This window comes from Haliotis rufescens, unplaced genomic scaffold (genome assembly GCF_023055435.1).
Source record: "Haliotis rufescens isolate VD_foot unplaced genomic scaffold, xgHalRufe1.0.p SCAF_5, whole genome shotgun sequence".
In the NCBI taxonomy this organism is placed as follows: Eukaryota; Metazoa; Mollusca; class Gastropoda; order Lepetellida; family Haliotidae; genus Haliotis; species Haliotis rufescens.
In genome coordinates this window covers 52,571,324-52,643,412 of record NW_025964223.1, presented here as the reverse complement: position 1 = coordinate 52,643,412, position 72,089 = coordinate 52,571,324, and the positions used below count along the sequence as shown (strand labels likewise).

General features: G+C 41.7%; 1 protein-coding gene and 1 long non-coding RNA gene across 2 annotated transcripts; one reads left to right on the top strand and one right to left on the bottom strand.

The window, feature by feature from the left end:
* Window positions 1–28,863: 28,863 nt before the first annotated feature.
* On the bottom strand, window positions 28,864–58,845 carry LOC124127656 (taurocyamine kinase-like). The gene is made up of 12 exons (XM_048384330.1): window positions 58,632–58,845; window positions 55,674–55,933; window positions 55,105–55,253; window positions 54,393–54,558; window positions 53,804–53,987; window positions 52,908–53,062; window positions 36,478–36,766; window positions 34,199–34,458; window positions 31,654–31,802; window positions 31,025–31,190; window positions 30,685–30,868; window positions 28,864–29,541 (listed from the first exon to the last, which is right to left on the bottom strand). Exons 1-12 carry the CDS (start codon window positions 58,780–58,782, stop codon window positions 29,381–29,383), a joined length of 2,274 nt encoding a protein of 757 aa, XP_048240287.1. The 5' UTR covers window positions 58,783–58,845; the 3' UTR covers window positions 28,864–29,380.
* Window positions 40,506–42,447, top strand: LOC124126427. Its single transcript, XR_006859783.2, has 3 exons — window positions 40,506–40,963; window positions 41,321–41,471; window positions 41,977–42,447. It is a non-coding gene; the product is annotated as an uncharacterized LOC124126427 (long non-coding RNA).
* Window positions 58,846–72,089: the final 13,244 nt, after the last annotated feature.

Here is a 72,089-nt window from a genome sequence, read left to right as displayed (position 1 = left end):
GACTGCAGCAGACTAAGTCAGCTTAGAAGAGAAATGGGTGACTCTTGGTCTATGAATTTTTTAGAATCTGTGAAGGAAATGTCATTGGTGTATTCAATTTTTAGAAGTTTTGGTTGTCTCACAAAACAAGGGCATGATTTAAACGAGGATTTGATCAATGCCTCAGTTTGCACATTTGATGGTATCTGTGCAGTCTGTGCTATCATGTGTCTTACTGCTGCGGGAGCAAACAGGCGAGTTATGACAATAGTTCGCACCATGTGCAAACATGTGTATACATCCACTTCGATGTTGAAACACCATTCTTTGATAGATGATGGGATCGATCTTTGTGAGAGCAGACGAGAAAAGGTTGGTGTTAGTTTTTATGAAGCTGTCACCATCTTTTCCATATATATATATATGACTGAAATGTTCAGGGTATTGTATTGGCATTGCTCTACGTATCATCATCTCCTAAGCCTACTGGCTGAGTGTGTTCATGTCAACGAGTTAGTTACAAATCTGTAACACAAGACATTAAGTAAACTAGACTTCTTCCTCTCGTATTCTAGCCATATGGGGAATCGTTTGTCGAGTGTACAGTTACCAAGAAACTAATTTAACTCTTTGGAGACGAATAAGCTGTGTTCTCAGAGATATATCTCCTCGATTTGACCTCTCATGTAGTCGAATTGGTGCTTGAAATATATGCGATCATACCGTATTATCAAAAGCGGTAAAGTGAATATCGTGATACTACTCTATTGAGGTAAATATCGTTATTGTACCTTACAGTTGAACATATCACATGATAGTGAATATCGTGGTTGTACATCATTAAGGTATATATCGCGGTTATATCGTACTATAGGAAAAATCGTTTATAGTGAATATCGTGATTATATCGCACAACAGTAACTATCGTGATAATATTGAATAAGACATGGTGAGGGTTCGTCATAAAGGTATATATCGTGATTGTATCGTACAATAGTATATATCGTGATTATATCGTACAATAATATATATCGTGATTATATGACATAATAAATATCGCGAGTGTAGCCCATTAAGGTGACTATGACAAAAATCATGATCATATCATTAATAGTGATTTTAATGATTACACCATTCTAAAGTGAATATTTTGAGGTGAGTTGAGGTCTAACGTCACATTCAAGATTATTGCAATTCAATAACGTGCTTCGCGCGCGTGTACTAGTCCGGACTTATGCCGACTTTATGGCCGACCAGTCCCTGTTTTAGCCCCGAAATGCAAAGCACCAGGCAGGGAACAACAAGTACCATCTTTTGACGTCTTTTAGTATGACGCGGACAGGGGATCGAATCCCCTGATCTTCCTCTCTTCGGGCCGGTCGGGTAGCCAAGTGGTTAAAGCGTTCTCTCGTCACACCGAGGACCCGGGTTCGATTCCCGACATGGGTACAAATGGTTGAAGCCCATTTCTGATGTCCTCCGCCGTGATATTGCTGGAATGTTGCTTAAAGCGACGTAAAACCATACTCACTCACTTGTTCGACAAAGCTGATTCTGATAAACTATGTCCATTACGAAATCACTCCTCTCTTCGGACAGACGCCCTACGACTAGACCACGGAGGCGATCAGTGAATATGGTGAATGCATCTTACTAAAGTAAATATCGTCAATATATATCTTACAACAGTAAATATCTTGAGCATATCGTAAAACAGTAAATAGCGTGATTTTATCGTTCGAAATTAAATGTCCTATAGTGCTACCATGCCTTAGCACAAATACTATGTTTCTTTACCGCAGGAGACATCGTGACTATCCTGTCAGGATAACTGTGCATGGATGGAGACACCTTAACAATATCGTAATAAAAGTATATGTCATGACATTGTATATCTGAGATGACATTGTGAGCGTGAGTGAGTTGGGTTTTACGCTGCTTTTAACATTATTCCAGTTATATCAGGGCGTGTCAGCTTAATGTGGGAGGAAAGCCCAAAGTGATGCAAGTGAAACCCACGAGCACGGGTATGGTGCTGTAACCTAGTAACATAATCGGGGCGAACCGGGATTCGAACCCACAATCATAGGTTTTTGGCGTGCCCAAGGGGCGCAACTCTTCACAGCGAATCGCGGCGCCTTAGACGACTGGGCCACCCGTGCCCCACGAGGACATTGGGAAGATACCCTATCAGAAGATATTGTGAGCTGATACGAACCTGGATGCATACTGAACAAAGTGAAAACTGATCACACAATTTCATAAAGAAATATACCCAAAAGTATTCATGGTCCCAAAATTGTTTAAGTAGTATGTACACAAATACATGTATATGTTAATTCTTAGAAAAAATACCAGTTTATTTACACGTGTTCATTCCCACCAGTAATGGTGCATCTAACACCACCTCCGAAAAGTGATTTCGAGTTAATACAGGTCAATGCCATAACCCTCTGGTTTTTCGGCAGTTTTTTGACTTACAAGTCCACGTATCGCTTCCACGTAAGAAGTTGATATTCAGTATATGGCGCAGCTCCTTTTTAAATGGAGCTAAATGTCTTAACGTATCTTTAAAAAGTCCAGGGCTTCCTTAACACAAAGGTTACGGTAGCATTACTAAAACCCATACGCCATTTGTGCATTAGTGTATAGAATACACGCCGTTATTGCTATCTCGGATATACACTATGAGCCCTCTGTTCAACTGTCGGCATAGGGGTAGGCCTACTCCTTTCCTCCACAACAGTGAGTGAGTGAGTGGTTTTACGCCGCTTTTAGCAATATTCCAGCAATATCACGGCGGGGGACACCAGAAATGGGCTTCACACATTGTACCCATGTCGGGAATCGAACCCGGGTCTTCGGCGTGACGAGCGAACGCTTTAACCATTAGGCTACCCGACAGCCCCTCTTTCCACAACAAACATATTTACCACCACAATATGCTAACTACCGTCAGAGAGGACGACATATTAAACTGATAAATAGCTCGACGTGAGCTCGACGTGTGCAAATCAACTTTCAGATGCGTGACAGTGAGTCACGGTGGCATCTTATGCAGAATGTGTTAAGGCGAAAGGCGTTTGTTTGAGGCTCGTGAGAAACACTGACAAACAAGCATGAAAGGAGTCGATTTGGTTACAGAAAAATCGTATGAAAATTCGAATGAAGAATTGTTTAACGCCGCACCCAGCAATATTTCAGCTATACAGACCGCCGTCATATAGCTGGAATACTGCTGAGTGCGGCGTAAAAAACAAACCACCACGGTTTTTCTGTAACCGAAATCGACTCCTGTCCTGAAGGGGCAAGAGACAAATACACTCTTAATATTTTGGGTACATTGTAAACATCGTTTGGCATGAAACATCATGAAAGTTATGTATCACGCTGTCGTCCGCTACATGCAACAGTTGTCGTCTGCGTTCAAACTCACCCGGTCGTATGCAGTCAGCAAGGGTTCCTCCAAGACTGGTTTGCTTTTCCTTAATTTTAACATACACCTCTTTCGTCAGGTGTTTCTTAAGAAGAGAGTTACAACTGCGGCAGGCACTAAACCGACTTTAGATTTAACAAATTCCGCGGCTATCCTTGGAGCGAATGTATCCCGTTAATTATAAGTTACAGCCACTGTAACAGCGATGTGTTTCAGCCGAGGCAGGCAGACGTACTGCCGAATCGATCCGTGCGGGGTTTTAAGAGAGAGAGAGCTTAACTCCAGCTCTTCGAGTTGAAACATGCTTCCGTATCTGTTTTCTATAACCCGTTTAGTTATGTGATGTTCATTAATAGAATTAGACATTAATAGTTCTCGTTTATGACCAATCGACCATCTATGTCGTCGGTATTGTTCGTCGCCATTGGTGCCCCTTTCGGGTCTCATAGATGCCAGCCTCTCGAATCGAGCAACCATCACTGGATTGTCTGGTCCAAATTCGAATATTTACTACAAACCGCCGTCGTATAGGTGCAATGTTGCCGTGTGCGGCGTTAAACAACAAAAAGACAAATCATACAAGATTGCTTAAAACAGTATAAGCGCCCCAAATGGTTTATTCTCGCTGCAGTGTTATATTGTATGATTATTATGTTTTATTATAACTACCACTCGTTCTATATTTCCTAATTATAATAATATCTAGCATGATGCATTTTGTGGCTATGGTAGCATGATTGTTAATTTTCTCGCCGTAGATACTGGAATATGATCCTATAACAGATGCATATCAATATGATTAGGTACAAGCACCCACTTTTTATGAGCGAATCGTAAACTTCAGCCTATTAAATGTCTGAGCCACGGTATTTGGGGGTTTGTTTTGTTGTTTAACGCCGCACTTTAGTCGCCCCTTACGACAAGCACAGTCGCCTTTTACGGCAAGCATGGGTTGCTGAAGACCTATTCTACCCCGGATCTTCTGGGGTCCAGTGCCACAGTAACGAATAGGAATATTCATGTACATACTCCCTGTATAAGTGCATTAGACGGCGCACAGCTGCGCCCACACACGGAAGCTCCTCACATCGATAGCCCGTTAGCGGAGCTCCCCACTGTGTTTAGTGGCTACAACCATGCTTGGAGTTCAACACGCAACCGACTGATCGTGATGTGCACAAACAGGTGATAACTGCCGTTACGCCGAATAGTCTTATACTCCATCTTAATTATTTTCTTTGTTTGTCAATTTGAATTTTTAATTCATGTAATTGGTATAGTTAAGGGGGAAGTCGGGTCATTCTGCCCCAGGGAGAGAACCCACAGAACCCACCCAAGAATACCTTGGAAGTCCACAATTCTTGAGTGTGCGAAAGTAGCAGGATGGCCAGAAATACTACCAAAATTCGCAAATTATTGATTGGTTGGTTTGTTGTTTTACGCCGCACTCAGCAACATTCCAGCTATATGACGGCGGTCTGTAAATAATGGAGTCTGGACCAGACAATCCAGTGATTGATAGCATGATCATCGATCCATGCAATTGGGATCGATGACCTGCATCAACCAAGTCAGCGAGCCTGACCATCCGATCCCGTTAGTCGCCTTTTACGACAAGCATAGTCGCCTTTACGGCAAGCATGGGTTGCTGAAGACCTAGTCTACCCCGGATCTTCACGGGAGCAAATTATTGAAGCAGCATTGGGAAAAAGCCATGCGAATGTGTGCATACCCCACAGAGCGAATGAAGTTGTATATGCGCTGTGAACTTGGTGAGCTAACTACTATCACTCCTCAGGCACCTCTGCATGAACCCTCAGTTCCATCAGTAGCAGACCCCAAATTAAATGAACGTTCTCATTATTCTTCCAAAATTATTTGCATTTGTCACTGATGACCCTCACCTGGGCTCACAAAATGATATCCCTGATGATGGCCGTGAAGATTTTGAGTTTTCTTTCAAATCCGACCCCAATTCTGTCAATGATCATTCTGATTATCCCTTGTAGATTTTTGTTTATGTCATTATATAATCAAACCTGTTATTTACCGATTGAGAAACGGGGCCAATAAAAAAACTTAACCAATTATTTGCACAGAATCAGCATCATGACATTAATTATAACTGCTGCAGGTATGCTGCTCGAACACTGGAGGAACTCCATACAGTTTCCAAAGACAATCAACCACAAAAGAGTATTAAACAAAATCATCAAAAGAAAAACCGGTTCCAAATAGAAGTAAATACAACAAGGAAAGATATATCCTGGATAGAACTGTGCTTTAAATTTCGTTCTTCAGGGCAATCAATGTTAAAACGCCAATTATCAATTTGGAAAAAGGAAAAACAAATATATGGCAACAAAAGAGAACATTCTGAATCAAACTCTTGATTCTCTGAAGGCAAGGTTAAAGGTTTTGACAGAAAGAAACAGAAAGTGGGACAGCAAAAAAATATCATGAAAACAAAATAAACTGTTCAAAACTAATGAAAAGTGTCACAGGCAATTAAATGCACATAACAATGGCAGTGATGAGAAAAGACCCACCACGGATTCCCTACGGAAGCCTTTTAGGGCCATGTCAAAAAAATATTCAATCCCTATTAACTGGAAATTTCCATTTAGTATCTGGAAATTTCCACTTAGTATCTGGAAATTTCAGCTTAGTTTCTGGAAAAGTCCACTTAGTATCTGGAAATTTCCACTTAGTATCTGGAAAAGTCCACTTAGTATCTGGAAAATTCCACTTAGTTTCTGGAAAAGTCCACTTAGTATCTGGAAATTTCCACTTAGTATCTGGAAAAGTCCACTTAGTATCTGGAAATTTCCACTTAGTTTCTGGAAAAGTCCACTTAGTATCTGGAAATTTCCACTTAGTATCTGGAAAAGTCCACTTAGTATCTGGAAAATTCCACTTAGTATCTGGAAAATTCCACTTAGTATCTGGAAATTTCCATTTACTAACTTGAAATTTCCACTTAGTATCTGGAAATTTCCACTTAAATGCTTTAAATAGAGTCAACAGCTATATTGGAATACCTATTAACCTCAAACTATGGAGAGGTGTGTTAACATCATTCAAACATACGCATGCTTAGGTTTGAGCAATAAAGACATTCTATATTTTCTGGCTCATGATCACAAGATTTTGATAAGTGAACGCACACTAAAAAGAAAACTTGCAAAAATGAAGCTCTATCAGAGAAAAGGAAAATCAAGGCTGGTTGATGTCGCTCTCTTCATCTTGTCTGAATGTGAAACCTCTGGTATGCTACATGGCTATCGATGGATGCATGAAAGGTGTAGGGAAAATGGTTTGACTGTTGACAAAGAAACTGTAAGAATATTGCTTGGTATCGTTGATCCTTGGGGTGTGAAACGTCGTAGTAAAAGAAGATTGGAGCGCCGAAAGTACCTTTCATCAGGACCTAACTTGCAAAAATGAAGCTCTATCGGAGAAAAGGAAAATCAAAGCTGGTTGATGTCGCTCTCTTCATCTTGTGTGATCAAGTCTCTGATTTTTTTCACTTTTATCAACTCGTGTTGATATATTTGATATCAAAAGACACTTGAGTGAGATTTTATTTATCACCCAATATCATTCTACACGAGGAAACATCCAGAAAACACTGCCTGGCTAAGCAGCTCTACTTCCATCAGCCATTGTTATAATGACGCCAGAAAATATAGAATGTCTTTATTTCTCAAACCTAAGCATATGTATGTTTGAATGATGTTAACATACCTCTCCATAGTTTGAGGTTAATAGGTATTCCAATATAGCTGTTGACTCTATTTAAAGCATTTAAGTGGAAATGTCCAGATACTAAGTGGAATTTTCCAGATACTAAGTGGAAATTTCCAGATACTAAGTGGAAATTTCCAGATACTAAGTGGAATTTTCCAGATACTAAGTGGAAATTTCAAGTTAATAGGGATATGAATTTTATTTGGACATGGCCCTAAAAGGCTTCCGTAGATTCCAGTGAAACGTTTTGGAAACATTTGTGGTCTATACCCTGCAACTGTAACCTCGAGGAACCATGGGTAGAGGATTACAATGATATAAGGTCACCATTCTTGTGTTTCATTACATGTAATTGCCTGAAAAATGTAATTAAGAAGTCCAAATCTGATACGGCGCCAGGGCCTGATTGTATTTGAAACTGTTCCCACGTGTCCAAACACCATAACTTCACTGTTTCGATTCAAATCTGATTCGACGCCAGGGCCTAGCCGTATTCGAAACTGTTCCCATGTGTCCAAACACCATTACCTCACTGTATCAATTCTTTGGTGGATACATAACAGGGGATGTTCCTCTTTGGTTGTGCAAAGGTTGAACAATACTTCTTACAAAGAAAGGTGATTTGACTGATCCCCCAAACGTCCGCCCTATTACTTGTCTGAATACACAGTACAAAACATTTACAGGGCGTCTTACAGATCTTTTGTCATGATACTACGCTTCCAAAGACATTATTTACATGGAGCCAGACAGTGATGCTGGGGTTGTAAGGATCAATTGCTAGTTCAGAAAATGGTCCTTGTATAGGCTAAAACTTACCACCGTAACACCTCAATGTGTGGGGATAGACTACAGAAAAGCTTATGATTCTGTACCTCACGAATGAATTTTGAAGTCACAGGAATGAATTGACCTCCCCGAACGACTACTTGTTTTACTCAAGTCTTTAATGAATTGCTGGTCAGCTCAACTTGAGATGTATTTGCAGGGGCAGGTGGTGACTTCGGAACCCATTTCTACTGAAAGAGGAATATTTCAGGGCGATTCTTTTCGTCCGTTGCTTTTCTGTTTCTCACTAAATCCTTTAAGCTTTTTGCTTAGTAAAGAGGAAGGTTAACATCCAGGACCTCCTTACGCACCACCTTTACATGAATGACTTTGAACTATTTGCCAATGGAGGATCCACACTAAAAAGCAGATTCTCCTTGTCGAGTCCTTTTCTTATGACATCTGCATGTCATTTGGACTCGACAAATGCAACATTCTTCATCTGAAACGTGACAAGGTAGCAGAGGGAGGATCAGATGGTTTACTTGGGGAAGGGGTTATTGAACATCTTGTGGAAGGTCAGGCCTATACTTACTTAAGGATGCAGGTAAAGGACAAACTCCAGGATGCCCATGTCAAGGAAAAACTTTGGGCACAGTATGTAGACTTAAGAAAATCTGGAGTTCCGAGCTGAACGCTCGCCATAAGGTTATAGCTACAAATATTTATGTTGTACCCGCCCTTTCATATTCTGTTGGTGTTGTTGATTGGACGAAATTTTCCGGAAAGCAAACTGAATGTTTGTAATTAGATCATTGTTTTCCAGATACCAAGCTAATAAATTGTTAACTATTCGTTCCATGGCTTTGCAAACGCAACTGGTTAAAGATATAGGGCGGTAATATGAGGGATCTGTATGATCCCGGCCAGGTTTCGTATGGGGACTACGATGAAATTATGCCACAAAGGAGGCAAATTCCCTAACGTCTATATTTGGTGAAATATATCTAAAAGTGCTTCAGCAACTGATAGTGGATATTATCATCCCCTGCTCAAGAGCAGTATGTAACACATGTAATGAAAATACCTCATAGTAATCTTCACCGCTATTAGAATTATTTTTTTCTTCTCCTGTTGTTTCTGATTGGCGCTTATTCTCCGCGTCGTGCCTTGGCACTAGTAATTCTAACATTATTCAACTTACATACTGTAGGGTGTTTGCGGAAATATTTTTCACCTTTATTCCTTCACTTTCTTGCTTGTTTGCATTCATTATTAAACCATGGTTTACGAATATTAAGATTTGCACATGACATAGGAATTGTATATTCAGCATTAGTTGACTCGAAAACAACTGGATGGGATCTGGTACATTTCTGAAAGTATCAGGTTTCACCTCATAATATTTAATACAGAGACCAATTGGCTTTAATAAAATAACACCGAGCTGAGGGTGGGTCACCATCTCATTTAAAGCTTTTAGGACAGTAGGGAAGTGATCACTTCCACAAAGGTAACCATGAACAGACCATTCAAATTCATTGTAAACATCTGAATCTGTGATGGACAGATCAAGGGCAGAATACGTTCCAGTTGCAGGATGTAAATAGGTGTTTGAATCATCATTAAATATGCGTAAATTATTATAAGAAAAATAAAATCTTCAATGGCTTTCCCCTTATTGTTTGTACTTGTACTTCCCAATAGAGGGTGATGCCTATTTAAATCGCCCATGATGGGAGCTGATCATATAGATTCTGAAGATCACACTGTCGCAGATGAAGGTGGTAGATATAAAGAGCACAAAGTAAATGCAATGTGCAAGGCAAGGCGGATAGCAACGGTTTGAAGGTTTAGTATTCAGATGAACAGCACTACGAATGACTTCCTTCCTGGCTAAAAGAAAAGAGCCTTCACTCACTTTGTCACATGGAGGAGAAAATGAATGAATTTTACCGCCCTAGGTCAAATATATCTTTAAGATATGTCTCTTAGAGATATAATGCTGACAGTTTAAAATCTTGAACTAATAAGTGTATCTCATTAAACTTCTTACTAAAGCCTCTGCAATTCCATTTGATCAAATTCATCGATTGGAGACCTACCGTGTGAACGTAAGGAAGAGATATATTCCCTGTCCTGTGATGATGGAGTAACCTCCATGTTCAAAGGACCAAACGAGTTATGTACAGAGTTTCTGAAGGATAGTGTGTCCTAGTTTGTATTTGTCTTTGTAGTTTTTTCGTTTCTTTCTAAGACAAGTGAACAACAGCTGGTGTGACAGTAACTGGGTCATTCTCGTTCACAGTCTGATTACTGTTTGGATTTCAAATATGCTGATGTGTATGGGCGGCCATTCAGTCAAAAAATACAAAGTTGAAAAAAAGGACAAAAGTACGCAATTAAGGTCAAATATTACGAATAAAGAACTAAATGTTACTACTAAAGGTCAAAATACAATATTAATAGTCACATGTGACGAAAAGACGTCATAAGAAACAAAAGGACAATCTGTACGAAAGAACGTTTTCAATAAAAAACGTCAGTGAGCACGAAAGGACGTTTTCAATAAAGAACATCAGTGAGCACGAAAGGACGTTAACAATAAAGAACGCCAGATTGCGCTACAATTTGTAAAACTTTCCGAGTTTAATCGGCTTGTTTCGCCGTGTATATGATAACTGCATGCCGAGGTGCACAATGTATTACGTAATTCCTCGTGCACTCACCGTCTGACGTCACACATATATATACATGTATGTATAATGTATAATGTACACATTGTGTATAAACATGTTGCGTTAAGCTTTGTCACTGCTTAAGGGCCTTTTCATAAATACAGTATACTGTGTAATCCAACATCTGGCTAACATTAGTACATGTATTTTGTATACAATCTTCAAAAAACACTCACTTAACGCTTAACTAAGATTCATCTACAGTGATCCAATATCTGTTCATGCTTGGTGCAACACCAGGTTGCTATGATGAGTTTTGTTTCAGACGCACATTTTCATCTCAAAAGTGAACATTGTGCGAGAGTTTGTTTTATTTAACAGCTTTTCGGAAACTGTGTGCGAACAAAATGCTGCCTAATATCTGAACAACAAATATATATACCAAATAGATTTGTATGCAGAGTTTCATCTATGACGCCAGCGTTCGTTTTCAAACCATATTTATTTCGCTTTTTTACATCCACATTTATATTTGTGACAAAGACAACTTGTAAGTTGATGCCGAAAGGTATGCGTAAGTCAGGGATGTATGTATCGCAGCTGTGTGTGAAATATATGTGATGTTACAGGCGTCTCATAACCGGCCTACGTGAAACGTGATTTTGTAAACGCTATCCAATATGGCGGAAAGTTCGCTTCGGCGTTCGTGTTTTCTAAAACATTTTAAACGATTCTAGGGTTATCGGCATCGATTCAGAATTAGCATTGATGATTTCATAAACCATTAGTATACATCATCACTAATGAGCTGTTTTTGTTATTGAATTTTCCGATTATATATCCTACGTTTAGACTTAAAAACGTACTCGAAATAACGCCGTGAATCGTGATTTAGTAACATATCATAAGTAGCATAATTTTCATTATATAGTTTTCAGTAATTTGATTTTGCCCAAAGCGGCTGCATGTGATATCAGAAAATTAGAATTTCAAACAGAAGTCAAATCTATAAAGTGTATGTGTGTGTGCGTTATGTACTTTGAGTTTTATTCAACTTCAAAGTGAGCGTTGAAGAATGACATATTATGCTCCTGTGCCATCACGGGGGGTTAACTTAACCAAAACATATGTAGATCTATATCCCAATGAGGTGAGTGAGAGCATCAGATGTCGTTACGTTTAGAACAACGCTCCGACATAATCGGATTATTCCGTGATATCAGTCATTCCGAGGTTCACAATGCATCCACGCAGCACGTCACTCCTCGTGCACCCGCGCACAACATGACGTCATATACTAGTATATCTATATAGTATCATGTCAGGCCGTAGATCTACAGTCCTCTCATTTCACGTCATGACTGACATCCGACGGGTCGTTTTGCTATTGCAGCAGTCCCATAGAACTAGTTCCACCGCCACAACAGTCATCTCAGTCATCCCTACAAGCAACGGCTTCTTTAACATCATCGACTTCATCCCAGGTACTCCAGGAACACCGTAATTTGTTTGCACGGAGCAGGGCAAACACCAGAGTAAGTGTTAATAAGTTTTAATTATACTTATTGCTCATTATACTTATTGCTCATTATACTTAATTTTACTTCTAGGCCTGCTGATTCACACGAGTATCTTCAGGGGTATTTTCTGTGCAGCATTTGTATTTCAGGGATGTATGCATCGTCTATGACTGTTTTACTAGATTAAAAGCAGGGATAATTCTAGGATGGGGCCTTATGCTTTTAGCCCATAAATTTTTTTTTTTTTAAAAAAGGCCCACATTTTCAAATACAATGGGGCATCTTATCATTGTGCTGTATGGGCAAGTGTGGTTGTCTCTCTGGAATATTTGAAATTTTCACATAAAGGGCCCTTGTCAGAAAATTCCTAGAGTGAACCCTGTCTAAAGGCACAAGGCACAATGTATACTAGGCACAACATCTGGCATGTTTAGGGGTAGATCTATGTATATTCTATATTTCTGACAATTTCTTTTATATTTAATGCTCCACGGGCAGAAAATAATACTTATAATTGATACAGATTAGGCCAGTGCGACACTGAATCAAGAAAATACAATAATCGAAGACTCCACGTGTAAATATATACTGAAACGCATCACCAGTACAAGGCGAGTTACATAAATTACTTAAACGTACGTGGAGTATTACTCCAGCAACCAAATTGAATTTTTTTTTTTAAAAAGGTAGTTAATAGATTTAGACATACAAAGATATTTTTCAAAACCTTTTCTGTCATGTTTGTAATAGGCCTAGACTATTATTAATAATAACCTTTAGGGCTTTTCGTGATAGAACTAGATCTAGGCCTACTGCAGTATGCCAATTTGGCAAATTTTGATTTCTTTTAAGTATAATTTCTAACTTTGAAGCCATTCGTGGTCTTCGGCGATAACTGCATGGTCGCTTGCCAGTATGGGCCTATTATTACCAGGGTTAGAATTTAACTCAAATGCTTTACTTGCCCGGATATCCACGGTGATCGACGAGTGAATGAGACCGTTTATCACTTGACTATCACTGTTAGAATATTTGGCCCAGTTTTCTAATTTGGGTAGATTCTGTGTTGCTATTATATGTGCTTTTCACATCCGTTTGAAGGCTTGATATTCCAAGAAAATGATGTGCACATAGTTGAGAAAAAAATGGAATGTTTTACAGTGAGAAAGCTGTCATAAATGATCCAATATTAAACAATCTTTTTTCATATTTTAGCCTCATATATAAGAATTTATAGGGATTTTTGTACAGCCTAGTATACATTAGTCATATTATGATATGATAGCAAGGTTTTTACGGCAGCTTATTTATAGAAATGATCTTTGACATTTAAGGGTGTCTAAAAATAGTAACACATATTTAACACTGGAAATGAAAGATTTTCTGTCCCTTTTACCCATTTAAAGCATAAATATGTATGTCTAATTGATACTTTAATATCATTTAGCCATATGCATGCTCATCTGGGTTTGTTAAATGATAATATGTAATTATTTTAGACCTTTTTCGTAAGTTGGACATGATTTTGTCCACCACAAGGTATCCAAATCCCAATAATAGAAAATAGAATCTGTTAGCAATTAATCTTGATTGTCATTAAGGTTTTGTCTACTGGTTCTCCATCCACAATTTCATTGAAACACAACTAAGTTACACTTGAATTCATGGAACCTACATGCACCAGTGTCCAAGGTCAAGGTCAACATGAGAGAACATGTCTAAATAGTCAGAGATAACATGCAATCCCTCTTTATGCTGAGTTGTTGAGATTTGTGAAGACTCTAAGTCCATCTTGTTAAAGAGTGAAGTGCTGTCCGAAGAACTGTCTTCCAAGGTAAACCGTTCTTCAACAAATACAGGCTGGATCTCATATAGAAGAGCATGAGGTGAGTGACTACTGTCCTTGTAGTAATGTTGAAAATATTGACATCCACAAATCCTTTCTCTCTGTCAGTAATCAAATTTGGTGAGATGTCAAGGTCATCGGTAATAGCTGAATGGCTAGTTCTTTGCAATATAGCACATATATTCTGTTCGGGAAGCGCCTTGTCAGTGATAGTGACGTCTGAGTTGGGTGGAATGACAAGCTTCCCAACTCCTGTGCACTTGACTAATCCAAGCGGAAATTGTCTTCTCTCAAGCTCCCATTCCTGTAGCACGATGCCTGTGCTTGAGGGTTGTTTAACCAGCATTGTAGGCGTCTAAGACCTGCCTTACTTCAGGCTTTTCTCCCAAATAAGAGCTGACATTAAAATACACTTGATGATATCTACATAATTACAAACATTATCAGTTCAAGTCAATCTTCTTCGTCTCCACAACTGTCGCCTGACTCGCTCTCCTCACCAAAGTTGGTGCATGTTTGGAGTTTGCACATGCTAGTACAGGTCAGTCCATTTAAGATGCATGTGCAGCTGGGAAGTTTGCATGACTTGGGACACTTGCAGGCTAACAGCTGCAACACAGCTTCAGGCGCTGGAAGACCACTTATCCAGTCAACTGCCAGGTCGTATCCATCAGCTGTCTGTTCCATGGTCCATCCAAAGCCATCAGGTGATGGGATGTTGGGCCTGTTGTCGAGAGCTTTCTTCCATATTGCTGTTTGATAGTTGGCTCTCTGTGAATGTTTCATCAAACAATCTCTGCATGGTGGAAGTTGGTGGGATTCCATTTCACCTATTTTTGAAAGGAAAAGGTTGTGCCGCAATATATTCACATGCTTGAGAGAGGAACCATACAAACAGCAAGTAAACTCCTCAAGTATGGAAAACACTTCTTCTGGCAACTTATGATGGAGTCCCAGTTCTTTGAAGCAGGCTTGGTACTTCTTGTTACCTTTATGTAATCTCAAGGCAGACAGTTTACCTTTCCCAGCAAAGGAGCTGATGGTGTCACATCCTGTGAAGGCATGGCATCCAAGAATGGCTTCAGATACGTTTGTCCCAGTGCCTTCCTAACATTGGATATACTGATGAATCTTGTTCTGTTTCTTGTTCCAAGCTTCATATAGACATCCGACTGCAGGTGGGAAAGCAAAGACAGGCATAGGAGAAATACATCGGTATCCTCAGAACATACAATAATGGTTTTGTAACCTTGAGTTGTTTCATCTTTGGCAATCCTTGTCTGTTGCAAATCTGGGTGACTGAATGACGATCTATTCAACTTCGTCATATTACAGATCTGTCCAAGGAAGATGCTGCAGTATTCTGCCATCAGATAGTATTTTGTAACAACTCCTGCCTTAAGACTGAAACCTTTGGTTCCTCCTGCCGTTTGTGTGTCTTTGTTTGTGGTTTCCTCCAGAGTCTGGTCAACTGGAATTCTTCCAAAAGGATTGTCAGGCCCAATCTAAACAGAAAACCCACCGTTCTCCATGTATCCATGAATGTCTCTGTGAGTAGAGGACAAATGTGACATTTGACCAAGATATGCTGATAGGTATCGGGCATAGTTTTGCTTGTCATATGAAAAGCACCAAGGTGTAATGGATCTGATGCAGGATAAATGCAGCAGACAGTTGCCTTCCCTTGAAGCACGGATTAGACACAAAACAATCTCAACCATGTCTGTATAGGATGTCCAGAATGCAGACATATCTCCATTTCCCTTCCTCAGAAAGTCTTGGTACTGCTGAAAGGCTGATATTGTATTTGTGTATGATGCATCTTCATGGGGAGCTTCAAATGCTTCTTTGTCAACTTGCAACTTTGTCAACTTGTCTTTGCAAATACGCAACTTTCTCAAGTGCCGACTGAACAGTTGTTACCAAACCCCCAGTTATTTTCTGCAACCCATTGTTGAAAACCTTTCCACTGAAGTCTCATCAGTACTTCACAACGACTTTATGGACCCGCACTGCACGATTGTAGTGTCGCCCTTCAAAGACACCTGAGAGTGAACCCTCAGCAAGGATCCCAGCTTCAACACAAAGGTCCTTCAAACCAGCATCTTGGAAGCGTTTACCTATGACACCTAGGAATGTACATGCTGTGTGAAAAGAACCAAGTCTCAAGATGATATTGCCATCTTCTTGGTGTTTCCAAACAATCTCAGCTGCTTTGGCATAAAGGGCTTGATCCAAAGTGACTACAATGTTTTCAAGTTGAAGAACATTCATTATGGTCAAAGACTACTGCAAGATTTCATGAACTGTGGACATGTTAGTGGCAGGTGCATTGATGGTTGGAAGGTATCCAATTGTGTCCTGTTTTATGTCATCCTCATCACAAACCAATATATTGAAGCCAGTCCATGAACTGATCTTCTGTTGTTGGATGTTATGAAGTCTTACAAGAATCCATGTTAGGTTTTTCTTCATTGATTCACCCATAGCTGATTCCGAGGGAGAGCATGGCGCTGGTATTGCTGGTGGTCCAACTCTTTCCCCTGCATTGTACAGCTGTAACAATGGAACAACTGAGTCAATGGTGCGTCTTCTTGTCTTTTCTACTGATGGAGCTGGATGTTTATCAAGATGTGGGCCATGGATGGTAGGCTGGATTGCTATACCATTCACTCTGTGTGAAGTGCCTCCTCCTGTCAGAGTTTCCTTAAGGCGGTCAATGTTATCCCATGTAAGTGTAGTAACAACATGAGGGTGAATGTTTTATGGTAGTGGTACAGCATCTTCTTCAGCCCATGCTAGCTTTTGGAGGCATATTGCAGTCTCAATTTCTTCAAATTTTGGGCTTGAAACAGCATGACCAAAACGGTTCAAACTTTGAATAATTTCAACATTGCCAGTGAGAGTCTTGACAGCAAACGGAAGCAAAATTTGCTTGGGTGTAATTGTTTTACCACCAGTCACTGCATAAACAAGGTCTTGACCAAAGGAGTCTGAAAGAATTTTTGTTTTCTCCGACAGGAATTCTGGTTTCACATCTCCAGTGAGAAGAATTTCCAAAAACTCTTTGACAGGAAGAGGAACAAACTTAGATGGATTTTTCAAATCTGATGGTTGTGGTGGCCATGGCAATTCGTCTTTCATATTCTTTATACACTTGCGCAGTAGAATTGCAGCTTCCTGTACAACTTTCTCTGTGTCACTCTTTGTCCTCCAAACTTTCAACGCTTCTTGCATCTTTTGATTTTCTCTGGCAATGGTTTCAATAGAAAGGGTGTTTGGTAAAAGATGAAGCTTGCCATTGTTGTCAGTAAATATGTGAAGGCTGTCACCAAATTCAGAACTAAGTTTACGATGCAGGTGCTTCATTGTTGATGCCTTGATTTCCTTGCATCCAGCATTTTCAAGCAGACTTCTCAACTTACTGGCAAGGTCTGTCATCTTGAGCACAGATGGGTTTGAAAATACTGTGGTTCTAATGTACTCACAAACTTCTTCAAAGGCCATTGATACAGCATGTTCATAAATTTGATCTTCGGTTTGCTCTACAGGAGTTGAATGGTGATACCTCTCTTCATCCCTTGTGTAATCTCTATAGCAACTTCTGTGGTAGTGTACTTCAGCTGCAACACCATCTCTGCTAGTAACTGCAAGGATTTTAGAATCTAACTTCAGTGTTGCTATTCTCCTGAGAGTTTCATCAGTTCTCAGTTGTTACGATATTACTAACTGCTCCCTAGAGTTGGTACCTTTTTTATACTTGGTCTTGCTGCAAAATACACATTTTGCCTCATACACAGTTGGTGAAGAATGGCCTAACCTGTTCAGTTTCTCTCTCACGAGAATAGACTCTGTTGTTGCTTCAGGTGACAGGAACTGTTTCAGATCTCTTTCATTTGTAAATCTGCTCCGACAATATCGGTGGTACAGCAGTGATGGAAATTTATCTTCTTCTGTTGTTTCCGCTATTCTTAAAATATTAACATTTTCTCGAAGTTTTGCTGCTCTGAATAGTGTTTTCCATGAAGAAACAGAAGACAGTGTGGTTAAATTTGAAGAAGACTCTTCACAAATGATTCAGGATTCATTGTAGGTCTTCTGTTTGGACAAGATGGAAACATCTTCATGAGATTTCTCTGCCATGGTCCACTGCCTTCACAGATATGTGCTGCAACCAAAAGATATTCATAAGTCCAGTGCAAACCTGTTAACATAAAAGTAGACTTATTTTTAAAGATACAACTTTAGACTTACCCAGCAAAACATATATCGTAATAAATAATCATCCATTGCATATTATATTATCTGACCAGCAAATCTCTGTGAGGACTACACTCACATTTTCCCTACAAAGATTTCTTAGAGATGTTTTACACAATAAACCTATCAGTCATAAAGAAAATTAAAAAAATTGGCATAGCTTCCACGTGCAGGGCTACCTGCCGGGTCGAGGGAGCATAACCGCTCAATTTCTTCAACCCCCCAACCCATGAGTCACAAGGGCAACTGTCACATGTATGCAATGACTCCCCTATTCCCCAAACAATATGATCACAAATATCAACTTACTTGCAACAAATGTTTCTCTAATTGGTCTTAATAGAACAGCACATATTATTACATTATAGACATACATTCTTTTTTTAAAACAGTAACATTCATCAGAGTACTCATGCCATAATAATATAGTCTTAAGAAAATACTATCTTCTGTTGTTTGTTTACAGAGTCACAACAGATCTAATTACCAAATCTTTGCATAGATACATTAAAACAACAAGGAGCATTGCACATTGGATAACTAGAAAATGTTTTTTAACTGCTATCTCCCAACTTTGAGGATCATTTGTATGTTAGATTTCATTTTTGAGCAGATTACAAGAAAAGTTCATTGGACTATATTTTGACATGACCAATTTCTAAACAAAACTTTAACTTCTCTTACAGTGTAACAATATTCAAAAAAAATTAACGAATGATAATTGGACAGCAACAGTAACTTACCTGGTATAGACCTTGGTTCATTGATGAAATTTCATATGTAGCTGTGCATGACAAGAAATAGTAGACCTCTGTCAACCAGTGCTGAGACCTGTCCCATGCTGCTGCCACCTGGACTGTGCTAAAAATAGCATCTGGCTACCACTAGCCTGCAACTGGTTCCACAATATGTAATTAGCTGGTAGCAGCAGGGCACTAACTAAAAGTGGCTATAAATGTTAAAAGCTGTGAAATTAACATTGCTATCACATAAAACCATGTTAAACACATTAATGTATAATGTTTGGTATATGTGACACCAAAAACATATTGGGACCAAGGACTAAAACTGTTGGAAAGGCAGTCAACCCGAGTTGCATGTTACACAATTTGGTTACATTGTGTGAATATATACGAACGTTGTAACACTTTTGATACAGTGTATACGTTTTTGAAACCGCAACGGTGCCGCATTGTGATATGACGTCACAGTCGTAGATAGAAAAGCGTCTATTTCCAAGCCCTCTGTTGTACCAAAAACATAAAATACATTCTTTGTAGATTTCTATCGTGTTTTCTTCACGAATTGTATTGCCACACATCCTTCGAATATTGTAGTAACCGCAACTTTTCATTTTATAACCTGTAATTGTAGATATAATTATTTTAATATGCCTACCGACAAGACCAAAAAAGTACTTTTCAATGAACATTCGCTTCCGCGGTTATGCGGCCGTCAAACCAGCTGTTTCAATCAGAGGGGGTTTATATGGGCGGCCATTCGGTAAAAAAATACAAAGTTGAAAAAAGGACCAATGTACACAATAAAGGTCAAATATTACGAATAAAGAACTAAATGTTACAAATAAAGGTCAAAATACAAAACAAACAGACACCGGTTAAACAAATACTAATTTGAAACAAAGGTCGACAGTATTAATATCAATAGTCAAATGTTACGAAAAGACGTCATAAGTAAAGAAAAAAACAATGTGTTCGAAAGAACGTCAGTAAGCACGAAAGGACGTTGACAATAAAGAACGTCAGTAAGCACGAAAGGACGTTAACAATAAAGAACGTCAGTGAGCACGAAAGGACGTTAACAATAAAGAACGTCAGTGAGCACGAAAGGACGTTGACAATAAAGAACGTCAGTAAGCACGAAAGGACGTTAACAATAAAGAACGTCAGTGAGCACGAAAGGACGTTAACAATAAAGAACGTCAGTAAGCACGAAAGGACGTTAACAATAAAGAACGTCAGTAAGCACGAAAGGACGTTAACAATAAAGAACGTCAGTGAGCACGAAAGGACGTTAACAATAAAGAACGTCAGTGAGCACGAAAGGACGTTAACAATAAAGAACGTCAGTGAGCACGAAAGGACGTTAACAATAAAGAACGTCAGTAAGCACGAAAGGACGTTGACAATAAAGAACGTCAGTAAGCACGAAAGGACGTTAACAATAAAGAACGTCAGTGAGCACGAAAGGACGTTAACAATAAAGAACGTCAGTGAGCACGAAAGGACGTTAACAATAAAGAACGTCAGTGAGCACGAAAGGACGTTAACAATAAAGAACGTCAGTAAGCACGAAAGGACGTTAACAATAAAGAACGTCAGTGAGCACGAAAGGACGTTAACAATAAAGAACGTCAGTAAGCACGAAAGGACGTTAACAATAAAGAACGTCAGTAAGCACGAAAGGACGTTAACAATAAAGAACGTCAGTGAGCACGAAAGGACGTTAACAATAAAGAACGTCAGTGAGCACGAAAGGACGTTAACAATAAAGAACGTCAGTGAGCACGAAAGGACGTTAACAATAAAGAACGCCAGTAAGCACGAAAGGACGTTAACAATAAAGAACGTCAGTGAGCACGAAAGGACGTTAACAATAAAGAACGTCAGTGAGCACGAAAGGACGTTGACAATAAAGAACGTCAGTAAGCACGAAAGGACGTTAACAATAAAGAACGTCAGTGAGCACGAAAGGACGTTAACAATAAAGAACGTCAGTAAGCACGAAAGGACGTTAACAATAAAGAACGTCAGTAAGCACGAAAGGACGTTAACAATAAAGAACGTCAGTGAGCACGAAAGGACGTTAACAATAAAGAACGTCAGTGAGCACGAAAGGACGTTAACAATAAAGAACGCCAGTAAGCACGAAAGGACGTTAACAATAAAGAACGTCAGTGAGCACGAAAGGACGTTAACAATAAAGAACGTCAGTGAGCACGAAAGGACGTTGACAATAAAGAACGTCAGTAAGCACGAAAGGACGTTAACAATAAAGAACGTCAGTGAGCACGAAAGGACGTTAACAATAAAGAACGTCAGTAAGCACGAAAGGACGTTAACAATAAAGAACGTCAGTAAGCACGAAAGGACGTTAACAATAAAGAACGTCAGTGAGCACGAAAGGACGTTAACAATAAAGAACGTCAGTGAGCACGAAAGGACGTTAACAATAAAGAACGTCAGTGAGCACGAAAGGACGTTAACAATAAAGAACGTCAGTAAGCACGAAAGGACGTTGACAATAAAGAACGTCAGTAAGCACGAAAGGACGTTAACAATAAAGAACGTCAGTGAGCACGAAAGGACGTTAACAATAAAGAACGTCAGTGAGCACGAAAGGACGTTAACAATAAAGAACGTCAGTGAGCACGAAAGGACGTTAACAATAAAGAACGTCAGTAAGCACGAAAGGACGTTAACAATAAAGAACGTCAGTGAGCACGAAAGGACGTTAACAATAAAGAACGTCAGTAAGCACGAAAGGACGTTAACAATAAAGAACGTCAGTAAGCACGAAAGGACGTTAACAATAAAGAACGTCAGTGAGCACGAAAGGACGTTAACAATAAAGAACGTCAGTGAGCACGAAAGGACGTTAACAATAAAGAACGTCAGTGAGCACGAAAGGACGTTAACAATAAAGAACGCCAGTAAGCACGAAAGGACGTTAACAATAAAGAACGTCAGTGAGCACGAAAGGACGTTAACAATAAAGAACGTCAGTGAGCACGAAAGGACGTTAACAATAAAGAACGTCAGTGAGCACGAAAGGACGTTAACAATAAAGAACGTCAGTGAGCACGAAAGGACGTTGACAATAAAGAACGTCAGTAAGCACGAAAGGACGTTAACAATAAAGAACGTCAGTGAGCACGAAAGGACGTTAACAATAAAGAACGTCAGTGAGCACGAAAGGACGTTAACAATAAAGAACGTCAGTGAGCACGAAAGGACGTTAACAATAAAGAACGTCAGTGAGCACGAAAGGACGTTAACAATAAAGAACGCCAGTAAGGACGTTAACAATAAAGAACGTCAGTGAGCACGAAAGGACGTTAACAATAAAGAACGTCAGTGAGCACGAAAGGACGTTAACAATAAAGAACGTCAGTGAGCACGAAAGGACGTTAACAATAAAGAACGTCAGTGAGCACGAAAGGACGTTGACAATAAAGAACGTCAGTAAGCACGAAAGGACGTTAACAATAAAGAACGTCAGTGAGCACGAAAGGACGTTAACAATAAAGAACGTCAGTGAGCACGAAAGGACGTTAACAATAAAGAACGTCAGTGAGCACGAAAGGACGTTAACAATAAAGAACGTCAGTGAGCACGAAAGGACGTTAACAATAAAGAACGTCAGTAAGCACGAAAGGACGTTGACAACAAGTATTTGTCACAAAGGGACGAAATGTCCCCCGCCGCCTTATGCGATATGTGTTTTTTTCCAAATATTTTATTCCTTTTGAATAATATTATTTTCTGTGTTAGATACCTCCATGGAACTATTTGTCGTACCATTAGAAATAATTACCCAAATTCCTGCAAATCAAATCGGCTCATGGCTGCTCATAACGAGACATGTCTGATCATCAAACATGAAGGAATCCAGAAATTAGTTCTTGAGATATCGCAGCAACACTCAGTCTGTTTTCCATCTCGAATAACAGATTTCCCTGCTGTTACCTTGTAAATTAAGTTAAGGTCATCAAAATCGACTGGTGTCTGCGGCGTCTGTATATACACCATAGTACTAAATATGAAGACAATCCAGCGATTAGTTCTTGAGATATTGCGGCAACACCGTTTTCCGACTCCAAAAGCAAATTTGCCTGCTGTGACCTTGTAAATTAAGTTAAGGTCATCAAAATCGACTGGTGTCTGCGGAGTCTGTATATACACCGTAGTACTAAATATGAAGACAATCCAGCGATTAGTTCTTGAGATATTGCGGCAACACCGTTTTCCAACTCCAAAAGCAAATTTGCCTGCTGTGACCTTGAAAATGGGGTCAAGGTCACCAAAACCGACTGGTGTCTGCGGAGTCTGTATATACACCATAGTATATGAAGACAATCCAGTGTTTAGTTCTTGAGATATCGCGGCAACAAACAGGTGGGACGTACGGACGGACGGTCGTGAATACTATATCCCCCGCTCCGCGCTTTCGCGCGGCGGGGGACAATAAAGAACGCCAGATGGCGCTGCAATTTATAAGACATTCCGAGTTTAATCACTCCTCGTGCACTCACCGTCTGACGTCACACACACACAACATACATACACACACAGATATATATACGTTATATCAATTTTTATTAACTCTGGAATCGTTTAAACTGTTTTAGCAAATAAGCAATCACGAACGCCGAAGCGAACTTTCCGCCATATTGGATAGTGTTTACAAAGTCACGTTTCACGTATGCCGGTTTTGAGACGCCTATAACATCACATATATTTCACACACAGTTGCGACACACACATCCCTGAATTACGGGTACATTTCGGCATCAACTTACAACTTGTTTTTGTCACAAATATGAACAAGCGAAATAAATCTGGTTGGAAAACGAACGCTGGTATCATAGAGGAAAATCGATTTTCTTTATTTATGGCAAGTTATTTGCACGTTATACATATGCATACAAATCTATTTGATATTTATTTTTGACGTTCAGATATTAGGCAGCATTTTGTTCGCACACAGTTTCCGAAAAGCTGTTAAATAAAACAAATTCTCGCACACTGTTCAGATGTTATGACAATATATGCTTCTGAAACAAGTCTCGGCATCATAGCACCGTGCATGAACAGTTAATTGGATCATTGTAGATTAATACTTGTTTAGCGTTAATGAATGTTTATTAAAGGTTGTATACAAAATACATGTACTTATTAGGCAGATGTCAGATATACTGACTTTGTAGGCGCGTCACGTTATGTGAACAATCACCTGATTCATGTCACGCCACAGTGTGTATTCCTACACCTGGAATGCTTATCAATTTCGTCAGTTTTATCTGTTTTGATATACATCTATACAACAGTTTTGATTAAACTATTGTAGATGAAACATATTTTTCATCCCTTGCTTGATAAAGGTGTTAGGATCTACACCGAAACGTCGCACTAATTGTAATAAAGAAGTTGTTCATCCATAGAACTTGTCTTACTCCATATTTTCGTTGTCGAATTTAATTATAAGCATTGGTGCGTATTTGTTTCGGATTATTGAATCGAAAACCCGATGTGCAAACTTTTGTAAGAATCCGCTTTTCGAGTCATTCCTCAATGAACCGAATAAAATACAATCCTTAAATATAAGAACAATATTCCCACATAAAAGCCTAATATTAACACACATCTGGTTGCATGCAGGCTACTATTATTACATACCCAGAAGTAATTCCAGTTGACTCTGTGAAATATCCACACGTGGCCGTCCGACAAGTCGTTCGTATGCTGTCAGCTTCACATCTGTAATCGCGCGTGGATGATGAGGAATAATAATGTAGCAGTCTGTGCGGCTCTGTCACATAATGAATTAACACATTCATCAGGTAGCGGGACTGAACCATACACATGTAGTATATCCCGGCATAAACAATCTAGTTTGTAAACAACATGTCCAGCTGGCACACCTGTTACTGTGTTCAAAAAAGGATTTAGTTCTTCGGTGATGTGGATTAAACGCCGGCTAAAATTTGACAAAATAGTCTCCACATTCATGACTGTACGGCCTGACGTGATACTATGTAGATCTACCAGTATATGACGTCACGGGGTGCACGAGGAGTGACATACTGCATGGGTGCATTGTGCACCTCGGAAACTAATGCATGTATGAAATCACCAAAATAATTCTGAAACGTCGCCGATAACCCTAGAATTGTTTAAAATGTTTTAGAAAACATGAACGCCGAAGCGAACTTTCCGCCATATTGTGTTGGATAGCGTTTACAAAAATCACGTTTCACGTAGGCCGGTGTTCTTTATTGAAAACGTCCTTTCGTGCTCACTGACGTTCTTTATTGAAAAAGTTCTTTCGTACACATTGTTCTTTCTATTCTTACGTCTGAGATCTGCATCACTTCGGGCTTTCCTCCCACATTAAGCTGACACGCCGTGATATAACTGGAATACTGTTAAAAGCGGCGTAAAACCCAACTCACTCACTCACTCACTTTCTATTCTTATGACGTCTTTTCGTAACATTTGACTATTAATATCAAGGCCGTAGTTAACTTTTTTTGACAGGGGGGGCAAATATTTGTACAAGTATCACTTGTCCCCAACTTGATTCAAATAAAACTGTATTCTATAAAAAATCTAGGGGGGCAACTGCCCTCCCCGCCCCCCCCGGCTGGCTACGGCACTGAATATTGTATTTTGACCTTTAGTAGTAACATTTAGTTCTTTATTCGTAATATCTGACCTTAATTGCGTACCTTTGTCCTTTTATTTCAACTTTGTATTTTTTGACCGAATGGCCGAATGCACTTATATAGCAATGTGCATGCACATGTGTGTATGTGGCTGCTTGTACTGGTTCGGACTGATACCGATTATACAGTGCTAGCCTACTGAAGTACCATACCGCAGTTTAACACGAGTACATGAAAGGTTTGTTCCATAAAAAAATAGTTTCAAATTCCGAAAGCAGGAATGTAATTTTCGTTTTGTAATGTTCTAGCCCATTCCCTTAAATCATAATGCAAGTTTTCCGCGCTGAAACGAACCAAACGATGACTGGCGATATTTTCGAGCGCTTCAATCACTTTCGCAGCGCTTGCTCATACCCTTAAGACAAAGAACTTTACTAAACTAAATTGATTGACTCTCGTTGAAATATCCGATATTCACAAGTCGTTCACGATACTTTGATCACGAGAATCCGATTTCACTTTTCGAAGATACATGACACAAATGTTACAGGCGACTTGCGCCAAAATGGAATACTTCAATAAAGAGGGTTCCATCTAGATTAAATGGTGTTTGAAAACGGGAGTTTTGAGTGAGAGTGAATATGGTTTTACGCAGCTTTTAGCAATATTCCAGCAATATCACGGTCGGGGACACAAGAAATGGGCTTCACACTTTGAACCCATATCGGGAATCGAACTCGGGTCCTAGGCGTGACACCACTAGGCTATCCCCCCGCCCCTGGGAGATTTGAAGCCAGCAGAGCTTGAGTGATTATATTTTGCCTGCATAGCGTCATAAAGGACCAGTTCAAGTGTATTATGTAGGTGTACAATGCCTTGCATTTTAAAACTCATCGAACCTTTGAACTTGTCCCTAATCATGGCTTCAACAGTCGCATTTATCGTCGATTGGAACGTCACTTCAGTTATATGACGGCGTGTCGACTTGATGTTGGAAGACGTCCCGGATTGATACAGGTATTGGACCTTTTTCCACTTCGGTAAAACCACGAGCACGTCGCATAAGGATGAGGGCGATTCAGATTCGAACCAACGACCATAGGTTTCTGGCACGCCTGGTGACGCAACTCTGCAAAGCGAGTTCATGCAACAAATTGTATACAACTAGTTGTACCGTGTGAATGCCCCTTTAGACTAGGCCAAGTGTGACGTCATCCCCTTGCAGTGGAGTTAATTGGAGACCAATGTGGGTAGTTTGTGCCCGATTTAATGTGTTGGTTGGTTGCTTTGTTGTTTAAAGCCGCACCCAGCAATATGACGGCGGTCTGTAAATAATCGAGTCTGGACCAGACAATCCAGATTGACATGAGCATCGATCCACGTAATTTGGATACGATGACATGCATCAACCAAGTCAGCGAGCCTGACCACCCGATATCGTTAGTCGCCTCTTACACGCATAGTCGCCTTTTACGGCAAGCATGGTTCACTGAAGACCTATTCTACCCCGGATCTTTACGGGTCGATTTAATGCGTATATTATTTATTCTATATTCTGCTAGGACTAATAGTATACTTATTAAACAGGTTAAGGACCACCATATTCTTTCATCTATATAGATATCCATACTGTTTGTATTATCTATAAATAAACCTAACGCGGGACGCATGAAACCACATGTACCCTAAGAGATACTGGTACCACGAATTTATCTTAGACATGTTAAATCTGCCATTGTAAAAGAATTGAGTGTGTGAGTGAGTGAGTATGGTTTTACGCCGCTTTTAGCAATATTCCAGTAATATCACGGCGGAGGACACAAGAAATGGGCTTCACACATTGTACCCATGTCGGGAATCGAACCCGGGTCTTCGACGTGACGAGCGAACTCTTTAACCACTAGGCTACCCGACCGCCCCGTAAAAGAATTGAAACAAATTGTAAATTGATAGAAACCTGTACTGTATCACGGGACTTTCATTGACTGGGAAAAAAGCGTGCTGCTATTTGCTTCGAAGCAGGGGTTTGAAGACTTCTTAACCTCCAGCTTCCCTGCCAGGCGTGTTGTCACCCGAGGGGTTAATGGTGGGATGTACACAGTGTGCGATCCTATTCCCTAAAGTCAGGCTCACCGAACGATCGGTTGACAACGAATTTCTCCCCGACATTCACACATACCCGGAATCTATGTCCGAAGTTTTATGGAGTAAAACGCTTTCATTCAGCCATTTTGACAACTAGCAGACGACACTCCCGAGTTACTTCCCTTTACCCAATGCATTCGATTTGAACATCCGTTCATTTTAGCTCAACGGTTCTTATGCGAGATGTGCAAGTTACCCAAGATGTGTTAAGATTGATTTCTCAGGGCAACATGGAAAATAATTGCCCCATCCCTAACCAATCAGAACTAGTATTTCAATGTAAGGTGAGACAATATTTTGTCAAGATCCCGTTAACCAATAAGATCTCGACATTCTGACATGGAGGTATGATAAATGTGTTACATATAGGGAACAAAACGTGGTGATCATAAGTATTTTAAATAGCTACATTTAAAGATTTTTTGTTCCGTATTGGTGCATAACTGGTATGCTACGCCGCTCGTGTGGTCGTTGGTAAGTAGCAATGCAATTGTTGGGTTACCTCCCTCAGTTTACACTCAATAAGCGGGTTACCGAGTCACGCTGAGCGAGTACGTTTAATTTTAACACGGCTTTGTACAGTGAGTGAGTGAGTTGGGTTTAACGCCGTTTTTAACAGTATTCCAGTTATATCACGGCGAGTCAGCTTAATGTGGGAGGAAAGCCCCAAGTAATGCAGGTCTCGGACGTTTACCATTTCGGTAAAACCCACGAGCACGGGTATGGTGCTGACAAACCTAGAAACATAATCGGGACGAACCGGGATTCGAACCCACAATCATAGGTTTCTGGCTTGCCCAAGGGACGCAACTCTGCACAGCGAATCGCGGCGCCTTAAACGACTTGGCCACCCGTGCCCGGCTTTGTCCAGAATCAGGGTTTGACGTGGGAGGAATGCCCAAAGTGATAAAGGTGTTTGACAATAACCACGTTGTGATTCCATTAATCCGAGTATAGTGCCAATGTGATTAGTTATCGAAGGTATGTAAACTCAACTTGAGATATCGGCAAATATGAATTCCAATTCCTGATATGACTGAAGATATTGACGTTACAAAAATACGAGACAGGTCGACATCCATAACAATGTTTTATTTGTAATGATTTAAATACTTGCACACAATCCTCATTGATATCACGCTGGAATGGAAAAGAAACACTGAAGGATGTTGGTCCCATGGAAGCTTATGTGACAGGATTGGCGCAGCCCGTTGGTCAAGAAATCAAAACTAGCACTTGGTAGAGGTACCGACATTTACAGGTAGGACGGTCTGTGTATTAAGTTTTACAGCTCTGAGAAATCATCTGCGGTCAATTCTAATCCATTAACAAAAACTGACGCCGCTTCTCCAACTGTACGATGACGGGCATGGCCATCAATGATGACGTCAACTAAGCATTGTGCTCTTCTACATCCTGTGTAACGCTGTATAAATGCCCGGTATTGGTATCCGTATTTGGGAAGATGTTTCCGATTATTCAGAATCTTTGACTTTCTGAAGACTATTTCGAGATAAAGCTACAAGCGTCACACACACTCAATATATGTACAAGTTCGGTATCGTGTTGGAATGTCAGAGTTGCGTAGATCTACTTCTTAGCTGCTGCCTCAAGTTCTTTCTCTTTCTTCAGGCACGCCTCTACTCCTGCCCTCATCTCCTCGACGGCCTGGAACTCCGTCAGACCAAGACGACGCTTGTTGGAGAGGTCGTAGACGCCCCCGACACTCTCGGTGTGTTCGCCGTGGATACCTAAAATAATGACATGTCAGTATAGTAGCTTATAAATGGTTTTTAAACGTAAATTTGACAGAGGTTTTCAGACCATCCACTTATGCACCATGAGATCAATCGCTAAGCCTTGAAATTCGGAAGCGTTTGAAGCTTCTTCCGAAATGGAGGTCGTTCCGAATGCACCCCGGCTTTTGTTACATGAACCTGAATGTTTGTTTATTTGTCAGCAATATTTGAGCTATACGACGGCGTTCTAAACAGACGAGTCTGGACCAGACATCCAGTGACTGACATGAGTATCGATCACCACAACTGAGATTCGATGACATGCACCAGCCAAGTCAGCAGCCTGACCACCCGATCCCGTTAGTCGCCTCTTACGACAAGCATGGGTTGCTGAAGACCTATTCTACCCCGGGTCTTCACGGATGAATCGGTCTATGGACACATCACCATTCCTTACCTTATGATAATCTCCAGTTCTTTCCCCTCGAAAACTAATCACCTAAATCGCCTAATCACCCCTTTATCAAAGCTGTCTAATATCCGAAAACGTCCCGGTTTTGTTTTTGAGACGACCCCTACCTTCTTTGATTTATTTATGACACTAGATTTGTTGGTTTTGAAAGCCCTAGAGTTTGGTCAGTTTGGTAAGACTCCCTATCTAAACTTATAAATGTTTTCCCTCTATTTCTCTGAAGTGTAAAGAACTTCTTTACATTTCCCATGCAATACAGACTCCATGTCAGGTTCCATGGCAATGGCTTTGCACGAGTAAATTAATGCAGAAAAAATGCAGCGTCATTTTGTTATTTTCTACATGCACATCAAGAATTTACTCAAATTGACTTTTTTTTGTGGATTAGATGTTTTATGAAGACTACATATAATAATAACGGAAAGGCATGCGCATATTTCAATAGTCCGTTTCTGACTTCCCTCATAGGACTTAAATCTGCATTTGTGTTCGTTCACATCTTTCTCCTGTAAAATTGTAGAACTCCCTATGACTGAAATATTACAAACCACAGGTAGGTAGATCGGGAGTTGCTCGATATTTCAACAGCAACAGAATGAAACAGTCTATCTTGTTTTTACAGGCAAAAAGCATTTTTCTGGCATTTCAGACAGTACTTTTACTAGTCTATAAAAATACTTTACCTCTTGGCTGGATGTTGAGTTTCTCGCAGAATTCCTTGAAGTCAGGCTGTGCGGCCAGTTTGGGGATCTTCATGTGGACCGAGGCACGGAGAGCTGTGCCCAAGTTGCTGGGGCAGAACGTCAGGTAGCCGAGACCCTTCCTCTTGGCGAATGAGAGACCGCTCCCCTGCATTATCTTGATGGCCTAGGATATTGAAAGAAATGTAGGTGAAAATGTGTTGCAACTGGAAGTGACCTGCATGGAAAGACTGAAGCTTATCGAACCATAAATATGGTTTCTTGTTGACTGAAAACAAACTAAATCAATTTGCTTTTGTCTATATTTAGTGAAATGACGTACATTCACCAGCCTTCTGTAGACAGCTCCCAAGTCGCCGCCCTTCTGCATGGAGATGAGACGGAGATGGTCCTCCTCGTTCACCCAGACAAGGAAGGTCTTGTCGTTGTTGTGGAAGATGCCTCTGCCAGAAGGCCAGTCGTCGTAGCCACTGGCATCTCTCAAAAATCTGGTCAAGAAATATTTTTTTGTTCAATTAGGAGTACTTGGTATTTGAAAATGGATTGTGATCCGTGTAATATTCATTAGGCAAAGTAGACAGGGATATGGAGAATATAGGTCGTGAGGAAAGTTGTAACTCCAAAATCACCAATATTCCCACTCAAGACATGAAAGTAATAGGCCAAGTGACCAGGTCACAGAGCCCAACAACCTAATCCTATTTGATCGCTTCCAATGCTTAGCAATTGGGTGTCTGAGACAATCTATTAGAACTGTAGGTGTTGATAGCTCATTGTCACTCCGAGTGGATCTTCCGCGACCACTTACAATCCACGGCCTTCTGGAGTACACAGCGTGAGACCACCCGTTTTTTACCTCGGTCAAATGTCCGCGTGGTTTGGAATAGTTCAACTCTCAAGGGGATCAATGCAGGTGGCCTTGAACCCAGTTAGACTTCACTGCAAACGTACCTGTCATCATCCTTGAAGAGGAAATGGTCTTCAACCAGCTGTTTCTGGTCCTCCGCTTTCATGCCGTCCAGAGGGTAGTACTTGCCAGCCAGCTCGCCAGTGAACTTCTCGAAGGCGGCCTTGGTGTCCTCTTCCATCTTTAGACGTTGCTGGAATTCACAAGACAAAACTTATGGCCATGAACAGAGAGTTATTATTCAGAAACGTATTTTCAAGATGACAAGTTCAGGTACAGGCATTTCTACTCGAAGCTAGTTCGATCAAAATGATCTAAACGTATAAATATGGCTTCATTTGGACATGACAGGTATTCATATCCCAGCCCTTTTTAACTATTTGCACCACAAAAAGCATGTTATATACCTCATACCGGAAGTGAGTGTGGTTTAACGTCGCTTTTAGCAATATTCCAGCAATATAAAGGCGGGGGACACCAGATATGGGCTTCACACATTGTACCCATGTCGGAATCGAACCCGGGTTTTCCGCGTGACGAGCGGACGCTTAACCACTAGGTTCCCCGACCGCTCCTCATACCGATATGGATACATCCTAAAGCTTGTAAGTACAACTGATATGATTGATGATCAAGCCAAATTATCTTCCGATGTTTTCAAAGTTTTCAACAAGTTCAATACTTTAAATTGCAGAAACAAAACAATATTCCCGAATTGATGTATGGTGCGCAGTGATTGTGATTTTATCAAACACTGCATCCGACTGTTAGGGTATAACGTCACCATCAAACAAGTCCCCAAGCCAGAAAATCGGATGCACTGAACTGCCTTTCAGAACAAGCATAGGTTCATGGGATCCATTCTAATCCGAAATTCCAACAAGGTTGTGTAATGATAAAAGAGTGAGTGAGTGAGTGAGTGAGAGTGAGTGAGTGAGTGAGTTGGGTTTAACGCTGCTTTTAACAGTATTCCAGTCATATCACGGTGTGTCAGCTTAATGTGGGAGGAAAGGCCGAAGTGATGCAGGTCTCAGACGTTTACCACTTCGGTGAAACCCACGAGCACGGGTATGGTGCTGACAAACCTAGAAACATAATCGGGGCGAACCGGGATTCGAACCCACAATCATAGGTTTCTGGCGTGCCCAAGGGACGCAACTCTGCACAGCGAATCGCGGCGCCTTAGACGACTGGGCCACCCGTGCCCCCCTAATGATAAAAGAGGAACTACCATATTGTCAAATGTTTTGACGTTGTTTTGTGACATATCCAAATTTAATTTGATAATTATTGATGATGAATGGCATCTTGGCTGGAGAAGTAAGACAGCAACTGGTTTTACTCCATGATAACGGGGGTGAAAACAACCACTACAAGATGAGTGCCCTTAAATGTCCATTTCTCATAGTTCCTTAAAGGTCTCCCTCTTCTAAAGACAAATATTCTGGTTTTAATTAAATTCACTTGCATTCCTGTAGAATCACAAAATGTTTCCTACACATTTATTTCTTTTGTAATTCTAAAGCAGTATCTGCCATTGAAAATATGCCTTTGAAAAGTCAACGAAGTGTCTGTAAAATATACCCTTAGTTTTGGAGAGGTATGCCTGTGAAACTGTAGCATGACAATGATCAATTGATGAGCATCGGGATAAAGAAAAAAATCTGCTTTAGATTCGTGTGTAATTATTAATGTCACACCAGCACTTGTCTTTTATCCAGAATATGTCAGAACTTTGCATAGGAGTCAGATATTCCACTAATATTTGGGGTCCAAGTTTACCGATTTGTGAATAACACATTATACTTCTTCCCCATTCTGTTCAAGTAAGAAGTATCCTGCTGAAGAGTCTAGTGAGTGAGGATTTAATAAGGTGCTCTGTTGAGTTTAAAAAATCCATTATTAATTCCACTTGGCCCAGGTGAATTGTTACTTTTCAGATTCAATGGACTATCAAACATGTCTTCATTAATGAAGGGCAAATTCATTTCATCAACATTTTCTGCAAGAGCCTGTTCTATAATTATGTCATTGATGAATGTACAAAAATAAATTACATTGTCAGTTTTGTGTGTATTCTTAAAGAGATGTGTCCACTGATCTATTACAAAACTCTCAGAATAGCAAAAGACACCATTCAGCACTTGCATGATGTGTATACCAAGTTTCACAAAGAACGGAGAGGCGGTTGACTTACTGTCCGGAAACGACACCCTCCACTCATACTAACCACATTCCAAAGTATTACCTTGGAAACGTGACAAACACCACATTTGAACGGTTTCCGAGTTAAAAGACCCTTCTATCAACTGCGTTTGGGTTAAGAAAAAAAGAGCTCTAAGTGCTATACATTTTATCTTAGGCCATGTACCCAGTCTTATCAACCAAAATGGCAAGATCACGAGGCTTTATTTCTCAAAGCAATAGAGCAGAAAAACTAGTTCAACTCATTAGCAACCATTTGTCAATGACTGTTACAATAAAATCCGGATATTCTTGAACTCACGGGAATGTCATTATTTAACCGGCGAGGATCAACGTCCCATAGCCTTGCTAAACCATGGAATTGTCTCCCTGACATGGACTTACCTCCTTGTTGAGGACGGGTGGGAAGCCGTAGCTGTCGTGGCTCCTGCCGACACGGACGCGGGTGGACAGGATGTAGTCGCCGGATGGGTCAAGGTCAGCAAACTGGAGTTTGTCGAGCTCGCCCATGTCTGGCTCTGGGTGGTCAAGCTTCTCGACCTTGTGGTAGTCCTTGATGACTGCATCGAGGACATCGGCAAAGACGGTGTAGCCCTCGGGGTCGCAGGCGTAGATGCCGACACCGCTTTCAAGGTTCTTGCATCCTAAGGAAAACGAAGGTGTGTGTTGATACTCTGAGTCTCACAACTTCGCATCCCAATGTAATACTATAATATGTTGCGACGAGTTGCATTCTCCCTTTCAACGTCTGATACTAGTACAAGCATTAAGTCAACATTTGCAGTACCTTAGATTGTCAACGAATGGTTTGGACGGTAAATACTTTGAATTAACTCGAATCTGTTATTGGCCCTATAATTTGGACAGCTGGTAGGTTAGTTCCAACTCTTGCAAATACTCACATACTACCTCCTACAAATTAGAAGTTACAATGATCTTGCCTCCTGGTGTGGCGTGTTTAGCAGCCTTACGTTCTGTCAAGCAAGGGATGTTATTTGACCACAGTAATAAAAGCCTAGATAAATTGTTCCCATTAAAAAACACCAATTGGGCAATAAGACTTTGTACATGTAACAACCAACGGTACGTTAACAAAACTTCACGGCTGTTTTCAGCTGTACGTCCGATGATTCCAATAATTATTTCAGCTGTATATTAATTTGCATATTGGTTATTTTAGTTTGTTTTACGCCGCACTTGGCAATATTCCATTCTGGGTCGGACAATCCTGTGATTTGCACCATCAAGAACGATCACACGATGGCATGCATCAAACAAGTCAGTGAGTCTGACCACCCGATCCCGTTAGTCGCCTCTTAGGGTGGTCGGGCCTTAAGCCACATCGAGTCGGGCAACGGAAGGAAAGTCACGTGAATCCGAGCGTGGTTCGACGCTTACAATGTGGGAGTTCCTGTCCCCCTCTGCTCCCCTACTGTTCATTCTTCACATGTACAGTCCCGTGAAGATCCGGGATAGAATAGGTCTTCAACTTATGATTGCCGTAATAGGTGACAATGCTTGCCGTAAAAGGCGACTAACGGGATCGGGCGGTCAGACTCGCTGACTTGGTTGATGCATGTCATCGAACCCAAGTGCGTGGATCGATGCTCATGATATTAGTCACGGGATTGTCTGGTCCAGATTCGATTATTTACAGACCGCCGTCATATAGCTGGAACACTGCTGAATGCGGCGTTAAACCAATCAACTAAAGGAAACGGACGAGTGTCGATGAACGACTAAGGGGGGCAACTCTAGCCACCATTACCTTCATCTGAATTTTTACTGGCGTTTCAATTAGAATAGCGGAAGCTAGATGAGCCGATTTAATTAGCAATGTTTGCTAATGCCTTCCATGTTATATGCTAGGTTAATTTGGGCTTTTAATCTTCCAAACAGTTTCCGCATAAACATAAAACCAACAATTTACCTTAGAACAATAAAACTCATGTGTTACCGATTGTTATCACATTTCTCAAGTCACTGGCCATCATGGCGGATCGGATCGACTAGAGGATTGGGCGTGGTAGCCTTACATTTCGCAAACCGGGTTTGATATCTGCAATCTGTAACTTCTCACGAGGTGAATATTCAGATAAACCAGTCCAACATACCAAATTATATAAAAAAATCGTTTAATATCGCTCTACTGACAGATGGTTGCTCCACTAGCCAAGCCAACATTTTTCGATAAAATGACCGTGTTTAAATGGCAATGTCCTCGAATCTGTTAAAATCCGCCATTACCACTTTGTAGAAGATCGAAGTGTTTGATGGTTTTCTTTTCGAAATCATACAATCAGTCCAGATTTCTCGATCATTATATTTGATAAATATTAACCAGGGTTTGAGTTTACTCAAGACGCTAATCCACAGGCGGGTTAAGAAATGACCTCTATCCGAGGTCAGTAGTTAAACAGGGTGGAAATAGTAGAATGGGAATTTCAGAAACGTGTACAACTGCACTAAAATACATGGGATTTTATGTTCCAGCTCTTACCGTTCTATGGAATGTTTCAATCAGATACCTATATATTGATCCAGGTAAATTTGCGAAAAATAATCAAAACCACATTTGACAATCATTTTTAACGTTTTTGGATCATAGCATATCAATTGTTCACTTTTACGCAAATTGCACAGTTTGAACAAAAATCACTCACCTGATCGAATACAATCTGCAAGAGTCCCTCCAAATTTCGTCTTTTTATCCTTGAGGGCATCAAACCTTGCTTGGGTTAAATTCTTTTTAAGAAGGGACTTGCATGTATCCGAAGAAGCTCCAGAAAGTCGGGTCCATAACTCCTGCAAGTCAGCGTTCCCGGCTGGGGTATTTCCAGATGCTCCCTTGCTCATCTCGACTTTTGACTTGTAATCTGAATACATTCGGACGCCGGCTCTTATATACAGTGCACAAGGTTGCCGACACGCGGAAAGCGCTGTTTGGGTCAACTAGAGCTCTCGTCCTATCGCAGACGGCTAACACACCCGCTGCCTAGCAACAGCACAAGCGACGATTTGAAATGTCGTCTGCTTTCGTGGCGAATACGGTAAAAACGTAGTCTGCAGTTTGGAGCAAGACAGGACGTTTGTGTGTGTGGTTATCTTGGGTCCGGCAGCGGGTCTAACCTTTTCAGCCGACTGGTACTCGCACACGCTTAAGGGACGTCTAGTCTCTATACCACAGAACCCGTTGTGCGTTTCTAGCCGTCAATGTTATCCTCTAATCCCCTAGCTACCGAGTTCGACCGGCGTATTGCGATTAGACGAGGGAACGTATGAGGTTTCCCGCCAGGCTATCAGTTATTCAGCGGGTAAAAGGTGGGAAACACAACACCACCGACACGCTTAAACATTCATAAACACACTGAAGGGTTTAGACCCTTGTGAATACGACAGTAATAAATTTGAACGTAAATACATATATAATACATAGAGGTGTACCAGGTATTCAATATTTCATACATCAATTTCACATTTATTAGTTGATACACCAATAGAAGTTTACTACGGTCAAATAAAGAAACGGAAGCAAAATGTAGCACAATTACGAATGAAATGAAAAGTAAATCATTAAATTGTTTAAGAGTCCTAATTATACATAAAATTATACCTGAATATCTCACCACGTGTGTCTCTCCTCCGCTTGAAGAAGTTACAATGCGTGCCGCAGTTCACGTTCAGCTCGTATTGACCCGGATGTCACGCGGAAATGCGAGCAGCCAAACGCTGTTTGAGTGATGCCCTTCGTCCTGTTAGCATACGATGAATGGTGTTGGAAACGCCGTGAAAAGATCGTGAATCTCGTGCGCCACGTGATGTGTCAAAGTGAACTGCACGCGCTCAACGTGGACTCTTGACGCGATTTCGTACACTTGGTTTTCTTCTCTGGATTTTTCTGTTCAGTAAATGGCGAATATCAAACGGATGATTTTGTTTGTTTGTTTATTGTTCAACGCCGCAGCCAGGAATTTTAAGGCTTTATTGCGGGGGTCTGTAAATAATCAATACACCAGTAGTTGATATAAAGAACAGAGTCCCACGCCGTTGGGGTTCGACATCGCGCCATGAACCAGACCACCCGATTCGTCTGTCGCCTTTAACGACAAGCATTGCTTTAAGGGGATAAATGATACCCCGGAATTCCCACATAGCTTTCAACTCATGTAAGTTTATCGATTGTCATTACTTAGGAAAGTTACACCTCGGCTGATAACAGGATATCTTAGGGTGCGTATTTCAACGTGATTCTGGGGCGGTGGGGTAGCCTAGTGGTTAAAGCGTTCGCTCGTCACGCCAAGACCCAGGTTCGATCCCCCACTTGGGTACCAGGTGTGAAGCCCATTTCTGGTGTCCCCCCGCCGTGATATTGCTGGAATATTGCTAAAAGCGGCGAAAAACCATACTCACTCACTCAACGTGATTCTACCCGGCCGCATCTCGCGTGATGCGTCATCTATAGTAACATCCTGGTTAAAAAGTACACCATCAGCTAAGCCGATAGATTTTCACAATAACGTGGAAATGCAGACAGAGATATTTCCGTATCAAAATAATATGACCACGGGACAGGTTTGTTCAGTGCAATGTCCCTCGTGACAGGATAACATAGTTTGTTTTGAAAAAATAATGGGAAAATGTTGTTTGAAATGAAAGTAACAGCAAACAATAATATAACATATTTATTCACTCGCATGCATGCACTAAATAATTGTAAAACAAAAAATTGAGTTTGTATGCATGTTGTATCTCTTTCACGAACCGGGGCGGTCGGGTAGCCTAGTGGTAAAAGCGTTCGCTCGTCACGCCGAAGACCCAGGCTCGATTCCCGACATGGGTACAATGTGTGAAGCTCATTTCTGGTGTCCCCCGCCGTTATATGGCTGGAACATTGCTAAAAGTGGCGTGAAACCTTACTCACTCACTCACTGTCACGAACCAAATCATGATGATGTGCACGTGGTTGAGATGGGTCAAAATGGTCTCAATCACATGCGGTTGTGTAAATGTCGACTAAATTAGGGGTTCATGCTAATAATGGCTGGAGAGGCTGGAGACCTATTCTAACCCGGATCTTCACGGGTGTGTATCTGTTACGACGCTACAGTAATACGATATGATCACACAGTGAGTGAGTGAGTGAGTGAGTTGGGTTTAACGCCGCTTTTAACAGTATTCCAGTTATATCACGGCGTGTCAGCTTAATGTGGGAGGAAAGCCCGAAGTGATGCAGGTATCAGACGTTTACCACTTCGGTGAAACCCACGAGCACGGGTATGGTGCTGACAAACCTAGAAACATGATCGGGGCGAACCGGGATTCGAACCCACAATCATAGGTTTCTGGCGTGCCAAAGGGACGCAACTCTGCACAGCGAATCGCGGCGCCATAGACGACTGGGCCACCCGTGCCCCCGATATACTAGTAATTATATTCGAAATGAATATGTATGTAAAACATGACATTGTACATATATTTGAAGTGTATGAATGTGAGGGATGCAAGCCTGTGAAAGGTGTATATATTTGTGTGAGGGGAGTATGGATGTGAGGGGAGTATGTTTGTGAGAGGAGTATGTTTGTGAGAGGAGTATAGGTGGGAGAGGCGTATCTTTGCATGTGAGAGGAGTATGTTTGTGAGAGGCGTATCTTTGCATGTGAGACTAGTATGTTTGTGAGAGGAGCATGGGTGGGAGAGGCGTATCTTTGCATGTGATAGGAGTATGTTTGTGAGAGGCGTATCTTTGCATGTAAGACTAGTATGTTTGTGAGAGGAGTATGGGTGGGAGAGGCGTATCTTTGCATGTAAGAGGAGTATGTTTGTGAGAGGCGTATCTTTGCATGTGAGACTAGTATGTTTGTGAATGGAGTATGGTAGGGAGAGGCGTATCTTTGCATGTGAGGGGAGTATGTTTGTGAGAGGCGTATCTTTGCATGTGAGGGGAGTATGTTTGTGAATGGAGTATTGGTGGGAGAGGCGTATCTTTACATGTGAGGGGAGTATGTTTGTGAGAGGCGTATCTTTGCATGTGAGACTAGTATGTTTGTGAGAGGAGTATGGGTGGGAGAGGCGTATCTTCGCATGTGAGGGGAGTATGTTTGTGAGACTAGTATGTTTGTGAGAGGAGTATGGGTGGGAGACGCGTATCTTTGCATGTGAGAGGAATATGTTTGTGAGAGGCGTATGGGTGGGAGAGGCGCATCTTTGCATGTGAGAGGAGTATGTTTGTGAGAGGCGTATCTTTGCATGTGAGGGGAGTATGTTTGTGAATGGAGTATTGGTGGGAGAGGCGTATCTTTGCATGTGAGGGGAGTATGGGTGGTGAAAGGGGTGAAAAGCAGCAAGAGCCCCATTCCACAAAGCGAACTTATAGTGCCAAGGTGATCGTAACTCTCATACCTTAATAAGGCTTACGACAGTCCACAAAGCGATCTAGTAGTACCAAGGTGATCGCAACCCTCATACCTTAAAGGATTATTAAAAAGGCTACGAACACAGCATTTTTCTTACAGAATACCATTCAAACATGAATTTATACCAAATCTGCATAGTCGATTTTTGAAAATAATTCGTAATTGTTATAATTATGCTCCAAAACCTAGAACACTTTGGCTCCGCCCACTCGTATGCATAGTTTTTTATTTAGCGGTCAGCCTCCTGTGGCTGTGACGTCATACCAGACAGTCCGCTATGTGTTGATCGTTCGTGTTTACGCTTGGCTGTCGACTGAAAAGTGACGCTAAGCGCTATATTTTGAATGAAGTTGTAGTGACAATATGCCGTATTGTCTCGCATTCGGGTGCACTTCGAGTGCTACGAATACTTCAGGCCTTCATTTCCATGGATTTCCCCGCGATCTACCAAGAAGAAAGCTGTGGCTGGCGTATTGTCGACGTGCTGATGTCAAACTCAAAGACATAAGCAAACACAGCACGTTGTGCTCCTTGCATATCTCGAAGAATAATTATGAACGGGATCCCGAGTTCATGGCACAGTATGGCTACACGAAAGCTAAACCCAAGCTTTTTAAGCATGCCGTACCGGACATTCCCCTGGCTATCGACGGCACGAGCAAGAATGTCACCAAAAGTGCCACGTTCACCGAGAGGGGGGCTTTTTCAGGAGCGACGACGGTTAGAACAAATAGAAGTGAGTGAAGTAGATATGAACTTGATTCACAATATTGAGTCGTATGATATGACATGCTCGTTTGTATCTCTCACAGTTTTCATTTACCAGAGTTGTTGGGTGTAGATCGATTTGACTACTTTGTTTTTAGCTGTAATTATGTCACAGTTTTCGCGCATCTCGTAGGTTTTGGCAGTATGCCTTGTCACCCATGAGGGATTGGGCATTCCTCCTACATACACTAGTCGCAAGGTTACTGTGTTTAAGAAAAAATCAGAATTGTCATAATTGTCTACGATTTATATAATTTATATTTTGTAAAATTAATTAGATCTAGAATGTGTAATAAAATCTATATTAATTATTTTCCCGTTTTAGGATCTGAAAGAAGCATATGATAGTTTCAAAGCAACTTAAGATTGTGGACAGTCCGGAGGTACAGATATTCAACATATATCAACATTCGAGCCTGTTCAAACTTGTGTTCAGTCTGGCAGTGGAAAACACCATTTCGAGTGTCAGGTGTCATGTAAGTGATTTATTCTAACATTTCATATATTGATTCTGCTCAGAATCAAATTTGATTAATTAATTCCGTAATTGTAACTATTTGAGCTTTCATTGTGATATTTGGATAATCATTTTAGACAAATGTGACAGAAAATACTATAGATTGATTGAGGGATACCTTCTTCCAATAATTCAGGCCATTCTGTTATGATAAATACTCATGTATACATATCTGGAGACAAATCAAGGTTGGCGAAAGAAACCACATGCTATACTTTTGATTGGACAAAACCCTGCTGACATAATCCTGTTAATCAAAGCCATCATGTCCAGTTGGTCCAGGGAAATTATCGCAATGGAATGGACATGTAATAGCCTGAATAGTGGAAGGGATACAATGAGATTTATGATTAAGGATATCTAATATAGTAATAAGTAACATCGAGAGATAATGTCCATAGGTCTGACCTGGTTTATCCTAGTATATTTATGTTATATGATTTTGATATTTGTTTTATTTACAGTGGCAGTTCCCAAGGCAAAAATACATCTTCGCACAAGACGGATTCAGACATTACCCGTCCGAAGACTCACAAGATGCATTCAGGCAAGACCGTGGCTGTACAGTGTGACCTGTACAAGAGGAGTGAGATTGTGTTTAAAGAGGACATAGAGGAAGATAAGGCTGAGGAAACAATCCAGATTACTTCCCCAACACCAATCCTGGTGAAAGAACTGAAATCATATGTGTCTGATGTATTAAGAAGGTCTATAGTACTTGAACCCTGCCACTTCTCCAGATGGAATGTATTCCCTTGATGAAAGAACATTGGGCGTTCTGCCCCAGGCTCGCACCCACTGACCCCAAGCACGGAGGCATGACAATCTAAATGACGTTACGCTATAGACAGATCAACGGTTACACATTCAAACATCGGTCTTTTAAGTATCAAAATCTGTAGAATAGTATGTATGAAATTCCTTTGAAATAGTGAGGAAGCAATGTTGTCAGTTATTTTATGTTTACATTAGTTGCATAGGTAAAGGAGAATTGTTTTGTTACTGGAAACAGTGATGAACTAGGTCACGTCGCCAGACGGTATGCAATGAAGGCAGTCAGCTGTATACACGGGTTAACATAAAAACACAAGTACGTTTGGCATTGAATGTAGCCCAGGCCCGTCTCTGTAGTTTTGATAGGCTATGTAGTGGATAAATATATAAGCTCTATTTACATCGTGTAGGCTTCATTTCACGTGTAACCATGCCTGCTGACGGATGGAAAGCATATTTGTCTAGTATTTATTTGAATCCCAAACACCCAGCCTCCTTTTCTGGCCCTGCTAAGTTGTATCACATTGCGAAAAAGGAGGGGAAATTTGATATTAGTTTGCATCACATAAAGAAGTGGTTGACATACCGAGATGCCTATTCGCTTCAGCGACCTTTAAGATACAAGCTCAAGCGGAACAGAGTGGTGGCTTCAGGCCTCAATGCTCGATGGGATATTGACTTTGCTGATATTGCCTCGGACAATGACGTTGTGAAATACTTACTCATAGCTATAAATGTATTTACACGCCCCTTAAAAATAAAACACTGGATGCGGTCATTAAGGCCTTGATCTCGTCCGGGATTATAACCACAGACCTCACAGATCATTGAATGAAAGATCACCCTCAGATATTAATCTGACTCATGAAGCTTTAGTATGGAAGGAACAATACATTGACACTTTGATAAAGCCAGTCAAATCGAAAGCTGAAATCAAACAGAAGTCAGTGAAGAAACCCTTTAAATTTAAAGTGGGCGATTAAGTGAGACTCTCTCATTTGAGACATCAATTTCAAAGAGACTATCTAGAAAAATGGATTGAAGAAATCTTTATTATCAGAAGAAGGTTCTATCGTGATGGTATGCCTATCTATATGTTGAAAGATATGGCAGATGATCTAGTTCAAGGTAGTTTCTATGCAAATGAGAGTAGAGAGTAGACAAGCCCGCAGACACAGCTGACTTGGTTGATGCATGTCATCGTATCCCAACTGCATGGATCGATTCTCATGATGTCAATCACTGAATTGTCTGGTGCAGACTCGATTATCTACTGACTGCCGTTATATATCTGGAATATTGCTGAGTGTGTCGTTAAACAGACAAACATAATTTATTGCTACTTCACTTCTGTTATTAATCCAACATGTCTTTGTGGTGTTAGTCTAGATATTGTTTTAATTGATCAATTTTTTAACATTATGTTAAAAAGTAGTATGCAAATAAATTATTTACACCTTCAGTTTTGTTCTAGTTGTTCCTTAATTTGATTGCAGGTCTTTCTTTGGAACTGATCACACTTTATTCATGTTATATATTACCATGATAGTAGTATAGAACGGGTCCGCAGGAACCTTTTTTGTTTGATCCGGTTGATCCAGGCGGATGCGAAGGTGATTGGTTGATCCAAGTCACGTGATCGGATAGGACGCGTCGGGAAAGGGTGGGGAATGAAAGGTGTGTGTTTATACGGCAGAAAAGAATTCATAAGAAAACAAAAGTAAAGGGTTTTGAATAGAGCTAAATGTATAGCGTGCTGCTCTGAATAGACAAGCAGCCCAGTTTGAATTGAGCGCGCTTGACAACTCACGTGGCCTCGTCGTTTAACCCGCGCTCGCTAGAGCGTGCGACCTGGTTTGATGAATACAGGATGTGTGTTGAAAGTACATCATACCACATTAGAGACGGGTTATGTCAACACGATATACGCCGGGTAATGTAGGCACACAAAAAAATGTACGTCTAGCTGGATCAAATTCATCTTGTACGGTCTACACGTTGTACACCATGAACGTTTGACAACCTGTATAGAAAAAAAAAAATTATAGACAAAATAGATAAGACTACAAAATCAGGAAGCTAGCAGTGTCGTTTACGTTTAGCGCGCAACAACGAGGTAGTCACGTAGTCATAATGTTCCAGAGTGAATACTATTGTCCATTCGTATATTACGGCTTTGTATGGAACCGATTGACTCGAATCAATAAATGATACGAATGAACTGTTTGTTTTTTTTCTCAGTTTTTGGCATATTAGTATATAGTCTTCGTCATACTACACCCGTGAAGGTCCCGGGTTATAGAATCGACCTTCAGTAACCCATGCTTATCGGCGACTGACGGGGATCGGTTGGTCAGTCTCGCCGACTCGGATGACACGTGCCATCGGTTCCTAGTTGCACAGATCGCTGCTCATGCTGTTGATCACTGGATTTTCTGGTCCAAGCTCGTTTATTGACAGACCACCGTCCTAGAGCTAGAATAATGCCGAGTGTGGCGTAAAACTAAATTCACTCACTCACTGATACCAATACATCTAAAAAAGTCGGTGAGTTTAAACGCGTATTTTACCCTTACAAGGACGAGTGCATTCCACACACCCTTCCTGTTATCAATGTGTCACTGTTTACAGTTCGGGCGAACATAACCCTATAGACATGTGTGCGGGCGAGTTCATCAAACAATTTTCCATGATAAACTCTGTTCTCTCTTCGAATTAAGGGTGAGTATTGTAAACATGAAAATGTCCTATAGATTGCTTCCATCACTTTCCCAACAAACCTAGCTTTGTGCCGTCACACGGGTACATGTACTTATCAGTTTTCTATCTATTTTCAAAATAGCACGTTCTGAAGTAAAACTGTGCACATCATGTTACACGGTTAAAACTCAAACCGTAGGGCTTATTTGTCATCGCGTTAAATGGAAAAGCTAGCATTGAAACATCAACTATGCAAGTCGGGACAGGGCTGAATAATTCTTTACAAATGGTTCACAATAGTACGCAGCGCCTGGATCAACCGGATCAACCAAAAAAGGCTCCTGCGGACCCGTTCTATACTACTCATGATTACTGTAAGGCATTGAAGAATATTTCTTTTTCACTTGCTGACAGTTTAGGAGAATATTTGATGGATTACAATGATAAGGATATGTCAATTTTAATCGATGCAGCTACATTTACTATAGTAATTGTCAGCGGTTAAGAAGAAACATACTTATGAATTGGTTCGTTATCGTCTAGTGGGCCAGCCAAGCTCACAAATTCAAGGAGAGCCAACTGTAGGACGTGTATGTTGGTGAAATTTACTGAGAATCCTTCATGTTGAGTGATGCAATCCAAAGGTTTCTCTCTCACCCCAGCATAAAAGTGGCAACATTTCGACTCAGGTCGGGATGACATAGGCAAACAGTTGCCACAGTCACACCTATCAACAAAATTATGTTATAGCTAATAATACATAAATAATGCAAACCTATCAATTTCTTTATGGTACAGTTCCCTAAAATTAAAAGAATTTCACGTATTTCTTATTTATGGCACACTTTTAAAATTCACACTATAAAAATTCATAATTATTTAACATGTCATGTGTTCCATTTTTGAAAATTTATATTCCACAATAACTATCACAACAGCTTACCAATAGCTATAGAAATTGAATGTGTTATAAAATTGAACTTCGATGCACCGGCAACATTGATAATGTTACACTAACGAATTTAGGGTACTGTGCTAGTACGTGTATTGACTGACGTACGTAATGGTATTTCACAGAAAGGTTGATCCCCATATTCGATCCTTCTGTTGGGTATATTTAGCCAGAAGAAGTTTTATAACACATTTAATAATTAAGGTGAAAAGTCTGACATATTATTTTGAACCGATTAACTTGTAACTCGCGATTTGAGCATTTACTGTCACATATATATAGGCGTGGCTTCGCATATTATTATTGGTCTAACATTGCGGTAATTGTGACTACACATTTTACCGTGACAGCTGAAAGATTGATTCCATATTTAATCTGTTTTCCTGAATATATGGCACGCTAATTACTAGCATACCAGTCTGTGTGAGGCCTATTCAAAACATCGTCGAGATCGGGATCGTCACTGCTTTCTTGTGAACTGCTGGAATCGTCGTCAGTATTCTGGTCGTTCTTGCTGCCAGAAATTGGGTCAAATTGAAAAGGTTGTACTTCTATGTCAGTATCTGTATGGGGTAGACCTTCCAAATCCATTTTTGACCTTGTGGGTCGAATTATGGGTGAAGATAAAAGAAAATTCCGAGAGCGATTCGGCGCGGCACCATTGCGCAACTTGTGTGTTTTGATGCTACAACTGTCCGGTATGACGTCACACGATCACGTGACTGGCTACCTCATTATCTTACGTAATCGCCAAATGCTTTCGATGATCGTCCGTTTTAGATTGCAAATTCAAGCTATATAACGAAGTGTTAATGTTTCAAACTGCCTTGAGTGTGTAACATATATATCTAAGTATTCATTAATAGTGAATATAAAGCATGTGTAAAAACCTTTTAAGAATCCTTTAACATAGGTTTACGACAGTCCACAAAGCGATCTAATAGTGCCAAGGTGATGGTAACTCTCATACCGTAACATAGGCTTACGACAGTCCACAAAGCGATCTAGTAGTACCAAGGTGATCGCAACCCTCATACCGTTACATAGGTTTACGACAGTCCACAAAGCGACCTTATAGTGACAAGGTGATGGTAACTCTCATACCGTAACATAGGCTTACGACAGTCCACAAAGCGATCTAGTAGTGCCAAGGTGATGGTTACTCTCATACCGTAACATAGGCTTACGACAGTCCACAAAGCGACCTTATAGTGACAAGGTGATGGTAACTCTCATACCGTAACATAGGCTTACGACAGTCCACAAAGCGATCTAATAGTGCCAAGGTGATGATAACTCTCATACCGTAACATAGGCTTACGACAGTCCACAAAGCGACCTTATAGTGACAAGGTGATGGTAACTCTCATACCGTAACATAGGCTTACGACAGTCCACAAAGCGATCTAGTAGTGCCAAGGTGATGGTAACTCTCATACCGTAACATAGGCTTACGACAGTCCACAAAGCGACCTTATAGTGACAGGGTGATGGTAACTCTCATACCGTAACATAGGCTTACGACAGTCCACAAAGCGACCTTATAGTGACAAGGTGATGGTAACTCTCATACCGTAACATAGGCTTACGACAGTCCACAAAGCGACCTTATAGTGACAAGGTGATGGTAACTCTCATACCGTAACATAGGCTTACGACAGTCCACAAAGCGACCTTATAGTGACAAGGTGATGGTAACTCTCATACCGTAACATAGGCTCACGACAGTCCACAAAGCGACCTTATAGTGACAAGGTGATGGTAACTCTCATACCGTAACATAGGCTTACGACAGTCCACAAAGCGATCTAATAGTGCCAAGGTGATGATAACTCTCATACCGTAACATAGGCTTACGACAGTCCACAAAGCGATCTAATAGTGCCAAGGTGATGGTAACTCTCATACCGTAACATAGGCTTACGACAGTCCACAAAGCAATCTAGTAGTACCAAGGTGATCGCAACCCTCATACCGTAACATAGGTTTACGACAGTCCACAAAGCGACCTTATAGTGACAAGGTGATGGTAACTCTCATACCGTAACATAGGCTTACGACAGTCCACAAAGCGATCTAATAGTGCCAAGGTGATGGTAACTCTCATACCGTAACATAGGCTTACGACAGTCCACAAAGCGATCTAGTAGTACCAAGGTGATCGCAACCCTCATACCGTAACATAGGTTTACGACAGTCCACAAAGCGACCTTATAGTGACAAGGTGATGGTAACTCTCATACCGTAACATAGGCTTACGACAGTCCACAAAGCGATCTAATAGTGCCAAGGTGATGGTAACTCTCATACCGTAACATAGGCTTACGACAGTCCACAAAGCGATCTAGTAGTACCAAGGTGATCGCAACCCTCATACCGTAACATAGGTTTACGACAGTCCACAAAGCGACCTTATAGTGACAAGGTGATGCTAACTCTCATACCGTAACATAGGCTTACGACAGTCCACAAAGCGATCTAATAGTGCCAAGGTGATGGTAACTCTCATACCGTAACATAGGTTTACGACAGTCCACAAAGCGATCTAATAGTGCCAAGGTGATGGTAACTCTCATTCCGTAACATAGGCTTACGACAGTCCACAAAGCTATCTAATAGTGCCAAGGTGATGATAACTCTCATACCGTAACATAGGCTTACGACAGTCCACAAAGCGATCTAGTAGTACCAAGGTGATGGTAACTCTCATACCGTAACATAGGCTTACGACAGTCCACAAAGCAAAGCGACCTTCTGGTGACAGGGTGATGGTAACTCTCATACCGTAACATAGGCTTACGACAGTCCACAAAGCGATCTAATAGTGCCAAGGTGATGGTAACTCTCATATCGTAACATAGGCTTACGACAGTCCACAAAGCGATCTAGTAGTACCAAGGTGATCGCAACCCTCATACCGTAACATAGGTTTACGACAGTCCACAAAGCGACCTTATAGTGACAGGGTGATGGTAACTCTCATACCGTAACATAGGTTTACGACAGTCCACAAAGCGATCTAATAGTGCCAAGGTGATGGTAACTCTCATACCGTAACATAGGCTTACGACAGTCCACAAAGCGATCTAATAGTGCCAAGGTGATGGTAACTCTCATATCGTAACATAGGCTTACGACAGTCCACAAAGCGATCTAGTAGTACCAAGGTGATCGCAACCCTCATACCGTAACATAGGTTTACGACAGTCCACAAAGCGACCTTATAGTGACAAGGTGATGGTAACTCTCATACCGTAACATAGGTTTACGACAGTCCACAAAGCGATCTAATAGTGCCAAGGTGATGGTAACTCTCATATCGTAACATAGGCTTACGACAGTCCACAAAGCGACCTTATAGTGACAAGGTGATGGTAACTCTCATACCGTAACATAGGCTTACGACAGTCCACAAAGCTATCTAATAGTGCCAAGGTGATGGTAACTCTCATACCGTAACATAGGTTTACGACAGTCCACAAAGCGATCTAATAGTGCCAAGGTGATGGTAACTCTCATATCGTAACATAGGCTTACGACAGTCCACAAAGCTATCTAATAGTGCCAAGGTGGCTATGACAGCCCTTTACAGTTAGTATGATGTTTAGTCTAATATTATTCCGTAATTTGCAAAACCAACAGTTGGACTAAGCTCCTTTGAACGCCGTTTACCGATTCAAATCAAGAACAAAATGCTACAACATGTTTTATTAAACCAAGGTTCATAAACTGACAGAACCTTGGATTCGAAGCCACAATCAGTAGATCCTGACATGTGTAAGGGACACAACCCTGTACAGTGGCATTGGTGATAAAACAAACAAACATAAGCATTACAGGCATAGTGGAGTTTCAGCAGGTCATACACTTTAGTAAAGCAGGTTCCCATCGGGTTGAGGGGTGGGGTAGCCTAGCTAGTAGTTAAAGCGTTGGCTTGTCACGCTAGAGACCAGGATTCAGTCCATCACATGCGTTAAGCCAATTTGTTGTGTCACTCGCCGTAATGTGACTGGGAAGTATCATTAAAAGCGACTGTACTGAGTCATGAATGCATCCTTCCTTATTTACAAATAAACTACTGTCAGACGCAGTTTCATCCGGGCGCCATCTCGTGACCTAAAGGGCTAGCCTACTACCGGGTCAAGGATGAAGCTATTGACTGACCTACTGAGAAGCTTAGGTATGATGTCAGTGTATGTAACCTATATAGACACTGAACAATCATTCTATCTCCGGTTCCGTAATTGGATACTGAAAAATGTGAAAAGCTGCTTTCTCCTTATTTCATTTGTGGACGAGATAGGTGAGGTGAAATGGGGTTTAACGTCGCGTCCAAGATTATTGCACTTATATAGCGACGTGCATGTACGTGTGTGTGTTTGTGTGGCTGCTTGTACTAGTCCGGACTGATGCCGATTTAAAGTGCTAGCTCACTGAGATACCATGCCGCAGTTTAACATGAATACTCCACTCAGACAAAGTATACTGACTCCGAGCCGACCAGTCCTTGTTTTAGTCCCTTAATGCCGAACCCCTAGACAGGGTAACAACAAGTACCATCTTTTAACGTCTTTTGGTTGGACGAGATAGAAATATGTTATTTCTCCAAGTTGTGTGTTTCTCGGTTTCCTTTTTTCCGAAAAATGTAACATATAACAGTTATTTGATCAAGAAAATGTCATTCTTTAAATCCAGTTGCCACCCCCAGTCAAACTCGCGTACGATGTCCTCTAAACTGACTCCACTTAACACAGCTCATAAAGATAAGTCTGGGTGAGTTATGGGGCGATTAGCGACTGTGTGGAGTGTAACACTTTTAATAGGCTTAGTTATAAATGTTTGCAGGTGGTTGTTTTTAACGGCAGAGGAAAGGTCAAACGCAGGGAGAACCCGTATGGGCCCGATCATGTAAATATTTTCGTTTCTCGTTCCGGTGGAAAGATTTAATTTTATACATAATTTAATATGTAATAAAGATAGCATTTAAAGTATTTTCAGTCACTTGGTAAACATTTTCTTTTGTCGAAAATCATAAAAAAATAGTTTCGATCGCTAACATTTATGTTTTGTTACTAATTGTAAACGACCTGTGAAGATCCGGGGTAGAATAGGTCTTCAGCAACCCATGCTTGCCGTGATAGGCGACTATACTTTTCGTAAGAGGCGACTAACGGGATCGGGTGGTCAGGCTCGCCGACTTGGTTGATGCATGTCATCGTATACCTATTGTGGATCGATGCTTATGATGTCAATTACCGGATTGCCTGGTCCAGACTCGATTATTTTTCAGACCACCGTCATATAGCTGGAATATTGCTGAGTGCGGCGTGAAACAACAAACAAACAAAGTAATTGTAAACACAATATGTTTGTTAGTGACCGGGTTTCCTTGAGATGCTTGAACCGGGAAGCGAGGGGGAATTGGCGCAAACAACTTTGATGTAAATCCACAAGAACTTGTAACATTAACTTTAAACAGTACATCGAGTGTTTGGACGCTGTAAGGAGCTTACGCACACACCGAGTCATGTTTATGCCTTCTGGGCATATCTTATGCACGTGAGGAATTTTTGGTTTTTAGATTATACGATATATCAAAACTTAGCTTGAAGGTCCTAATGAAAAAAATACGGAGAGCAAAAGATGTTATTTTCAAATATTTTACTTTTTGAGAATTAAGAAGTTGTGTTGAATATTTTCCGCACTGCTTGTGTGTCCTCCCGATCCAGGATGATGGATGATAATTATGTAATAGCTTTGTCCCATTTATGACACTGAGGTTGTTTAGAGGAATTGAGGACAGGAAAGAGTGTAATTTGGTCACAATATCTTATGCAGTATGTCCAGGAAAGTACATAGCTATTTTAAAGCAACTGTACACATCGTTTTTGTCTTGTAGCGTCATGTTCGTTGAAAGTGGGCGCCGCGTCGATCCCGTAGTGAATATCGACCCGTGAAGATTCCGGGGTAGAATAGGTCTTCAAAAACCCATGCTTGCAGTAAAAGGCGACTATGCTTGTCGTAAAAGGAGACTAACGGGATCGGGTGGTCAGGCTCGCTGACTTGGTTGATGCATGTCATCGATCCTAACTGCGTGGATCGATGCTCATGATGTCAATCACTGGATTGTCTGGTCCAGACTCGATTATTTACAGACCGCCGTCATATAGCTGGAATATTGCTGAATGCGGCGTAAAACAACAAACCAACTGAATATACCTGTAGAGAGGACGCTGTTTCTGGGCCCATATCGACATAGACTGATGGCAGGTGCGGTGCTCATTTTGTGTCCATATCTTCGTGTTGCAGTGGGGAGGTTGGCTAATACCAACCGTATTATTGCTGTATATGTGGCGTTAAAAAATTATCAACATTGTAGAAAAAACATTGTATACATTCCCTGGTCCGGACAGCCGTTAATCCGAAGATTACGGATACGCAAGGTTCTACAGTGAACATAAACACCATACTATAGACTTCTCTTCGTGTTTTTATTCTGGGGTCATAAAATAGGGTTTAGATACAATAATCCTCGTTGATATCACAGGACACTATGGAATAGCCCCATAAGCTCCTACTCCAGGCGGAGACACCAAGATGGAGCCTTGTCCACCCGTCCGTCCGTCGACACCGGAAGCTGACTGGACGGTCTGACATACACACTGAACTAGGTAGCACTAACACTGGTCATCGTTGGTTTCTTGACCTTTCACAGTGGCCGGCTAGTGTCCACCCGTGTTGGGAAGGCCAAAGACTTGCATAGCCAGTTACAATGAACTAATCACGTGGAGAGAAAACGAGTGGTTGGGAGAAGGTAGGTATCCCTAACTGTAGATTCAGATGTTTTGGCTTCCATGGTGATTTCCGAGCTGTGGGCACAAATAACTTAAAACACACGTGGAATTATTTACAAGTTCGCTGCACAATACTGCCTTGAGTGGACGACTGGGTGAGAGTTTTTGTAGTTTACTTCTTTGCGGCGGCAAGTTCTTTTTCCTTGGCAAGACATGCCTCGACGCCAACGCGCATCTCCTCCACAGCCTGGTACTCGGTAAGGCCCAGCCGACGTTTGTTGGACAGATCGTACACGCCACCGACACTCTCGGTGTGCTCGCCATGGATACCTGGAGAAGAGAAATGGTGTTGTGGCTGATGTTTATTCTTGTGTCTTATTATCGAAAAAAGATTAATAATAATATATATTATCGGGGGTTAGTCTTCTAAACATTGATTTCCCGTCCTAAACATGTCTATTTCGTTGTTCCATTCATTTTAAGAGAATGTGCCTTCATTTTATTATTGACACCACTGTGGCCTGTGGTGGTTGTTGTCTAATATGTTTGTTTGTTGTTTAACGCCACACTCAGCAATATTCCAGCTATATATGACGGTGGTGTGTAAATAATCAAGTATGGACCAGATAATCCAGTGATGACATCATAAGCCTCGATCTATGCAATTGGGATACGATGACATACATCAACCAAGGCAGCGAGCCTTACCACCCGATCCCGTTAGTCGCCTCTCACGATAAGCATAGTCGCTTTTTACAGCAAGCATGTGTTGCTGAAGACCTATTCTACCCTGCATCTTCACGGGTCGTCTTATATGTAAATGTACTTGGTCCATAACATAAAAGGTAAATACATTTCTAAATCTTCTCATTTGTGAGGCTCGGGAGAAGGAGAGGTTATGAAAACGGGGTAATCAGTTCGAGAGATAAATTCTGCCAACAAAAAAAACCCAGTCTTTCAATCTTAGAATTCAATTAAACTTTACCGAGTGATCGAACTATTTTTATCCTTTATTAAAAATCGAATTACAAATAATCCTTTAATTGTGACGAGAGTTAAAGGAGGATTTACCTCTAGCTTGGATGTTAAGGTTATCACAGAATGACTTGAACTCAGGCGAGGCGGCCAGATTGGGGATCTTCATGTGCACGGAGGCACGGAGAGCTGTGCCCAAGTTGCTGGGGCAGAATGTCAGGTAGCCGAGACCGTCACGTTTTGCGAATGAGAGACCACTGGCTGTCATGGTGTTGATAGCCTGCAAAGAAAATCAGGAAAATTGTAAAACAGGACCAGAGCTTAAAACGTATCTTGCTCATGCAAAGCCGGTTCGTTTTCCTTAAATAGTTACATGTTATAGCCAAATACTTCTGGCATAACGGGGAGCACGGGTGGCCCAGTCGTCTAAGGCGCCGCGATTCGCTGTGCAGAGTTGCGTCCCTTGGGCACGCCAGAAACCTATGATTGTGGGTTCGAATCCCGGTTTGCCCCGATTATGTTTCTAGGTTTGTCAGCACCATACCCGTGCTCGTGGGTTTCACCTAAGTGGTAAATGTCTGAGACCTGCGTACTTTCCTCCCCCATTAAGCTGACACGCCGCGATATAACTGGAATATCCACAGATCGCGCGTAATCTTTGAAGAAGAGTTGAATTTTGACCTACCACGACGAGTCGCCTGTAGACTGCGGCCAAGTCGCCACCCTTCTGCATGGAGATGAGACGGAGATGGTCCTCCTCGTTTACCCACACAAGGAAGTTCTTGGCGGTGTTGAAGAAGATGCCCCTGCCGGAGCACCAGTCGTTGTAGCCGCCGGCGTCTCTCAAGAATCTAGAATAGTTAATATACAATAACATTAATAGGTATGAGATGCGCAAAGTACGTCAAACGGGTGTTCTTCATATATCAACAATCAAAGCTCCCATAGAAAGACAAATCCTTTCTCCACCTTTATATCAGTCCATCTATCTTATACAAAGGGCCGATGTCCAAAATTTTAACATGTATCTGTTCTATAAAATCGGTGTCCATGGCACGAGTACGTTTAGCTTTAAGTCGCTTTAAATATTCTTTGCCAGGAATGACAATTGTAGCAAGAATCGAAACTAGGTAACGAGCTGACACTTATGTTCCCCTCGACCACCCCTTGCATTGTTAGGAACGGGTGCATAACTACACACCAATAGGCTCAGTGCTTTTCAGAGCTAAACACAGGAGGGGTATCCATTGTTACCGGAAGCAAGGATCAGGAATGGAGTACACACCCAAACCACACAACCGCCGCACATCGAGAGGCATCTCCCTCTTTCCACCAGGGCTTCTGTAAGGGAGAGGGGTATTTACAATGGACCTATTCCTGTAAACAGGTGTACCCACCTGTCGTCATCCTTGAAGAGAAAGTGGTCCTCGGTCATCTGTTTCTGGTCCTCCTTGGACATGCCCTCCAGAGGGAAGTACTTTCCGGCCAGCTCGCCAGAGAACTTCTCGAAGGCGGCCTTGGTGTCCTCCTCCATCTTCAGACGCTCCTGGGGTGCAAAAGTTTATCATTCAGTACCCACAGTTTGACACAGACAATCCTTCAGTATCCACAGATAGACACAGACAATCCTTTAATACTCTAAACTTCGACATGGGCAATCCTTCAATACCGACATATAGACACAGACAATCCTTCAATACTCTGCACTTAAACATACTCAATCCTTCAATACCCACAGACAATCCTTCAGTACCAACAGTTAGACACAGACACTGTAGCATTAGTGTGGGTGACTGAGTTTTGTTTAACACTGTTTTCACCAGTATTCAAGTTGTATTACGTTCCGGGGTTTTGTTGTACATCTAGCATCCAACGATTAATGAGTGTGGGTAACATCTGATGACAATTCTCAGGCACCCCATCCTCCTAAAATATCTAAAAATAACGTTGCCCCCTAACTTCATACCTGCTTGGTGAGGACGGGTGGGAAGCCGTAGCTGTCATGGCTCCTGCCGACACGGACGCGGGTGGAAACGATGTATTCGCCAGATGGGTCAAGGTCTCCGAAGTTCAACTTGTCAAGGTCACCCATTTCTGGCTCTGGGTGCTTAAGCTCGGGAACCTTATGATATTCCTTAATCACAGCATCGAGGACGCCGGCGAAGACGGTGTAGGCGTCGGGGTCGCAGGCGTAGATGCCGACACCGCTGTCGAGGTTCATACAGCCTGAAGAATTAATCATCAAGTTTTGAAAGAATCACAAACACATGAATTACAGAATAAAATGAAATTATATATATGATGTTATATTTACGAGAGGATGTGTAATCGCAGCTTCCGAATATGTGACCATGCTGATTGTGTGGCGTAACGCGGCACGGGCATAATCAAACTAAGCGTCTCTCAATCTTGTATTGGTTTATTGCCATGTTAACTTAAGTATTAACCTCTTTATCGTGTTTCTGGAAAATAAGGCCACTATTATAATAGAATTCGAAGTCATGGTTTACACTTTTATTCATAAGTAGCTTTTCATCTTGTATTACTCAAATTATGCCTTTTTAATGCGTCGTGCTATCGTCGTTGTATGTTCATTCATGTCATCCTGTATTTGTGTCTGTATTTATGGGGGCGGTCGGATAGCCTTGTGGTTAAAGCGTTAGCTCGTCACGCCGAAGACCCGGGTTCGATTCCCGACATGGGTACAATCTGTGAAGCCCATATCTGGTGTCCCCCGCCGCGATATTGCTGGAATATTGCTAAAAGCGGCGTAAAACCATACTCCCTCACTCACTGTATTTATGATACATGTATCTATGAGCTTTTCTTAAATATAAACCAAATTCCCAAATCGGGTAATACGGTATTATCTTATCTTATCTTATATGCAAAAGGATGTTCTGACCCGATTATGTCGAGATAGTCGTGAAATAGCTGAACATTTACTGTGACGTGAGGCAACAATCTACCCATAGTCTTGCTAATGAATCATTCATGTACCTATGCTTTTCCTAAAGCTAACACGAGGATCGGACTGTTGTTATTCTGTGTATATCATCTTACCACGATAATATGGATCGTTGTTCATGATATCAACCCTTGTTACTGGCCCCGCTTAAAGAGCATGGATGTTGCCAAATGCGTCGTCAAACAACATTCGCTCAATCACTCACAAGCAGAAACTAGACTGATCATCTGTATCATTAAATCCGATCATTTGCAACTTTTATATTCCTTCTGAATTAAATTGTTGAATACTACTATTGTCGCTGGTTTAGACCCGTGAAGATCCGGGGTAGAATAGGTCTTCAGCAACCCATGCTTGCCGTAAAAGGCGACTATGCTTGTCGTAAGAGGCGACTAACGGGATCGGGTGATCAGGATCGCTGATTCGGTTGATGCATATCATTGTATCCCAATTGCGAAGATCGATGCTCGTGATAACAATCACTGGATTATCTGGTCAAGACATATAGCTGGAATTTTGCAGAGTGCGGCGTTAAAAAAACAAACTAATCAATATGATTTACTCGAGGTAGACAGTGACCCTCACTTAAGCCAATAAGCCCTCAAGGTCATGGTAATGATGGACGTACACTGAGGTGTTTTCCAGGTGAGCTTCAGTCTTATTATTTTAAGAGTATACATAAAACATTACAGAGACATGAGCTCGATAGGACTTATAAGATAATTGACGCCTCTCAATTGTACCGAGCTATTTATTCGTAGGGATTAACGTACTTCAGCGGGAATGTCATAAGTCCAGTTAAAACATAGGTCATGCTGTGCATTAGTCGGTCTACTAGACCCTACAAAATTAATTCAAAGGAATCCGACTCACGTATATAATGATTTGGCAAGTCTAGATTGCCTCAGCCCTGAAATTAAGCAATGTTTTAGGCTCCATTTGGATTTTATTTTCTATTTTTAGATACATATTTTAAAAAAAAGATTTCTTAACAAAATCTTAGTCTATCTGTGAATCAAAGCGAACCTGTCATGAATATTCTTAAGTACATGTGCACTAGTGGTATCTTGCATATCTGTACAAGTTACTTTGCTCATCACATGTCGAGTGACCTTCGGTCCATAACGAGGTTGGTTGTCATGCTACTAATTATAAACTTGTAGACATGGAATCCTATGTCAGCATTAATGATAAATGGCAATGCATGATGAGCACAGTACATGGATTCCGTAGAACGTACATGGATATCTGTAGTAATAGATATGGTGATCACTGTCGCGTCTACCAGCTGAGCATGAGTGAAAGCAAACTCGCCGGCAGCACAGCGTGGGTTGCTCTGTCTATATACGGGCATCGCTATGGATGCCGCCGAAAATAACACCGTGCTAACACCGGTGTGACAGCCGATGCCTCGTGCTACACGTGCAGAATGCTTGGCTGCAAACGTTGCAGAGAATATGGGTTCACAGAAGAATATTGATATTTCATATGGAAGAAATGTGGGATATCTCCCACTGGTTGCAAAGGGTTGGTGAAACTGTAGGGGTATGGATTATATAGAGATTATATATACTACTACTATCATATCACCTTGGAATTGTATGGAGCTGCATTAATAAAGGAGGGAGCAATGCTACTGGACGAAAGACGTATCAAAGACATGACATATGATTCCCAATTTACTAAACGCTACACAGATTTAAGGAGATTTCACCTTTTGGATGACCCCTGCAACTAAATCAAGTTTATCGACTACCAATCTAGCCAATTCCACACTGATACCACGCGACCTACCTATCCATTCGAAAAAAAAATCAATAATTAACATTATAACAGAATATTAAGTCTTTCACAAGTTTATAATTATACATTCAAATATATTCACACCAAGGTGTATTTTATTGCATGGGTTGGAATGCTAAGGATTCATTTCTATTTCAATTGAATTCAACCAACCTGATCGGATGCAGTCAGCGAGGGTACCTCCAAATTTCGTCTTTTTATCCTTGAGTGCTTCATAGCGTTCCTTAGTAAGATTGTTTTTCAGAAGGGATTTGCAGTCAGCAGCCCCATCGAGCTTTGCCCAGAGTTCTTCAACAGAAGCCATGGCGAGAGTTTGAGAGAGGTCGGTACGAAGCTAGTAAGTCCACAAGATCTCTGCCTAAACCCTCAGTCCCCTCTTCCTTATATACAGGTTGCCTGGTTACCGCACTACGTACGACGGAGGCTTCTGATTGGCTGAAGGAAACAAGCGGTGTACAAGTAATCGGCACTTATCGACTGTCGGTGTACTAATGCTGGTTATCCAACAACGGTGCCTTTGTGGATTATGTAATTAATCACATGTTCAGGTTGGACAACGTGTCAAACATGATTCGGTTATTTATTAAAATCTTGTTATCTAAATAAATGGATAAAGAAATGTATCATTCAGATAACTCTTAGCTGAAACCGGAAGTGCGCCCTTGCTCCGGAAGTGCTAGTATGCATGGGTTTGATTACGATGTCGATATAGCTGACATGTTAGATCGTACACCTTTCAAAAGTGCTGACTTTGGAGAGATGTAATTTAGAATTCATTTGTTAAACTGATATAGAATCGAGTACACGTGTGTATATGTTAACATATTGTAGCTCCGTTTAGAATACGCCTTTTATGTTCTAGTCTGTCTGACAGTCCCTGAACCTTATTATTTTCCCTTCCACCCAGCCCTTACTGTAATGCTGAAGATCTAAATGAAGCAAGTCTAGATTTCCACAGATTCAGGTTCTGAATCGCCAATCTCACATTGGCTCCTTTTCAATTTAAATGGAGTAGTTTATTTCTATCAAAATTACATATGACTGTATTGTGCTTATTAACGAAATGATGATTATGAGGATGTATGCATAATTTATGATTAGGGCCAATTTATTCCACAGAAATACCAGATGATAAATATGTAAAACATCTGTTGTTATGATATTATTATTACGAGAGTTTGTATCACTGAGACGTGCTGTATTTCTTTAAAGCTCTTGCTAGAACAGAAGTATGGTTAAAGCATGTTCTCCTTTCCTTCGCCAAATGTCTCGCTATGTGTGTTATACAACTTTATTTGTATGTTCAGTTGGATATCAATTATTTATTATGAATTTAGTTATGAAAGTCCCTATCAGTGTGAAAATTGGAAATATTTTACTCGAGTTAAATAACAGGATTATACATTCAAAATTACAAGTTATTATAAATATTATATCACGTAACTTGTTATTTCGTCTCATAAATAATAAAATATAACTTTGTATCTATCTACTTTGTGTATTTTGGCTGATTGGTATTCACAAATGTGTTTGTTTGTTGTTTAACGCCGCACGCCGCAATAGCCAGTTATAAGACGGCGGTCTATAAATAATCGAATCTGGACCAGACAATCCAGTGATGACATCATGACCATCGATCCACGCAATTGGGATACGGTGACATGTATCAACCAAGTCAGCGAGCCTCACCACCCGATCCGGATAGCCGCCTTTTACGAGAAACGTGTGTTGCTGTGTTCTTATTATAACCCTGATGTTGACGCAGCTATTTCACAATTCTAGTCGTCACACTGAATTGTTGTTCTAATATTATATAGTTGCAGATCATAACACACTGCTACCCGAACACAGGTACCTAAAAAATGTCACGTCCTTAGATTATGATGTTTTTGTTTAAAACAATTTTTTTTTGTCAATATTATCTTGAGAAAGATATATACTTTTAGTATACGTTAGACAACAAATTATATTTTTCACCTGAATCTTCCGGGATATAGTTATAATAAGCGACCAAACCCTTTCCATAATCATATGATGTTTGTTTGTTTGTTTGTTGTTTAACGCCGCACCCAGCAATATTCCAGCTACATACCGGCGGTCTGTAAATAATCAAATCTGGACAAGACATTCCAGTGATTACCACAATGAGAATCGATTTACGCAATTGGGATACGATGTCATGCATCAAGCAAATCAGCGATCCTGACCACCCGATCCCGTTAGTCGCCTCTTACGACAAGTATAGTCACCATTTACGGCAAGCATGGGTTGCTGAAGACCTATTCTACCCCGGATCTTCACAGGTACATAATCATATGAAATCTCTGCTCAAAAGGAGACCGTTGTACGATTCTGACCCTATCATGAAGCCAAGATTTCGGTATATGGCATCCCTCTCTCGTCAACGCTTCAACTTCAACAAGACTTAAATATGTTAAGGTTTTCGCATGATTATTAAAGGCCCATGTGAACATTTAACACATTTAACTGCAAGCGGTAATATGAAATGATTGATTATGTCCGCCTCTGTACCGCAGCTGGGAGTTGTACGTGACAGTCTGCCCGATCGTCACACTACACGGCTACAGCTTATCAATGTGGCGTGTGTCCTCAGCAAGGTGCGGCATGAGTCATTCAAGACAACACGTAACCCGGTTTTGGAACAAAGTATGGTGATGTCACTCTGCCCTTGTATGATGCAACACACAGAGAGAGGGAGAGAGACAGTCCATTGACATAGGGGCGAGACATATGTCTGTCTGTGGTAGGACGTGTGTGGAGGGGTTGGGGTTGGGGTTGGGGTTGGGGTTGGGGATTGCACAGGCGGGGGTTTGTATATAGTGTTCTGGGTTTGCGTGTGTGTATATTATATTATATTATATATATTATTAAATATATTATTATATATATAATTATATATAATTATAGTGTTCTGTGTAACCCATTTATCAGATTCATAGTTTTATTTATCATGGCAATGTGACCAGTTTAATTTAATGGTGATTTTTACAATATGTTGTGTAGTTTTATTTTACCCAACTTCCTGATTGATAATTTGATTATCGTGTATGTGAGGCCCGTTTAAATAAAATGCAAGTTAAAGCAGAAAATTGAGACAGAAATATGATCATTATGTACTGTTGTCATTGAAACGAGAATCGATAATATCACCATGTAAGTAAACATGTATACGTGCGATACGGCACTGTTCCTGTTTCATCAGTACTGAACGGCTGCATCACACAGGGGCCAATCGTCACCCCCCCCTAACCCATCCCAACCAACCCAACCCCCCCCCCCCCCCCCCCCCCCCCCCACATTCTTAAACAGCGGGACATGTTACACGGCCATCTGGACGTGATATCTTATCCATTATCACAAACACGATACACAACGAAGAAAACTACAACACATTAGTATTATGTCCTTCTTCGTAACTTTTCTATTTATGTCATATTGAGCAACGTATCACTGTGACATGAGAGCTCCAGTTATAAGGTGGATACCCAGCTAAGTGAAAATTGCATAAGTGAAGGTGATCCTAGCTCAGAGGGAGGTCATATTTCACCAAGATCAGTCACAGGGCACGGCGGGTGTCAGACTAATGTATTAACAATGCAGTCAATGGGAAAGTACTAAAAGCTAACCGGCGGAACGTGTAGGTCTGCAGGTGGTGAAGGAGTGAAAGGTCTGGTTGTGTGTGTGTGTGTGTGTCTGTCTGTCTGTCTGTACGTGTGTGTGTGTCTGTCTGTACGTACGTGTGTGTGTGTCCGTGTCTCTGTGTGTGTCTGTCTGTACGTGTGTGTGTGTCTGTGTCTCTCTGTCTGTACGTGTGTGTATGTGTCTGTCTGTACGTGTGTGTGTGTGTCCGTGTCTGTGTCTCTGTGTGTGTCTGTCTGTACGTGTGTGTGTATGTGTCTGTCTGTACGTGTGTGTGTGTGTCCGTGTCTGTGTCTCTGTGTGTGAATGTCTGTACGTGAACTTGTATGCGTACGTGCGTGTGTGTTTGTGTTACATAACCATGATAATTGTGTATCATTATTATTATAAGTATTATTAAAACTAGCAGATTGGATGTCTGGATGGAAATGTTTTGAAACACCCTTGAGTTGATTGAAACAACTACAGCTGACAATCTAATAACCAGTGCTTGATAAGTGTGAGTGTGTATATGTATGTGTGTATGTGTATGTATGTGTGTGTGTGTGTGCTTTTGTGTGTTTGTGTGGCTGTGTGAGTGTCTGTGGCTGTGTGTTCTCTGTGCGAATGTGGGAATGTGTGTGTGTGTGTGTGTGTCTGTGTGAGTGTTTGTGTCTATGTGAGTGAATGTGAGTGTATGTGTCTGCGTGAGTGTCTGTGTGTGTGTTCTCTGTGTGTGTCTGTGTCTGTCAGTGCATGTGTGTGTCTGTCTGTATCTATGTGAGTGTCTGTGTGTTGTCGTCAGGGGTGGGTCGGTGACAACCCAAATAATGCTGCGCAGGCATTGAGTGAGCGAGTGAGGGAGTATTTCTAGTCACATCGGCAATATTTCAGCCATATCGTGACTAATGCAGGCATTGAGGAAGCGCTCACCTGAAAATGAAACCACTTGATTATATTAACCATATGAAGGCTATGTCATGTAATACGACATTAAGCGGACAGTATTATGTTGAATGATGTAATTATGTTTAAATATCCGTTAGGGACATTATTTTATAGTGAAACTAACTTAGTTTTAGTGCTGTCTTACTTTAGTGCTCTCCTACAATGTCCACTTCAGGAAGGTCTACAACAACGGTTGGTTGTGTGTAATTGGCATTGTGCGTCATATACGACCTATTCTGCTGAATTTCATGTCGTTGCTTGAAGTAATCTTTTAAAACTCAAGGTTGTAATCTTCTGGGTTTTTTTAAAATTGGAGATTTGTTTTAAAATCTGGCACAGAATATTAACATTCACTCCACCGGTGACTCAACCTTTGCTATGTGGATTACCCATTATGCAGCTCTGACTCATGAGCTCCGTGGTGACCGGGGTTAGAATAGGTTCTTCTACTTTATTGCCGGTCGTAGGAGACGACTAGGGGGGATCTGCTGATCAGGCCCGTAACTTGGCTGACTATGCCAATGTGCCCCCATGTCGTGGGACGTAGTTAGTGTTTTAAATCTCTTTATATCTGGTCCAACCTCGATGTTTGACATGTCGCCGTGAGGTTGCCTGATTATTGTTGACTGCGGCATTAAACAACATTCACTCTCATAAGATTACAAGTAATTCCATGACAAAATAACATTGAATATATTAACAAAATACTTTTGGCAAATTTCTTCATGGGTTTGTTCTGTTTGTATCAATTATAGATCCCTTTGGTTTATCGGAGTGAGTAGTTGTTTTCAGAGCATCAAAGTGGTATGGTCCACTTGCATTCTACGTTACTTGTTTTTGAAAATGTTATTGATTCAGAAACAATTTCAACGTCAAGCGTACTGCACCGGTAATGTCAGTCTTAGTGCTCAGACAAGATTAAGCGTTATGCACTGACTAGACCAAGCGTACAGCGCAGACTAGATCCAGCGTACATCACAGACTAGACCAAGCGTACAGCACAGACTAGACCAAGCGTACAGCACAGACTAGATCCAGCGTACATCACAGACTAGACCAAGCGTACAGCACAGACTTGACCAAGCGTACAGCACAGACTAGATCCAGCGTACATCACAGACTAGACCAAGCGTACAGCACAGACTAGACCAAGCGTACAGCACAGACTAGATCCAGCGTACATCACAGACTAGACCAAGCGTACAGCACAGACTTGACCAAGCGTACAGCACAGACTTGACCAAGCGTACAGCACAGACTAGACCAAGCGTACAGCACAGACTAGATCAAGCGTACAGCACAGACTAGTCCAAGCGTACAGCACAGACTAGATCAAGCGTACAGCACAGACTAGATCCAGCGTACAGCACAGACTTGACCAAGCGTACAGCACAGACTTGACCAAGCGTACAGCACAGACTTGACCAAGCGTACAGCACAGACTTGACCAAGCGTACAGCACAGACTAGATCTAGCGTACAGCACAGACTAGATCCAGCGTACAGCACAGACTAGACCAAGCGTACAGCACAGACTAGATCCAGCGTACAGCACAGACTAGACCAAGCGTACAGCACAGACTAGATCCAGCGTACAGCACAGACTAGTCCAAGCGTACAGCACAGACTAGATCCAGCGTACAGCACTGACTAGACCAAGCATACAGCACAGACTAGATCTAGCGTACAGCACAGACTAGATCTAGCGTACAGCACAGACTAGATCCAGCGTACAGCACAGACTTGACCAAGCGTACAGCACTGACTTGACCAAGCGTACAGCACAGACTTGACCAAGCGTACAGCACAGACTTGACCAAGCTTACAGCACAGACTAGACCAAGCGTACAGCACAGACTAGATCCAGCGTACAGCACAGACTTGACCAAGCGTACAGCACAGACTTGACCAAGCGTACAGCACAGACTTGACCAAGCGTACAGCACAGACTTGACCAAGCGTACAGCACAGACTAGATCCAGCGTACAGCACAGACTAGACCAAGCGTACAGCACAGACTAGATCAAGCGTACAGCACAGACTAGATCCAGCGTACAGCACAGACTAGATCTAGCGTACAGCACAGACTAGATCCAGCGTACAGCACAGACTTGACCAAGCGTACAGCACAGACTTGACCAAGCGTACAGCACAGACTAGATCCAGCGTACATCACAGACTAGACCAAGCGTACAGCACAGACTTGACCAAGCGTACAGCACAGACTAGATCCAGCGTACAGCACAGACTTGACCAAGCGTACAGCACAGACTAGATCAAGCGTACAGCACAGACTAGATCCAGCGTACAGCACAGACTTGACCAAGCGTACAGCACAGACTTGACCAAGCGTACAGCACAGACTTGACCAAGCGTACAGCACAGACTAGATCTAGCGTACAGCACAGACTAGATCAAGCGTACAGCACAGACTTGACCAAGCGTACAGCACAGACTTGACCAAGCGTACAGCACAGACTAGATCCAGCGTACAGCACAGACTTGACCAAGCGTACAGCACAGACTAGATCTAGCGTACAGCACAGACTTGACCAAGCGTACAGCACAGACTTGACCAAGCGTACAGCACAGACTTGACCAAGCGTACAGCACAGACTAGATCCAGCGTACAGCACAGACTAGACCAAGCGTACAGCACAGACTAGATCAAGCGTACAGCACAGACTAGATCCAGCGTACAGCACAGACTAGATCTAGCGTACAGCACAGACTAGATCCAGCGTACAGCACAGACTTGACCAAGCGTACAGCACAGACTTGACCAAGCGTACAGCACAGACTTGACCAAGCGTACAGCACAGACTAGATCCAGCGTACATCACAGACTAGACCAAGCGTACAGCACAGACTTGACCAAGCGTACAGCACAGACTAGATCCAGCGTACAGCACAGACTTGACCAAGCGTACAGCACAGACTAGATCAAGCGTACAGCACAGACTAGTCCAAGCGTACAGCACAGACTAGACCAAGCGTACAGCACAGACTAGATCAAGCGTACAGCACAGACTAGTCTAAGCGTACAGCACAGACTAGATCAAGCGTACAGCACAGACTTGACCAAGCGTACAGCACTGACTTGACCAAGCGTACAGCACAGACTTGACCAAGCGTACAGCACAGACTAGATCCAGCGTACAGCACAGACTTGACCAAGCGTACAGCACAGACTTGACCAAGCGTACAGCACAGACTTGACCAAGCGTACAGCACAGACTAGATCTAGCGTACAGCACAGACTAGATCAAGCGTACAGCACAGACTTGACCAAGCGTACAGCACAGACTTGACCAAGCGTACAGCACAGACTAGATCCAGCGTACAGCACAGACTTGACCAAGCGTACAGCACAGACTAGATCTAGCGTACAGCACAGACTTGACCAAGCGTACAGCACAGACTTGACCAAGCGTACAGCACAGACTAGATCCAGCGTACATCACAGACTAGACCAAGCGTACAGCACAGACTTGACCAAGCGTACAGCACAGACTAGATCCAGCGTACAGCACAGACTAGACCAAGCGTACAGCACAGACTAGATCCAGCGTACAGCACAGACTAGTCCAAGCGTACAGCACAGACTAGATCCAGCGTACAGCACTGACTAGACCAAGCATACAGCACAGACTAGATCTAGCGTACAGCACAGACTAGATCTAGCGTACAGCACAGACTAGATCCAGCGTACAGCACAGACTTGACCAAGCGTACAGCACTGACTTGACCAAGCGTACAGCACAGACTTGACCAAGCGTACAGCACAGACTTGACCAAGCGTACAGCACAGACTAGATCCAGCGTACAGCACCGACTTGACCAAGCGTACAGCACAGACTTGACCAAGCGTACAGCACAGACTTGACCAAGCGTACAGCACAGACTTGACCAAGCGTACAGCACAGACTAGATCTAGCGTACATCACAGACTAGACCAAGCGTACAGCACAGACTTGACCAAGCGTACAGCACAGACTTGACCAAGCGTACAGCACAGACTTGACCAAGCGTACAGCACAGACTTGACCAAGCGTACAGCACAGACTAGATCCAGCGTACAGCACAGACTTGACCAAGCGTACAGCACAGACTAGATCAAGCGTACAGCACAGACTAGTCCAAGCGTACAGCACAGACTAGACCAAGCGTACAGCACAGACTAGATCAAGCGTACAGCACAGACTAGTCCAAGCGTACAGCACAGACTAGATCAAGCGTACAGCACAGACTTGACCAAGCGTACAGCACTGACTTGACCAAGCGTACAGCACAGACTTGACCAAGCGTACAGCACAGACTAGATCCAGCGTACAGCACAGACTTGACCAAGCGTACAGCACAGACTTGACCAAGCGTACAGCACAGACTTGACCAAGCGTACAGCACAGACTAGATCTAGCGTACAGCACAGACTAGATCAAGCGTACAGCACAGACTTGACCAAGCGTACAGCACAGACTTGACCAAGCGTACAGCACAGACTTGACCAAGCGTACAGCACAGACTTGACCAAGCGTACAGCACAGACTTGACCAAGCGTACAGCACAGACTAGATCTAGCGTACATCACAGACTAGACCAAGCGTACAGCACAGACTTGACCAAGCGTACAGCACAGACTTGACCAAGCGTACAGCACAGACTTGACCAAGCGTACAGCACAGACTAGATCCAGCGTACAGCACAGACTTGACCAAGCGTACAGCACAGACTTGATCAAGCGTACAGCACAGACTTGATCAAGCGTACAGCACAGACTTGATCAAGCGTACAGCACAGACTTGACCAAGCGTACAGCACAGACTTGACCAAGCGTACAGCACAGACTAGATCCAGCGTACAGCACAGACTTGACCAAGCGTACAGCACAGACTAGATCCAGCGTACAGCACAGACTAGATCCAGCGTACAGCACAGACTAGATCCAGCGTACAGCACAGACTAGATCAAGCGTACAGCACAGACTAGATCCAGCGTACAGCACAGACTAGTCCAAGCGTACAGCACAGACTAGATCCAGCGTACAGCACAGACTAGACCAAGCGTACAGCACAGACTTGACCAAGCGTACAGCACAGACTAGATCCAGCGTACAGCACAGACTAGACCAAGCGTACAGCACAGACTTGACCAAGCTTACAGCACAGACTAGATCCAGCGTACAGCACAGACTAGATCCAGCGTACAGCACAGACTAGATCAAGCGTACAGCACAGACTAGATCCAGCGTACAGCACAGACTAGTCCAAGCGTACAGCACAGACTAGATCCAGCGTACAGCACAGACTTGACCAAGCGTACAGCACAGACTAGATCAAGCGTACAGCACAGACTAGATCAAGCGTACAGCACAGACTAGATCAAGCGTACATCACAGACTAGATCAAGCGTACATCACAGACTAGATCAAGCGTACATCACAGACTAGATCAAGCGTACAGCACAGACTAGATCAAGCGTACAGCACAGACTAGATCAAGCGTACATCACAGACTAGATCAAGCGTACATCACAGACTAGATCAAGCGTACATCACAGACTAGATCAAGCGTACATCACAGACTTGACCAAGCGTACAGCACAGACTAGATCAAGCGTACAGCACAGACTAGATCAAGCGTACAGCACAGACTAGATCAAGCGTACATCACAGACTAGATCAAGCGTACAGCACAGACTAGATCAAGCGTACATCACAGACTAGATCAAGCGTACAGCACAGACTTGACCAAGCGTACAGCACAGACTAGATCCAGCGTACAGCACAGACTAGATCAAGCGTACAGCACAGACTTGACCAAGCGTACAGCACAGACTAGATCCAGCGTACAGCACAGACTTGACCAAGCGTACAGCACAGACTAGATCCAGCGTACAGCACAGACTAGATCAAGCGTACAGCACAGACTTGACCAAGCGTACAGCACAGACTAGATCCAGCGTACAGCACAGACTTGACCAAGCGTACAGCACAGACTTGACCAAGCGTACAGCACAGACTAGATCAAGCGTACAGCACAGACTTGACCAAGCGTACAGCACAGACTAGATCCAGCGTACAGCACAGACTTGACCAAGCGTACAGCACAGACTTGACCAAGCTTACAGCACAGAGAACACGAAACGAACAGACAACGAGCGTACTGCAAAACGATCGTTAGCGTACTGCATTGCCAACATCAAGCGTACTGTACGGTCAATCTAAGATTGTATACAATTTGATATTATATCAGCTGCAAATTCTTTTTGATTCATCAGACGTGTGTAATTACATACTTGTAAGATTTACAAAGACGTACATTAATCACAATTTCGATATATTTGTTACATCTTCCCCCGTCTATCCCTGATGGGACCGCTATAGCACATCAATGGAAGCAACACTGTATTACTGGGTTTCTGGGTCCTTACAAAATCCACAAGCCTGTATTCATCCGAATCGAAATATCAACATTGGGATAATTTCTATCACCGAAGACCTTCTATTACCATCAGAAAGGCTGTCGACACTGGGTTTGTATATAATAGCTGTGATTGTCGTCGAACCAACTAAGAATTCTCAAAGGAATTTGGCTTTTAATAAGACTAGGCTATCGAACGGTACAGCTGACAAAAGATCCGTCAAGCTGTGACCGAATTATGGCCAGCAGGACCTCAGAGGGTATTAACTTACTGCATTGGGCAACAGCCATGGGTTTAATTGTATGTATACATCGGCATACATTGCGTCTGAAGGATACGGAATTGTATATTGACTGACATATATGGCACTGCGTTCGTCCTTCGTAGACAGTATTTCACAGCGGTCAGACTGAGTGATCACCGGCATCGATCACGATTCGAGTTCCTTCGCACGATCAATTTAGAATAGACGATCAGAAAGAACGGAGATAACTTGTTTCACATCTGCTAACATTTTGGGGCGGTTTTAAAATACGATAATTCTTCAAAGATGCCACGATTCGAAATTCTTCCACACGTAAAGGCAGTGTACTGCACTTTTAACATAATATTCTTCGCGAAACACAATCTTTATACAATGCACTGGCAATTGATGGAATTAAGCGTGATTGTGGTTAGTTTAAAAAAATGTTTTCACGGTAACGGACCCCCCCCCCCCCTCCCAATTGTCAGCCAATCAGTTGTTTTAGGTAATAAGGCACCAGGCCCACGTACAGATATGTACAATTTAGTTTCACATCAAGTGCTGCATAAGTAATATGTACGGGTAAGAAGAACGAAGACAGATAGCATCTTTAACATGGCTAAGTTCTCAAGACAGTTTACATCAGAAGAGTTTAACATTCTAACTAGTATATCTTCACGAGTATTACCAGTAATAAGGTCTAAATACGGGAAATATTTTGAGCGAATATCTTCATAAATAGGACCCAGAAAAAGGCCAAACAAGAATTCCCGCCCAATTTTAGACTTTCCGTTTATAGCTGGAAAGGCCACAGTTGATGAAACAAATCGTCAGCAAGATGAAACCGCATTTAGCGCACATAAAACAAGAATCGTTACATCAATCCGGGGGGTGCTGTGTGATACGGGAAAGGGGGAAATCTGAAAACTTGGCATCGATCGAGAGTCTGGCACGGAACGGTTCCATTTGTACGCAGCGTTGATGAATGGCTACAACGTTAGGCCTGCGTTTTTAGGTTACTTAACCATACAATTCGCTTGAAGTCATGCTCTTTGAAGTCACTCCACAGAATTCAGCTCAGGTGGGTGTGAAATGTTTAATCACGTTTTAAAATAATAATAAGCCCGTTGTAGGAGTCAGTTACATCTCTTCAACGCGAGTCGAAATGGGAACGCTGGTTCAGACTGTGTTAGTTGCAGAAATTTTGTTTGTTTGTTGTTTAACGCCGCACTCAGCAATATTCCAGCTATATGACGGCGGTCTGTGAAATAATCGAGTCTGGACCAGACAATCCAGTGATTGATATCATGAGCATCGATCCACGCAATTGGGATACGATGACATGCATCAACCAAGCCAGCGAGCCTGACCACCCGATCCCGTTAGTCGCCAATTATGACAAGCATAGTCACCTTTTACGGCAAGTTTGGGTTGCTGAAGACCTATTCTGACCCGGAATCTTCACGGGTATAGTTGCAGAAAACATAATTTTATTGTCATGGTGTAGTGCAACTTACCCAGTATATGTAGTGAGTGAGTGAATGTTGTTTTACACCGTAGTCATCGACGCTACATCGATATAAAGGCGGCTTGTAAATATCCTTGCTAAGCCAGGGGTAAATAGCATGAACAACGATCCACAACTCCGACGATATTTGGCGACTTTAGTCACAAACACTGGCTACCACGTCTGTTTACAGACAGACAGGCAGACATGTTTATTCAGTAAAAGGCCAATGGCCCAAAATACAGACATGTGAGCATGACATTTACAAGGCACAGAATTTATCATTAATTATTTTGTGAGCATAGTATAAGAATTTACAAACTAGAAATAATGTTTGCTCATTATAATTACTAAGAATATTTATTACATGAGAATTACTGTAATGAGTAGGCATAGGAAGATTAACAAGGTATTTTTGTCTTAGGGCAGAATATAAATTACAATTAAAGAGTACATGGTGGAGGTTGTTTTGTGAAAAGTAATTGGCCACCCTCTTAGTCAGGCAATTACTGGAAGGAATATCTGTTTCTTTCTTTTCGTTTGTTGTTTAAACCAATCACTGGTTCCTCGAGTATTTACAGGTATGCGACATATAATGGGATATAGCTGAGTGCGGCGTTAAACAACCAACAAACAAAAGATATTACAAATTGTCTAAATATGACACACACTAAATTTAATTAAAAAAACCATGTTCCTGAAAAGGTGTAAATGCACAGAATCACAAAGCCTCGGATGACTGTGTCGCTTCATAACAACACACACAGGTCTATTCTACAGCGTGCTCATAACAATGTTAACCCCCGGAGTGATATACCCGAACACCGCCCCATTGTTTTCATGACGTCAGA

Bases quoted from the DNA above. Each gene is read 5' to 3' on its own strand.
- LOC124127656 (XM_048384330.1), bottom strand. From the start codon at position 58,782: ATGGCTTCTGTTGAAGAACTCTGGGCAAAGCTCGATGGGGCTGCTGAC. The intron at 53,988-54,392 runs GTAGGTCAAAAT...TTTTCTTTGCAG, and splicing joins TCTACAGGCGACTCGTCGTG to GCTATCAACACCATGACAGC. The intron at 36,767-52,907 runs TAAACTACAAAA...CGAGAGCTCTAG, and splicing joins AACTTGCCGCCGCAAAGAAG to TTGACCCAAACAGCGCTTTC.